The 52521-nt window shown below is 42.8% G+C and overlaps 1 protein-coding gene and 3 long non-coding RNA genes across 6 annotated transcripts; 1 reads left to right on the forward strand and 3 right to left on the reverse strand.

The window, feature by feature from the left end:
- Positions 1-5298: 5298 nt before the first annotated feature.
- LOC131274103 (large ribosomal subunit protein uL24-like) lies at positions 5299-5733 on the reverse strand. Its single transcript, XM_058279093.2, has one exon. It carries the CDS (start codon positions 5731-5733, stop codon positions 5299-5301), a length of 435 nt encoding a protein of 144 aa, XP_058135076.1.
- A 3404-nt stretch (positions 5734-9137) lies between these two features.
- Positions 9138-27410, reverse strand: LOC139436777 (uncharacterized). Of its 3 annotated transcripts, XR_011646218.1 has the most exons (5): positions 27248-27410; positions 23990-24183; positions 13191-13258; positions 11104-11178; positions 9138-9296 (listed from the first exon to the last, which is right to left on the reverse strand). It is a non-coding gene; the product is annotated as an uncharacterized lncRNA (long non-coding RNA). The 3 variants fall into 3 exon arrangements; XR_011646216.1 differs by lacking the exon at positions 9138-9296 and having other exon boundaries at positions 10647-11178; XR_011646217.1 differs by lacking the exons at positions 9138-9296; positions 27248-27410 and adding an exon at positions 24616-24728 and having other exon boundaries at positions 10647-11178.
- LOC131274105 (uncharacterized) lies at positions 26966-28226 on the forward strand. The gene is made up of 2 exons (XR_009181310.1): positions 26966-27461; positions 28089-28226. It is a non-coding gene; the product is annotated as an uncharacterized lncRNA (long non-coding RNA).
- A 12437-nt stretch (positions 28227-40663) lies between these two features.
- Positions 40664-45504, reverse strand: LOC131274107 (uncharacterized). The gene is made up of 3 exons (XR_009181312.1): positions 45393-45504; positions 44899-45018; positions 40664-40806 (listed from the first exon to the last, which is right to left on the reverse strand). It is a non-coding gene; the product is annotated as an uncharacterized lncRNA (long non-coding RNA).
- Positions 45505-52521: the final 7017 nt, after the last annotated feature.

A 52521-nucleotide genomic window follows, 5' to 3' on the forward strand; every position in this document is an offset into this window, starting at 1 on the left:
GGCAGCCACCTTCAGGGGACCACATGGCCCTTCCCTGGAGGGACTCTGTCTCCTCCTTCTGTACACCAGGGGTCCGGTCCCCAACCCCAGGGGTGTTGTGACTATTGGAACAATTCTTATTAAACAGCTGCCTCCAGAGGGAGCCCCTTTTGTTCTTACTTTCCTCCCTACATGCATCTTTTTCATAGACTGTGTAGCAATTTGATATTGTTTATGTGTTCCAAAAATAGATATTGGCTTATGTTTGTAACCTGGTCTGTTCCTCCAGGCATGTTAGATTGTATTGGATTGAGAGGTTTCAGTTTTACTTGATCAAATAATGATTAAGGCTTTGATTGGGTCATGTCAGTAGGACATTGCATCCCTGCACATACAGAGACTTACAGAGAAAAGACATGGCAAAGGACAGAGCTGGGAGTTTTTGAGCTGGAGCCTGGGAAGTAAACACACAGAGAAGCAGATACAGCAGAGGCCCTGGGAAGAGAGATGTGCCATTTGCCTTGTAATCTACAGCTGGCCTTGTGGAGAAAAAAAAGCAGCTGAACCTGCAGAGAAGCAAGCCTCAGGAAGAGAGGAGCCTGCACATACAGAGACTTACAGAGAAAAGACATGGCAAAGGACAGAGCTGGGAGTTTTTGAGCTGGAGCCTGGGAAGTAAACACACAGAGAAGCAGATACAGCAGAGGCCCTGGGAAGAGAGATGTGCCATTTGCCTTGTAATCTACAGCTGGCCTTGTGGAGAAAAAAAAGCAGCTGAACCTGCAGAGAAGCAAGCCTCAGGAAGGAGGAGCCCAGGAAGCCTGACCCCTTGCTGGCATCGGCAGCCATCTTGCTCCAGCACGTGGCAATAGACTTTGGTGAGGGAGGTAGCTTGCCCTTTTTGGCCTGGTAGCTGTAAGCTTCTACCCCAAATAAATACCCTTTATAAAAAACAACCAGTTTCTTCTATTTTGCATCAGCTCTTCCTTTACTAATAGAGTATATCTATGCATTTTAACCTAATACAGCATATTTGTAGCTATATACAGTCGCCTTTATAATTTGTTTTATTCATTCAATGTTATATTACAAGTATTTTCCTCTACTGTTTTACAGTCTTGATAATGACTATTTTGAAGGGTTAAATGGTACTTTATCTTATTTATTTATTATTTCTGTTTTGTTTTGTTTGGGGTACAGGGCCAGGGATTGAACCTGGGAACTTGTAAATGGGAAGCTGGCGCTTAACCACTGAACCACAGTGGCTCCCTGAGTTCATTTGTTTTGTTGATTTGCTTGTTATTTCCTTTTTTTTTTTTCATTTTCAGGAGGCACCAGTGATCAAACCTAGGACCTTCCCCGTGGAAAGCAGTTGCTCAACTGCTTGAGCCACATCAGCTCCCGGTACTTCATCTTATTAAAGAATCAAGATTTACTAATTCACTTCCCAGTTGTTTAGCATTGAAGTAATTTATGTCCTTTAGTGTATAGCACTGTAATACATATCTTTATGTATGTAGTGTTTTCCTTCTTTTGAATTTTTTTTAAGGTGTCATGCTTTTTGTTTAAATGACAGGTGAGAAAACTGAATCCACTGGTATCTGTAAAGAAGTCTGATTTAGCCCCAATTATGAGAACTCCACTGTTGCATCAGAAATATCAAGTAAGTGATTTTGATCCTATGATACTTTTAGTATCCTGGCCTGTTGTTCAGATGCACTGGTTGGAATCCTGAATATTTTACTTGCACAATTTATAGAAAACAAACGATGACCTCAACCATTATTATTATCCTGTTGATATTCTAACTGATGCACAAATTCAAGACAGCCTTAAATTGAGGACAGAATAAGCGGCTGTGTGCTCCTTTCAACACTGGTGGAGCTCTGCCATTTTACAAGCAGTGGGCAGTGTGGGTCTACCTGTGGTTCCTGAGCTTGGCTCAGGAGGGCCATTTCCTGAAAGGGGACTTGCCTGGGGGACTAGGCCCTATGCTCACTGTTAGGGACTCAGCAGCTGTGTCCCCTCTAGCCTGGCATGACCCTGAACAAGTATCTTTGTATCATTTCAGCAGCTGCTTCTTCCCAGGGGTAAAGAAACCTTCAACCCCTGGCTTAGTGGAAACTGACCTCATTTTTCCTAGTGTGTATCCTTTGAGACATAGGCAACAACAGGTTATTATTATAAACTAACGAAACCAATGGAAAACTTGAATGTTCCCTTGTACATCTGGCCGTATCTAGTCATTGCTGGCCACTGCAGGAGTCCAGAACTGCAACATAGTCTCCATCCTCTATACAGCAATTGCCAGCTGCTCTAGGAGTCCAAAAAGTGCAACATATTCTCCATCCACTCTCCAGCAATTGCCAGCTGCTGCAGGAGTCTGATCCTACAACCTACTGAGGGATCTCTTAATTTTCATATACTTACTAAATATTTCAATGCAATGCATATCACATCAAACACACTTACCTTGCTTCTTACTTCTACAACCCCAGTGTGATATTGGTAATTACCATGTATTTTACTTCAGCAGCACAAAAAAACTACTTTCTTATTTTATGATCATCCATTTTAATATGCTGATTAAGGTGGCCTCTGCATCTTTACAAATCACATTCCTTTAGTATCCTAGCCTAATGTTCAGATGCACTAGTTGGAATCCTGAATATTTTACTTGGACAATTTATAGAAAACAAATGAGTACTTCTACCATTATTATTATTTTGTTGATATGATTCTGCAGAAGACAGGTGAAATGTGAACTGAAAGTGTTTCTGTTTAATTTATTCTTATTTAGTCATAAATTATTGGAGGAGGGAAGAAAGAGAAGACAATTTAAGCTGTAATCTGTAAGTGCAGTCAGATGAGATTTTTGCATTACAGTATATGAATGTCAGAGCTATAAATACCAAGTTGTGATTTTCTATGGCCAGGTAAAAGCTCAGAGTCTGCAGCCGGTGAGTGGTGGCAAGCTAGCTTTAGGCTAGTGGACTTGCTGGGGGGACACGCTGACAGGCAGACTGTGTTAGCTTATGATATGTGACGAAATACCATGGCTTGGAATCTGATTCTAACCAGTGCTTTAAAGATAAACTGTCAGAAGGTAAATGCCCTCCAGAAGTTCAGATCAGGTGGCCTTTGACATTTGACACTACCTGTCATTTCATCACTTTCCATGTAGTAATTTGTTTGGAATATGAGCGGTACCACATATACCTGAGGATTTAAATGTTCAGGATTCTTTTCATGAATTTGGTCCACCAGAGTCAGAGAAGCAAAGTGAAAAACCCAGTGGACTTTGAAATCAGATAGAGAGCATCTCCTCTTTATAGAAATGCCATGGAGACTGAGACAGGTTTAGTGATTTATCAATGTGTGAGAGAATTGGGACTTGACGCTCTAGCATCTGTATCATCTTATTTCATATCTCCTGCTTATTATATTATACACCACTGCCATTTTAAAAGAAATGAAGAGAGGAAACACTTTTCACTGGAGTTCATATTCTGCTAGGTGAGACAGGACAAACACATAAAGAAACTCAAGGAAAACAATTATAACCCAATTTAAGAACAAATATAGAAAAACTATAATAAAAATTGCACGCATAACTAATAAGGAAGGAGGAAGCAAATGAAATAGTTGTCATGGAAAACACAAAGGTCTTAGAGAGTTTTTGAACTAAGTTTCAAGTGTCAGGACATCAAGAATTGTTTTCACAGATTAATTCTAATTCATTGTTTTTTTCTTCATAATTTTCTTGAGTAAGCTACCTGGAAACAAAAAGGACCCATATCTATACTTCTAGTGATGATAAAATTTCTCCCTCTTAGTAACATAATAAAACCTGCATTTGAAACTAATTTTTTTATTAATACACTTTCATTCTAAATATTTTCATTCCTGAAAAAATAATGTAACTTTAGAGACTTTTTAAAAATTCACCTATCAAAACAATCCATCTATATATTTTTTTACTGTTTGGGTTACAGGGAACAGAGACTCACTCAGTCTGACCCAAATAAGTGGTTTTGTTGATGGGATACTTAGACCAGTAAAGGAAATACACTATGTGAATCCCAAGGATCGGAGTCATTGTTTATCTGGAACAGAGAAAGGCACTGTAACCAGAGAACATTTTGGTTCAGGAAACCTCAGGGGCCCCAGGTGTGACCTGGATCATGAGGATGACTGTAATAGTAATAACATTTATTAGGTGCTTTCCATGTGCCAGGCACTATTGCCTGTATTAAAGCATTTAGTCCTCACAGCCACCCAATAATGTAGCTCAACACAAGAACCTGTTAGAGTGGGAGACTGTGCAGGACTGCACATCAACATGGGGGCCAATAAAGGGATATGTGGCCTAGATGTAGGATAGGTATTACAACATGCCCTGGTTGGAAACACTTCAGAGGGGAAAGGCGGGTTGCCCTCATGGTATCAGCTGCACCAATTGTAGGGAGACAGTCTGGGTGGAATGATTGTGAACACAGACTGTGTGGCAGGCAGACCCTTGTTAACCTTGGACAAGTGACTTCATCTCTGTGAGCCTCAGTTTTCTCATCTGTAAAAAGAGTCCCTTCTTAATAGGGTGGTTGTAAAGGTTAAATGAAATAACACATAACTAGGTACTTTGCAACAGTTCTTAATACATAGGGCTGAAAATCAAGGTGTTTATCATTATAATTTGAAATCATTTTATTTTTAAATGTTTTTATTAAAGTTAATAGATCACATAGAACATTTACATTGAAAAAAATAAGAGGTTCCCATATAACCCACTCCCCCCCATCATTTTTATAAATTGTGTTTTTTTGAAGATACGTCACAGAAAAGTTTATGTTATGAAAAACATAAGAGGCTCCCGTATACCCCCCACTCCCCCACCCCACTCCTCCCACACCAGAATATTCTTGCCTTTCAACCAAATTGTTTCCTTCATAAAACCTTAAACCAGATCTTCAATTCTGCAAAGTCACTTATTGCAATAATGCAACCAAAACCTGAAATTCCTTTTCATATGATTTAACTGAATTTCTCTGTGTGAAGCATGGCCTACCTCTCCCTTTGCAAAGAGATAGAGCTATCTCCCCATCATTCCCAAACAATACAGCTCTTTAATTCTATCCATACTCATCAAGTGAGAGGGGTGCCTAAGCCATCTAAGCACTTTCATCTGTCTTCTGCTATGTGGAAAAGTGCATTGCTTAATTGATTTTAAGCTATTTATAAAATATAAACTGGAATTCTTAATTGCTCTCTATTTTTTTTTCATTTTAGCAGTTTTTAATGGAAGTTGTACATAAGATTCTTTTATCCCTGCATCTTCTCAATTGTTTCTTCCTTATATTTGCCCTTTTCCTTTCCTACTTGGCGAGATTTGGCTTTACATTTGAGGGTCTTTTTGCAGTCTTTATCCAGTTTTAGCCTAGTGATGACTACCTTGCTGGGGTGAATGCCCACATGGACAGTGGTGCCATTAGCCTTCTCCCGCTGCCCCCATTTGATGTAGATGACATATTCCTTCCTGTTAACCTGGACTACTTTGCCAATTTGCTGACCTTTGTAGTGTCCTCTCACAACCTGAACATCATCTTTTCGGATAGGCATGGATCCAACATTATATTTCTGTCTCAGCTCCTTGGAAAGAGGGGAAGACATAAACTTCCTCCAAATGTGGGAAGGTGCATTGAAATGCCTTTTATGGTTCTTGCTCTGATCAGAGGTCACAAAGGGATTGAACTTCATTTTGGCTGCTGCCGCTCAGCGATGGCTGCAAAAGGAAAAAGCTGCTCTCTATTTTTGATGCTGATTTTAACTGTATTTAACACTGGAAACTACTTCAATTCATTATCACATTATTAAAGGGCAAGAGTACTCAAAAGTACACTTCTCGCACCTGTATGCTTCCGTGTACATATGTATGTTTTCTGGTTTGTGATTTTGATCTAGTTATTGTTTTTTTTTTTTAATTTTCCCTTAATCATCCATTTCTTTAGTGTGTATTAATCCTCATTGTGAGCAGTGATGAAATTAGTGTGTTTTCTCTTCCTTCTCTTTCCCCACCCTCTCCTCTAGTACCTGATTTTAGGTGATTATATCATTTTGCTTAAGAGTTTGCCTTTATTCTGTAAATATGCTTCTACTGATGACTATCTTGAGATACTGATGATGGCACCTTCATTGTCCCCTCCTCTAGCCAAGTGGTGAGTTGCGTGGGACCAAATGTCTGACAAGGAAAGGGAGTGGGTCTTTCACACCGAAGATAATCCCTGATGAGTGATAGGCAGGTGACATCACCCATCACTGCCCCTCTACCCTAGTATATACCACCTGATTGCTTGGCTCAACTCCCTTGCTCACATAATATCTCTAATATATTCTCTTTCTCCTCAGAAAAGCCAAGAATTTGATATCCTTGTCTTAGGTTCTGTGTTTCCTAGAGGCAATCAAGGCCTTCTGCCCTCATTTGGAAAGCAAGTGTAGAACAAGAACTTAGCTTAGTTTTCTTAGTTTTTGTTAGTTCATGAATTGATTTAGATGAATGGTTTTTTGTTTTTTTTTTTTTTTACCCATGATCTCTGTTTGGTCCAGAGATTCGAAGATTCTCTCACATTCAGCCATGGAAGCAAGGTAGAGCTGGGATAGAATCTCATTTCTTGCCCTGTATTCCTCTGCCATGTCAAACTCTATGTAATTCATAAGTTCAGCCAAACTTTACTGAAAGATACTGGAACAAGTCACTTGTACAGAGCAGGGGAGGTCAAGTGCAAGAAGGAGGCTTAAATGATGTAGCTCTTGTCATTTGTTTAAGAGATATACCACAAGAATGTGTTATAGATGTAGCTGTGATCAGGGCTCAATGGCTTCCACAGATGGCTGTCTACTCAGTGAGCAGCACAATGTCCCCATATACAGGAAGCCTGGGAGTACATTTGTGAAATCTCAGTGTGAGCCCATTTGTAGGAGTCCAACATTTTTATGGTTTCAGTTCACATGCTGGCAAGATGCTGGGTAATAAGATCATGGCATAATGTGGCTGACAGGTTTTTATGTGTATAGGCATTTAAAAAATCAGCAAGCCAAATTAAAGGAATTTTTTTCTACAGGTTATTTCTAAAATAGTGCTTTTAAATGTAGGATGGCCAAGTATTAGTGAGTATTTGACAAATTTGAGGAAAAAAATGTCAGAAGTTGAAGACAGGCATGCAAAGTATGATCTATGAATAACTGGAGGGCCTGAATGAGAAAACCAAAGCAAAGACATGAAAAAAATATTAAAAATTATAATTCCTTATTTTTCTGGAAAGAGATTCTTTGATGCTGCATTATGAAACCTTACACTGAGTATTGACTCAGAATGACTAATAGCAAGACATATTCTAGCTAAAATTACTAGGGTGTAAAAGAAGAATGAAGTCTTTTGTGCATTAGAGTAAAGCAAGTGCATTATGAAAAGAACATTAGCATCTCATCATCAGTTTTGATACTACTTTGTGCCAGAAGAAAATGCGGTAATATATTTGTGGAAAGAAATGTGAATCATGGTGCTATCAACAGCAAAACTGACATGAAAGTGTAAACAGCATTGAAATCCAACTTCACTGGCTTGAAGTTGGGTAATATTGTTCCCATGATCCCTTTCAGGTGAGGGAACAGATTTCAGGAAGACATTGGTAGGAGGACAGATGTTAAGTCTTACATTTACAGTTATTTGTCCATTCATTCGCTCTAACTTTGTTTAGGGTGCATATCTATCTATGTATTTATTTTATTGATAAGGATGAAGAAAAACCAGTAGTTGGAGAGATATTGTTTAATGTATTAACATCTAAAATTAAATGTCAAACCTATTTTTAAAATTCAGTGTAAGTCTTTGAAAATGAAAAAATAAATTTTCCCTCAATTGGCTGATTAGGGAATTGGGTAAAAGGGGCTGAGCACTGAGGCATCTCCATTTCTTTGGTATTATATCCCCTTTCAGGCTCCAAACATCATATCATCTCCAGATCCTCTGAGACTCAGGCTGAGGCCTCCAGCTCAAGGTCTTTGTGCTGTCAGTAGTGGGGATCACGGGGAGGCATAGAGATGGAGGGAGGAGTTTTTCTGGACTGGGTAACAGGAGCCAGAAGACACCTCGGATCATTAATTTTTTTTTTTTTAAGATTTATTTATTTATTTAATTCTCCCCCCTCCCCCGGTTGTTTGTTCTTGGTGTCTCTTTGCTGCGTCTTGTTTCTTTGTCCACTTCTGTTGTTGTCAGCGGCACGGGAAGTGTGGGCAGCGCCATTCCTGGGCAGGCTGCTCTTTCTTTTCGCGCGCACTCCTTGCGCGTCGGGCTCCCTCACGCGGGGGACACCCTTGCGTGGCACAGCACTCCTTGCGCGCATCAGCACAGCGCATGGCCAGCTCCACACGGGTCAAGGAGGCCCGGGGTTTGAACCGCGGACCTCCCATATGGTAGACGGACGCCCTAACCACTGGGCCAAAGTCCGTTTCCCTCAGATCATTAATTGTCTGCATTTACTTTGACCAGCCAGTTCATGTTTCCACCTCCGTGTTCACACAGAATGCTGGAAACCTCAGTTTCTCCTCAGTTTTGCTGATTTTCCTAAAGTGCCAAAAGAAGGTTAGGAAAGCAATGGAATGCACGTGAACTTGTTTCCCTTCCTCTCTTTATCCTATCCACTCCACACTCACATTTCCTCTTCCTCTTCTTCCTGTCTTTTCATTCATTTCTTCAGTGTCTTCAGTGTATTCCAGGAAAAGAGAATTTATGAAAAGACACTTTTCTTCTTTGAACAGTGTAGACAGCTGCAAGGAAAGGAACCCACTTGATGACCATGTGCACATGTGCAGGAACACCCTGCAAGGGGAGAGCCCACCCCAGAACTAACTTCACAGGTGCTCCTTCTACTGGGTGTGGCCCAAGGCTTTTGACAACCAGCCCAGTTCCCTGCCTGGACCATTCAGGCTTGTGCAAGCTGATTCAGTGATGCACGCATGTTAAAACCAGGGCAATGCTAAGAAAATAGGTAAAGAGGATGGGAGAAATTTATAGACATTGTTGTTCTCATGACCTCAACTTCCTGGATGAGACCACTTCCTTCAGGATAAGAATCATAAAATAAGGAACAGGTAGAATGGAGAAAAGCTATAAAGAGGAGCTTATGAATAAGAAAGGGAGAGATTACAAAAAAGACAGAAAGAGGAAGGAAATTACATGCAAATTGTTGTTCTCTGTATCTGATACTTCAGAAGCTGTGAAGTAAGCCTCCTGGTAACCCGGGCAGTAATGGTGATCTATCAACCTTGTGAAAGGAAATGGGAAAGTTAGGGTTGAGGCAGAACTCAAGCTCCTGTTGGTTATGTCAGGGTGTGGTCTTATCCCAGGACACAATTCTGTCCTCACCACCACACTCCTCTCCTAGGGTCTCAGTCGCTTCACCTTGGCTGTGAAGGAGTGGGTCTAAGATTCCAGAGTCCCTTTCCCAGCTCTCAAATACTATACCTGTGGCCAGTGAGGAATGCCTGTACCCTCTAGTTCCTCTAAGAAGGCAGATACTCTCCATGTCTTTCTATACATGATGTTGTCTTTCTTCTCCTTTTTACCACCTTCACTACCTCCCTGCCTCTTTTCTCTCTCTGTATTACTGCCCATTTGCTTTCTCCTTGTCAGCTTCCACCAATCATATTGTTCTATGATACAGGAACACTGGAGAACAATCCTTGTGCACATATTATTCCCATATTATGCTGCCACCCTCTCCAAAATATCAATTAGTCAATTAACCAATCCTCTCTAACCAGGGAGCAGCTATCAGAAGCATGGAGTTGAATCAGGTCTTGTGTTCTAGCCAGTCAACTCTGCCCTGTTCCCCACTCGACAGTCATGCCCCTCCATGTACCTTTCCTCAGTCTTGTCCAGGCACCCATCAGTGCTAGTACTTCAGTGGTTTGACGAATTCCCAAAAGATTCCACTTATTTAAGTGGCCTGTCAATCCCCTATTATATCACTTTCAGACTAACTGAATACAGACAAGTTACTTTACCTCTAATCTTACAGTCAACCCCTCCAATCAGTTCAGAAACTTATAGGGATGCTGTGAGGACAAAGTGTCTTCCATGAACCTAAGGTCATACCAGTCTCAGGACAATCACTTGATTTATAGGATTAATGGTCACTGTCACCCACAGGACATGATTCAACTCCGTGCCTCTGAGAGTTGCTCCCTGGTTTAAAATGGATTGGTTAATTGATCAATTGATTTATTGAAGAGGGTGGCAGTGTATTATGGGAATAATCTGAGAGGAGCAGGGAACACTTGGCCCTGCTTCCCAGAGACTCTCCAAGACAGCAAGAGCCAATATGTGAAGCAAGCCTGGCAGGCCATTCACACAAGGCCTCTAGAAACCCAGCCAGGCTTTGGAATGTGTTGGAGAAAGAGTTGTACATGAACCTCTCAAATGGAAGCAATTTCAGGTTTTAATCTAATCCCAGGATTTTGGATTTGTGTGAGCAGTAGAGAATAGAAGGATGTTCAAGGATATGTTTCCTTCGATACCTTTCCAGTACCCAGGTGCATGTGCAGTCAGCCCAGAGCACATGTTCTTTATGTCAGAAAGGATAAAACATTAATGAAGTGCTGCCAGACCGGTAAGTACAGAGGGAGAAGCCCTAATTCCCAACCACCACCTGGCACCCAGTAGAAGAACTTTGTCCCAAGTCTAGTTGATAGTCTGGGAGAGCTTGTGTCCTGCCAGATCCCCTCCATTGTAGGTCAACACCAAAACCTCATCTACACTCTCTTGTGCTTTATTCCCAAGAGCTGCTAACCAAGGAAAAACAAAGGCTTTGAGGATTGGTCTTATGGGAAAGTGAATCTTAAATAGCATAGCAAGGAAAGATGATTGCAAACACAGTACACTCAAAGAACATGATGATAATACTTCTTACTATTGTTATTAAATATGGAAAGAATAAAGCAGACCTCCATGTATATTTCCATTACTTTCTGATTTCACAGTCCCTTCTTCAGTTGCTAAAGTAGCAGTGTTACTAGACTGTTCCTGATAACCCACTCACATTGGATCCTATCTTGAGTGATATTACCTACCTGGATTGTCATTTTCATCACTGCTGGTGGAGACATACCTCTGATCCACAAGCCAATCTTTAGGAACACATACATCTGCAAGAAAGTTTTTGGAGAATGTGGCACACCCATCCCTTCCTTCTCCACTTGATGGCTTGCTGGCTACCCAAGATCACCACAGGTTCTTAGACCATCTCTGGACTCTGTGGAGTCAGAGGCCTTCAATAAGACATTATAAATGGTCTGCAAATGAGCGAGGTGGAGAAAGAATCCCCTTTTAACTATTTACTTTCCCCATTTTGATGGATCATTAAAGCTCTTATGTCCAAACTTATCACCCTGAAATTCTGACTGTTCTGGAAATACTCTATATTAGATGAGTTCAATGAAAAGACCAATGGCAGGCTCAGAGCTGCTGCCCGGGAAAGTGTATTGTGAGGATGGAAATGTTCTTTCTGCATCGTCCATGGCATAGCTACTAGCACAAATCGCTGTTGCGCTTTTGAAAAATGGATAATACTACATTGTGCTGCAGATGCCCTGAAGGTGTGGTGCTCAGAAATAAGAATTGAAATCATGAATGTTCCAAACTTATAGACAATTCGAGATCCTGCCAGGCCGAAGAGATGTGAACAAAGTGTATAGAATTTGGAGTCAAAGCACTTAAAATCTCCAGAATATGGTTTCCTATTCTCTAGGTGTGAAACTCAAAAATTCATTCACCTCTCAATCCTTCCATATCTCATATGTTTTGAAAAAGTCAGATATGGCTGCTTTTCTTTTATCATGACCAATCAAAATGCCATGATCAGACTTTAAAGGCTTAATAAGAGGTGAGATTTATTACTAAATGAAGACTTATTATGAAATCTTAGTAAGAGGTGTTCTCTAATATAATTTTTTTTAATGATTTTTTTTTTTAAAGATTTATTTATTTAATTCCCCCCCTTGCCCGGTTGTCTGTTCTCTGTGTCTATTTGCTGCGTTTTGTTTCTTTGCCGCTTCTGTTGTCATCAGCGGCACGGGAAGTGTGGGCGGCACCATTCCTGGGCAGGCTGCACTTTTCTTTTGCGCTGGGCGGCTCTCCTTATGGGTGCACTCCTTGCGCGTGGGGCTCCCCTACGTGGGGAACACCCCTGCGTGGCGCGGCACTCCTTGCGTGCGTCAGCACTGCGATGGGCCAGCTCCACACGGGTCAAGGAGGCCTGGGGTTTGAACCGCAGACCTCCCATGTGGTAGACGGACGCCCTAACCACTGGGCCAAGTCCGTTTCCCACAATTTTATCCATTTACAGTCCTGTGAACATTTTCCTGAAGGGTAATGGGGTATTTTCCTGGTTTACTGAGGTATACTTGACATACAGTAAACTAAATATATTTAAAGGATATAACTTGATAAAATTTTGACATATACCCATGAAGAAATGAAGCTGGCATTTTTTAAACAGAAAGCTGACATTAGCAACTTTTTAGTGTTAGAGAAATCTAGGAAAACACACAAATGGACACACGTTCTCACACATGCACCTTGAGAATCATACACACACACGTCAGGAAGCTTCTTTCTGTGGAGAGGTTCTCTAGACAAAGCCAACAAGGAATATTCATTGATTATCATCTAGATTTTTCCTCAGCAATTGTGTGAGGAGAGAATACATACTATTGTTGCTTGCTCTTGGAGCCACCTGCAGTTGCAGAAAAGAAAACACTATAATGATCACAACTTGCTATGTTGTGTTTGTAGAAGGCTTTAGAAAACCAGATGGGAAAGAGGGTCAAGTCAAGGAAACCAAAAAGCAAGTGAGGGGACATCTGAGGAGAAGGCATGAGGTTTTCCTGTATGATGTATCTCTCCATTTTGGTTGGCATTTAAAAAAATTCTTAATCCAAGAAGAAAATATGGCTGCTAAGGAAAAACTTCCTTTTATAATCTAATCCTTCCATTCGTGGTTGTCCTTTTGAAACAGAGATCGGCAGGTCAAAACAGATGCCAAGTGAACACAGTCCCCACCAAGGAAATTGTACATATCATCTATAAAGTAATGGTCAGCTTTAATTGAACGGAAAAAGAAAAATACAGAAAGCAATGGTTCTAAAGGGAAACTTACCTTGGAATTAGGTGGGGCTTCCTCTACTGCCCTGGCTCCCAGGTATTTCAGCAGGCCCTCTGGGGGAGCTAGGAGGATAAAGAGTAATAGTCAGTACATTGGAGGTGTTGCCCTTGGAGTACTCTGAAGTTTTGCTTGACATGGACAAAGGGTTAGAGTAATATAGAGCAGGTATTTAACAAGGATAGTGTGAGCTGCTGATGAGTAGAAAAAGGGAAGCAAAGTGGAGGTGGAGGAATAAAATGGGATGCAGTCCTTGACTTTGTAGCTAATGACATCCCAAAGCAATGTGAAATAATCCAAAAAAGTTACCAAGCACATGCTATTGTTCAATGATGGATTATCATTCCTCCTGCCATTTTGAAGTCCAACTAAAATGCTACTATCACCTTGTCCTGTTACAAAATCATCAGTATCCATGGTTCCACATATGTCATCTCTCTCTTTTTTTATTTAAAGAGGTACCAGGGATTTACCTCTGAACCTCATTCATGGGAGGCAGGCACTCAACAACTGAGCTATACCTGCTTCCCATTTTTCATCTTTTGTATAGGATTTTTTTCTCTATTTTTAAAAAAATGTTACATTCAAAAAATATAAGAGGTCCCCATTTACCCCCCACCCCCCTCACCCCTCTCCTCCCACATCAACAACCTCTTTCATCATCTTGGGACATTCATTGCATTTGGTGAATACATTTTGGAGCACTGCTGCACCACATGGATAATGGTTTACATTGTAGTTTACCCTCTCCCCCAGTCCACTCAGTGGGCCATGGCAGGACATACAATGTCCAGCACCTGTTTCTGCAGGATTTTGCTGTTATTTGTACATGAGCATTTTATTAGCTTTCTAAAGTTTAATAATAGGGTAATTGTTTTAAAGACATTTTATTTATAAATGTCTTTTTATTGTGGGACTCGATTCAAGTCTAGGCAAAACATTCTGTTTTGCTGCTGCCTCCCTTCACCCCTCCTCCTAGCCTTTGTTATCTCCCTTTTCCAGCCGTTGCTATCCTTCACCGCCTACCTCATAGCTGCCTGCACAGTTCCGCCTATCCACTACCGCCCCGTAGTTTACCCGCCCCAGTCCCTACCCCTCCCTTGACCCGACCTTATATAATCCAGTGTATTTCCGCAATAAATTGGACTAGCTCATTCTCATAGGCTGTCTCCGTGGTTTTTACCGCGCGTCCCCCACGCCTGGAGAACCTAGGCCTACGCGCTGGCCTAGGGGCTCACCGCCGAGCCGTGGAAGCCCGCCCGGTCCTCGTGGGTTGCTAACTTAGAATAGCAGCCCACAGCAGGGGTTGCTAACTTACAATAGCAACTCTCAGCAGGGGGCTCGCCCGGGATCCTTTCCTTCCACCACCCTCCGGCCCCTCTCTGCTGCTGCTGCTGCTGTCTACTGGTGACCATTTCAGCTCTCCAGGTAGGGACCCCATCACCGTCTTTTCTTCTCCCACTATGGGCATCTCTCTCTCCTCACACCATACCCCTCAGGTTCGGCTTTTAGCCGCCCTGCTTGATACCAATGGAGTCCGCGTTTCCCTAAAACAGCTCCAAAAATATTGGGACCTGCTACTCCCTTTTAATCCGTGGCTCACCACCTGCCAGCTCTGGAGCCCAGACACATACTCTCGACTCATAGATCGAGTCACCTCCGCCATAGAGCATGAAAAGCGGTCTTTTCCGCACGGCCTGCTGCCTGCGCTAGTAGCCATACGCGCCTGTCTCCTCGGTGCACCGTCAGAAGCCATCCGAGACAAATCGGTCAAGCAACCCAATGACTATGAGCCCGATGATCCTGGCGACCCAAATTCTCTGTCTGACCAGCTCGCCGCTGCTCTCGAGCGTGAACCTCCCCGCCCGCACTCCCCATGGCCCGCAGAAGCCGCTTCAGTAGCTCCTCAAAATAGCGTACTTTCTCCTTCTTCTTCCACCTCTGCCCAAAATGGCGCACTTCCGGCTTCTTCTTCACCTATGTCCGAGCCCGCCGGCGGGAACAAAGGCGCTTCCTCTCACCTTTACCCGCCCCTCCCTGTCTTGTCATCTTCCGGCACTGCCCCCGGAAATGACGTGACTTCGCCGTCATCTTGGCCGGCCCCCGGAAATGACGTGACTTCGCCGCCATCTTGGCCAGCCCCCGGAAATGACGTGACTTCGCCGCCATCTTGGCCGGCGCCCAAAAATGACGTAACTACACCGCCATCTTGGCAGGCGCCTAGAAGTGACGTCGCCGCTCCGCCATCTTGTCCAGCGCCCAAAAATATCCCGCCGCCAGTTTGTTGCCGCCTTGACGCTGCTAAGCCATCATTCTCTCATCTGTTTCCCGCTACCGTTCATCCCTCGCCACCACCGTATGGCAGCAGCTCCCCACCTGCCTCTAGCGAAGCACATTCTCCCGCCCCCCAGCTATACCCGCTCAACCCGCTGCCCACGCAGCAACGCCCTCAGACTTGGCTTCCCTTCACAGCCGAAGAAGTTAAAACTCTTCGCAAAGCTGTTAAAGAAGACGGCATAGGTAGCCCATATGTCCAACAATTAATAGAAGAGTTAGGGGTTCAACTTGCTCTTCCTTATGACTGGATTTCTCTAGCCCGTTCCATCCTTCCGCCAGGCCAGTTCCTTGAATGGCATGCTTACTATCAAGTAGCTGTTGATAAGCAAGTGGTAGAAAATGTCCAGGCGGGTATCCAAGATCCAGCTGATGCCTACACAGGAATTAACAACTATGCTGACCCTCGTTCTTATATAAACATAGATCCAGGGTTTTGGCACCGAGTAAAAGCTCTTGTCCAGCGATCATTCTCTTTAGTTTCTACCAAGCAGTCCACCAAATTTACGCAAATGCTTCAAGACTCGCAAGAAACCTTTCCAGCATTTGTTGCACGCGTTTTAGAAGCATGCCAGCGGAAAATTACTAACGAAGATGCTCAGTTTGTGTTAGCAAAAGAACTCATTCTCGATGGGTGCCTTGCACCCTTCCGGGCCGTTATTCTTCCTATCCGTGATAAGCCAATACATGAATGGGTATTGGCTTGTCGAGATATTGACCCACAGACTAAAGCACTTACTGCTGCCTTCGCTTCCGCCATGGCTGTGTCATCTGCCTCCACTTCTGCCTGCTTTCGATGCGGTCAGCCCGGTCATTTCGTCCGCAAGTGCCCTCAACAGGCAGCTCCCCGCCCTGCCGTAGCACTGCACAGACCAAGAGGCCCCCCCACACCATGCCCGCGCTGTGGCAAGGGGTATCACTGGGCCCGCGATTGCCGCTCATCGCAACGTATCTCCCAGCCTTTAAACTTCCAGTGGGGCAGGCCTCAGCCCCTCCCCCAAGAGGCCCTCCAGAGAGCTCCAAAACCTTAATGTGGACAATGCCTATCAAACGTCACCAGAAACCTTCCTTAGAGCTTAAAATAAACGGACAATGGCTTGAAGGGCTCTTAGACTCTGGTGCTGAAATCTCTTGTATTCCCTTTGAAATCGCTGCCTTCAATCATTGGCCCCTCGAAACCGGCCCTCAAGTCATCGGCGCCACGGGAGCCGCTACCTCCTGGAAAACCTCCCAGCCTCTGCATTGGAGCGACCGAGAAGGTCACGAAGGCCAGATTCGTCCACTCATCCTTTCTTCAGTCCAAACCATCCTGTGGGGAAGAGATGTACTCAGCCAGCTAAAAGCTCGAATCACCACAGAAGCCTTCATAGCTGCACCGCCCCCCCCCTTATAGGGGCCACTGCTCCCATCTCAAGACCTGACCCTATCCCTCTGGAATGGGACACAGAGGAGCCCATCTGGGTCGAGCAGTGGCCCTTGCCAACTCATAAACTGCAAGCTCTCTCTGCCCTCGTCGAAGAACAGCTACAAGCAGGGCATATTGAGCCGTCTACCAGTCCCTACAATTCGCCAGTCTTCGTCATCAATAAAAAGAACACGAGCAAGTTCCGCTTCCTTCATGACCTTCGAGAAATTAACAAACATATTAAGCCAATGGGATCACCTCAGCCTGGTTGCCCGCATCCCACTGCAGTCCCTCAGCATTTTCATGCAGCCACCATCGATATCAAAGACTGCTTCTTCTCTATCCCTCTTCACCCGCAAGACTGTCCACGATTTGCGTTTACAGTCCCACGCACCAACAATCAGGGCGCAGCGCTTCGATTCCAATGGCGAGTACTACCACAAGGCATGCGGAACAGTCCAACTATATGTCAGCTCTATGTCAATCATGCCATTGAGCCGCTACGCTCTAAGTTCCATCCAGAGCACACATACATCATCCACTATATGGATGACCTTCTTTTAGCAGCAAGTTCTAACACACTTCTCAATGATCTACTCTCTGCAGTTACGACGAACCTCTCAAGTCTTGGATTAATAGTGCAACCTGACAAAGTCAACCCCCAGCCACCTTTCCAGTTCTTAGGCTTTCATTTTCATCAATATATTCGGCCCACCAGCCTGCAAATCCATGTTTCTGATCATATGATGCTGACTGAGCTCCAACGGCTTTGCGGACAAATCAATTGGCTTCGATCAGCACTCCCCATCACAACAGCGCAAATGCAACCCCTTTTCGAGCTCCTGCAAACTAAGTGCAGTCCATCCGCTGCAGTCGTTCGCCCCATCACCATCATCCCAGCTGCCAAAGAAGCCATCCAACAAGTAAATGCTGCACTCCAGCAATGCCGCCTAGAGCGATTCTCTCCCGATCTCCCAATCCTTGCCTTAGTTTTGCCAACACCAGTCACCCCAACGGGTCTCCTATGGCAAGATGGTCCTCTTCTTTTTCTGCACACATCAAAAAGTAAACTCCCAAAAATCTGCCCTTTCACAAGGGCTTGGATCACATTAGCCACGGACTTAGTACTTCTCTCCATACAGACGTACGGCGTCCCACCACATACCATTGTTTGGCCTTTCGATGCAAAAGAAGATACCTCTCTCATCATGAATAATGCCCAAATGCAAAGCCTAATAGAATTCTTTCGTGGCTCCTTAGACAATCACTATCCGCATCATCCACTACTACAAGGGGTTTCTCAATTAGCATTTTCCAACCCGTTCCATCCGCTGCCCGCAAGAAAGCCAATTCCTTTTGCCATCACTGCTTTCACCGATGCTTCAAAAAAGGCATTCGCTGCTGTCATATATACGCCAAGAGAACCTAAGCCACGACAGTTAGTGTTTGCTAATGACTTTTCTGTCCAAACAGGTGAACTTTTAGCTGTCGCCGCAGTCCTCAATCTCTACCCGGACCAGCCTCTTAACATCTTCACAGACAGCTTGTACACTTTACAAGTGTGTCGCAGCCTCCCGCTTGCTACTTTCCTACCCAGTGACTTAACTATTGACCAAGCACTCGCTTTTGTACAGCGACTGCTTGAAGAAAGGCAACAACCCTGGTTCATTGCTCATATCAGAAGTCACTCTGGCCTGCCAGGACCACTAGCTCAAGGAAATGCCCTCGCCGACGCTTTAGCATCTGGCCGCCATATATGCCCAGTTGCCATTCAAGAAAACCTCACTGACAAAACAAGACTGGGAGACTTTGTCAACCAAGCTAAGCTCCTACACTCTCAGTTCCACTTCTCAGCGCGATCCATTCAAAAGCTCTTCCCAGACCTCCCCATTGAAACATGTAAACATCTTGTGCGTTCCTGCCAAACATGTGCACCTTTGCTGCCTCTTGGACCCTTGCAGCCTCGCGGAGCTAATCCCCGCGGCCTACGGCCTAACTCCCACTGGCAACTTGACATCACACACGTTAGCGCCTTTGGACGCCTTAAGTATCTTCATGTTGCAGTTGATACTTTCTCGCACCTGTGCTACGCTGTGCCCCTCACAGGAGAGAGCGCTAAACATTGCATCAAAGCACTCTGACAAGCCATTCTATTCATGGGAATTCCCTGGGATCTCAAAACCGACAATGGACCAGCCTATCGCAGTGCCACCTTTGCCAGCTTCGTACAAATGTACCGCATCACACACCATTTCGGCATCCCCTATAACCCACAGGGGCAAGGAATTGTTGAGCGCACTCACCAACAGCTCAAGCTACTCATTCAAAAAGAAAGGGCTTCCTCCCCCCACAAAGCCCCTGCTGACGTCATCACTGCCTGCCTTATTCATCACAATCTCCTGACCTTCGATGACAAGGGACTTTCCCCAACCCACAAACATTGGGGACCCATGTGGCAACCCTTGCAAGTCCCTCTTGTTCACTGGAAAGACCCTGCCACAAATCTTTGGCAGGACCCGGCTCCCTTGCTAGCACAGGGGAGAGGTTTTGCTTGTATCTTCCCAGACTCAGAGCCACAACCACTCTGGGTCCCTGGACGCTATATTAGGCCTGCCACTGACCCTAAAGTTCCCCCTAATGATAAGCACCCTATACCCTCAGTGAGAGACAACATTGACAGCGAAGGCCCAGATGTCGCCCCATTCGCTCAAATTCAGCACCAGCCAGCCTCTCCCTAAAGTGCCTATACCTAAGCAAGTGCTCTTTGCTGATTGCCCCCCCCCGTGAGGGCTCTCTTTTTCTTCTTTTGTCATTGCAGAATTCCCAAAGACCTCAACTCTGCACACTCTACAAGAAGCGCTCCTAACGTCCCAACAACCCGTCGCTGACGAGCGTCTAACCTCCGCCAAACGTGCCTTATAGCTCATCAAGAAACCTCCCGGCGCTAATGCTCCTCGCACTCCCCTCGCACCCACTCCTACTCTACTTCTTCCTTGTTATTTTCACCTTTCTAACAATCTTTTCAGCTGTCTGTCTCGCAGCCACAGCCCCGACAGATTGGAACCTTCGCCAACGCCTTCTCCTCGCTGTCGCCTGGCTGCTTCTAATTGGCATCTTCACCTCCCTTGTGGTCCTCCTCCCATGACTACTATGCGCCCCCAAGTACATTCATCTGAGCCTGCCACTCCAACACCGTCGCCCATGGGGACCACACCAGCTCTCTCTCGCCGCGAACGACGTCGACAACGCTTCTTTGCCCGCCGCCTAAGCCGTCTTTCTCTTGAAGATGATGACCCCATCGAACGCCAAGTTCTCCAACTCCTCCGACAAGCCCGCTCTGTTCATACCCCTGCCTCCTGCTCCCCCACCCTCCCCCACCTCATTCATCTCCTCATTCTCATGTTGTCTCTAGCCTCTTCTGCCCAAAGCTCCTGCTGGTTATGTCTTTCCCCCAGCCTCCCCCTTTATAATCCACTTGCTATTCCCTGCACCCTGGCCTTCTTCGCCCTCTCGGCCACTGCCAATCAGAATCACCGACCTTTCAACTGGACTCTCACTCAGTTTGACAAACTCATCTCCTTCAACGTAACTGCAGGTGCCCCCTCCTTTACCCCTGCCCTTTTGTCAGCTCGCCGGCTTCCAGCCCAAGTATCAAAAAGCAAACCGGCACTCCTTTGTCAACTGCGAAAAACGTGGCCCCACTCGCGAAGAGACTATAGTCTTATCCGCCACTGGTTTCTATATCTGCCCAGCTTCCGCCATTGGCTGCCAAGACCCAACAAATTTCTTCTGCCCCTCCTGGGGCTGTGAAACTATAGCCTACGGCTGGCGAAATCCTCCTAATCGAGACTCTCATCTCTCTCTCTTAAGCACCACCCCCTGCGAAACAACCTGGCCGCCAGCATCACGTTGTCGATCAAAAATCCCAATGATGACCAGTGGTTGACTGGCCGCACGTGGGGAGCTCGCCTATATGCACACGGCTACCACCACGGCAGCCTCTTCACCATACAAAAGCGCCATGCAACCACTGCAACACGTCCCTCTGCTATAGGCCCAAATCGAGTTCTCAACCTTCCTAAGGCACTGCCTCCTCCTCCTCTACCTCCGCTCTGCTCCACCTCGTCCACTCCCTCACCTGGTACCCCCCTTACCACTGCCTCCCTCAGCTCCCATGCTCCTAAGCCTCACTTGCCCCCTACTCAGTACTCCAGTCCCCTCTTCAAACTAATCAATGCCTCATACACCTCCCTAAACACATCTTACTCCAACCTCACTCGAAGCTGTTGGCTCTGCCTCTCCCCCTCCCTTCCTCTCTATGAACCTGTCGCCACCAACCTCTCCTTCAGCAAATCCTCCGAACATAATCCCGCCGGATGCAATTGGAACGCCTCTTCTGTCCCCCTAAACTTTCAGTCTGTTTCCTCCACAGGACACTGTGTTCACTCTCGTCGGGGCCCTCACCCCTCCCTTAGTGTTTGCTCTAATTACTCCTCTCCCGACACTACTACCAGATTCTTAATTCCTCATAACACCTCTCAATGGCTTTGTACCTCCACTGGACTAACCCCCTGCCTCAACGTCGCCACCCTCAATGCTAATAATGAAACTTGTGTGCTTATCTTTCTCGCCCCTCGAGTCCTCTACCACTCTGACACTGACTTTTTCCGCCGTTTGCTGCGCAAACAAACCTCTCTCCACCTACTAAAAAGAGAACCAATCACTGCAGCCCTAACTGTTGCTTCCCTTCTGGGTCTCGCAGGGGCAGGCACCGGCATCGCTGCCCTCACCACACAGTCTTCTGCCCTCTCCTCTCTCAGACAGGCCGTAGATGAAGACATAACCTATCTTTGCGAAGCTGTCAAATACCTAAAAGACTCTCTTAACTCTCTCTCCGAAGTAGTCCTGCAAAACCGTTGTGGCCTCGACCTCCTCCTTCTCAAAGAAGGAGGTCTTTGCGCCGCTCTTGGAGAAGAATGCTGCATATACGCCAACTCCACTGGCCTAGTCGAAGACAATCTGAAAAAGGTCGAAGAGGGACTAGAAAAGCGCCGCAAAGAACGAGAAAACGCAAACTATTCTTCTAATCTTTTTCATGCCCTCCTCCCCTACCTCCTTCCATTTCTAGGTCCGCTCATTGTCGTCATTTTAATTCTCACTGTAGGCCCCTGGGGCATCAAGAGAGTGCTCAGCATTGCCAAAGATCAAGCCAAGACTGTATCCCATGCAGTATTCAGCTCTTTCGTGCAAATCCATTACCAACGTCTTGCTACCTCTAATTCCACTCCTCAATCTCGACCACGTCCTCACCCCCCTTCCCACTGTACATCCCGCCTGTGAAGCTGCTTGCTGTGAAGCTCTCTGAGTTTAGCCGTCGGTACGGGTTCGCTTCCCTCGGCGTAAAGGGCTTGGGTGCACCCTCCGCCCCCCTTTATTGCTATACGTCTGAGAATTCTTCACGGTTAAGCCAGCCACAGCGCTATCCACCCCAAAAAAGCGTGCACAACATCATGTTAGATATTTCGTCTAGCACCGGCACGCACCAACCCTAAGGGCTATGCATACATTCTGGCCAAATGATATGTCATTTGCCCATCGCCAGTCAATCCTGCCCCCTTTTTCTCTCACCCTCCACAGCCCATCCCTCTACTCTCTCACACCCTTTTTTTATAAAACAAAAGGAGCAATTGCTGCTGCCTCCCTTCACCCCTCCTCCTAGCCTTTGTTATCTCCCTTTTCCAGCCATTGCTATCCTTCACCGCCTACCTCATAGCTGCCTGCACAGTTCCGCCTATCCACTACCGCCCCGTAGTTTACCCACCCCAATCCCTACCCCTCCCTTGACCCGACCTTATATAATCCAGTGTATTTCCGCAATAAATTGGACTAGCTCATTCTCATAGGCTGTCTCCGTGGTTTTTACCGCGCGTCCCCCACGCCTGGAGAACCTAGGCCTACACGCTGGCCTAGGGGCTCACCGCCGAGCAGTGGAAGCCCGCCCGGTCCTCGTGAGTTGCTAACTTAGAATAGCAGCCCACAGCAGGGGTTGCTAACTTACAATAGCAACTCTCAGCACTGTTTCATTTTTTTAAAATCCTTTATCATAGAGATACTCAGTTATAGAAGATTTGAAAATATTTAAATACTGCCACTTAAAAATTGACCACTATAAATCATGTAGTATTTTTCCTTCCAGTCTTCCTTTTCTATACCTTGAATGCTTATTCATTGAATGTGATGGATGTCCATCTTTGTACTATCCAGGCACCAATTTGATAGTTAATTATTAAGGGGAGACATGAGTTGAGTGCTAAGGCTCTAATGCAGTTATAAAAGTTGCAGCAAGGATGATATACACCAGATCAATAGCCAAATGGTAACTTGAGTTCTTATTGGTCACTGTCCCTAAGGCATGCAGCAAACAGTGCCGAGCATTTCTAGGACTCAAGATGCTGATGTTATGAAATACGCTAACATCTCCCAGTTCCTATCTCTTTGGGCTGTAGTGTGGAGGACTGACTTAGGTAAACCAGATTGTGCTTGCAATCATTCAGAATCTGAGCTGAAAAGGCATGTGGACTTTCTATGTGCATTTCACCCTATGTCAATTCACAGTCTGCAGTCAGTTTCCCGTGCTGGCATGGTGTAGAATCATCGCATGGCCAAGTGATGGGGCTAGATTATGGCTGCAGCATCAGGGTCAGGGACACTCATGTTTGAAATTGTAGGCTAATTGTCTCTGCACCTCCGTTCTTCTTCAGAAGAGTGGGAATAAACAGTCATAGTATGGTTGTGTTGAAGGTTGAATGAGTAAATATATGTAAGGGGTGTAGTAGTGGTTTTTTTGAGAAGTTGACACTGGCAATTGTGCTATATAGATGGGAAACAGCTTCTCCACCCTCACCTTCACAATCTCATCTCAAAGACACTAACAGATATCTCCAGCCCCGGTACACAAACCCTCACCACCTAAAGGGAACACAGCTGCCTACAAGGACTGTAGAAGATGGCCATCACTTAACTAGAAAATAATCACATCCCCATTCCTCATTCTCACCTGGAAGCTGGAATCAGGGTGGTTCTTCAGAGTAAAGCAAGCACACAGTCCCTGGGAATTGAACCCAGAACCTCATACATGGAAAGCAGGTGTTCAACCACTGGGCTACATCAGCTCCACCCTGGTTTTTTAATTATCTAGATTTTTTCTGAAGTTCAAAAATGCATACCATTTTCTCTTGTACCTGAGGCCACCTGTAATTATATTAAAGAAAACACTCAGGATTAGATCATGCTGTGTAGTGTTGACACAGATCTTTTGCACTTTTGGTACAGATGGGAAACAGTGGTTGAGTGAAAGTTCCCATAAGTAATTGTAGCAGACACACATGGAAAGATACAAACTTTTCCTAGATAATGCATCGCTCATGTCTATTTTGGTTGGCACAAAAAAATCTTACTCTTAGAAGGAAAAACTGCTGCCAATTAAAAAGCCCATATACTTGATTCCCTGGTCTTGCTATTTGTAAATAACAACTTGACACAGTAATAGAATACTCCTTAAGTAAGGAAATTGTATGTGTCATCTATAATGTACACGGTCAGAATTTTCATATCTGAACTCAATTGAAAATGAAAGGAATAAGTAAAGTGACAATTTTCTCAGACAAAGAAAGGCAACCTTACCTTGGAATTAGATGGGGTCTCCTCATCTGGCTGTCACTAGGTGGTTCCTCCATCAGGCCAAGGCCTCTCTTGAAAAGGTGGTACACATTCTAATAGTGTTTAAGTGCCCATCCTGTGCTGACCAAAAATAATTTGCTTGCTCACAAAAGCCAAAATGATTGTTAGGGAGGCATCCCCCACTTAAAGGAGCTCATTATCAAAGTTGAATTTTAAAAGTCCCATTCAAGTAATTGTCAAACAAATAAGTTCTCCCTATATACCAAAAAAAAAAAAAAAAAGGCCAACAGAAAGACCTTATATTGCCAGGCCAAACCAGAAGAAAAATGTTCGAGTAAACAAACAGGACTGCTGTTAGCAGCTTAAGCCATAAGAACCAAAGTTCAAAATGCCAAAGTTCAAAAGTCACCCCTAAAAGGTCTAGAACCTCAACCAAAAAGACGCATGTTCTGAACCAAGAGGACTCACAGACAGGAACTCAGGGCTTTTGGGGAGATGACAGAGCTGAAGGGGCTTTTGCCTTTACCATGCTCAAATCCAACAGTAGCTCCAGAGTCAGGTTGGTAGGTACTTAGAATCCTGTTTCTAACACTATGTAATGTCAACTGAGAAATAAACTAAGCTGCAAGGCAACAAAGGCACTTATTTAGGGTCTTAGAGTTGCAATTAGGGGAGCACAGATTCAGGTAGCAATCCAAATCATGTCCCATCTTTGTATTTCCAGGCAAGGGGCTTTAAAGAAGACTTGAGAGTTGTTTGTAGTTGTAGTGTATTTGGGGTATTCAGTATTCTGTATTGTCCTTCAGGTTAGATAGTTAACTGACTTCTTTATCTTGTGTGTGTGTGTGTGTATGTTTTAATGGTCAAAGACCACAGAAGAAATACTTTCAAATATTAGCACTGGAGTACGGATGTGGCTCAAGCAGTTGAACACCTGCTTCCCACATGGGAGGTCCTAGATTTGGTTCCCGGTGCCTCTGGAAAAAAACAAAACAAAACAAAACAAAAACCAAGCAACCAACCAACAATCAAACAAAAGAAACCAACTCAGGGGAACCAATGTGGTTCAGTGGTTAAGCACTAGCTTTCCACATATGAGGTCTCAGGTTTAATCCCCAACCCCAGTACGTAAAAAAAAAAAAAAAAAAAAATTAGCATTGGTATTTTTTCAGTGGTGAGCTTGTGATTTTGATTCTCTTTGCTATGCCATCTGAAGTTTCTCAAATAGTATGTTTAAGTTGCATAGAGAAATAACTATTTTGAGTGCTAATGACACCTGTAAAAGTCAAAAGGTCGAATGTTCTTCTGAACACTTGCCTTGAATTGCTTTTCTAATGCCTTACCCAGCATGTTTTTGACAGCAGCTGTTATGTTCAAGGCCAGAAGATGAATGTGATTGGGAACCTGGACATTGGGATTACATGTTCAGGGCTGATTCCTGACTCTGCTTCATGTCAGCTGGGAAATTTACTCAATTGTCTGTGTCTCATTTCCAGATCTGAAATACTGAGCTAGTACCACTGGCCTCATCGGCTGTCCTCAGAATTAAGTAATGGTCCTGGCTCAAATTAGAGACACAATCCATATTAATTTATTGATATATCTAGTGCTCTTTTTCTTATTATTCACCTGTTTGCTCAGTTACTTTTCTTCATATGGTAATTCATAACTGTAATGTATAAGTATTGTGAGACAAAAGTCATCCTAAATTCCAAGAGCAATACCCACAGTGGAGTTATGACCTTTTTCTACCCTCCCAGACAGATATTTATGGACACCAAAGGCAGACTGGATAAACTGGGGGCACAATAATAGTGCAGTTGGCACACTGTTCTTATGTTGTGCTAAAAACTTCTGCCAAAGGACTAGGCCCAAACTGAGTGTGAAATACTAAAATATCTGTCTGGAAGACCAGAGCATGGAATATTAGAAACTACTTCACAACAGTTGTGAATTAAAGGCAGCCAAGGCGTCTTTTGTTGTTGTTGTTGTTACTGTTTTCAGGAAAGTTTATTACCAACCCCTTAGGAGGGCACTACAAATAATGGCGTTAGAAACCCAAACCAAACCTTGAAACAGTTGAAAACAGGCCTGCTAGAGAGCCAGATGGCCCCAAGTCGTCAGGGAAAGGAAGTAAAGGAGAGGCATTCTAGACGGTGACCTACCCTGGAGCCTGGGTCTGTATATTAGTGTGACTATTCTGGGGAAGGGGGGGCAGGCAGAAATCCTCACCTCCATAACCCCAGTGTTGCCCTGGATCGTGGCGAGGAAAGGCAGAAGCAAGCACTGAGGGCACAGACCTTACTGAGTCTAATCTTGGCATCACTGCCTCCAAAACTGTGAGACAATAAACTCCTTTAAGCCAACAAATATGTGTTATATGACATGTCAACCATGGTGTACTGAAACAGTTCCTTTGAAAAATCCTCTTGCCCCAAAGTTCCTGAGGGGAAGAACTGATGCCCTGGAGGAGGTGGCTCACCCACAAGAAGAGTACCTATCCTGACCCAGCCTCCTGTCTCTACATTTCCATCCTTGATGCAAAATATGAGGTAGTTTCCCCCACATAAAGGCCTTCTGAAGTATCAAGGATGTCCAAATTTTTGGCCAACTTCCCCCAGCATCTTCACAATACCTTCTGCCTCATGTGAGTCTTCCTGTGGGTTGGACTACCATCCCAAGTGACCAGTGGTCTGCTTGGCTCCTCTACTGGCTCAGAACCTAAGACATTCCAGACCAACTGCCAGATAACAGCTATGCAAAGAATTAGCTTCACCTTTAACTGAACTACCCTGGAAGAACAGTTAATGCTCATCAACTGGCAAAGTCACCCACCTGACTGAGGTTTGGTGAGTTAATGAATGAAGTCTCCCTGTTCCCAATTATCTCCCTGACTAAATATTTGAACAACTCTCTTAGTGTGGGGTCCGTACCTTTCCTGCTGAAGTCTTTCACATCCTAAGAGTACCCTTTCTGGAAGATATGGGCGTTAGACTTTGTGGTTCTAATATGTATTTTACTGATTACTAGTGATGTTGAATGCATTTTCATACTCCTGCTTATTCTGAACTCACTGCAGAAATTATGATTTATGGTTTACAAAGAGGGGACATGGTGAATCGTTTGTACTTTGAGATGTCCACATCCTTAGAGAACCCAATCCTGCTGAGAGTAATCTCAAATCCCCAAGGGAGAACAAACACACAGCCCTATTCTCAGAAATGCTTCATGTTCCTGCATCAAGAGTCCCCACTAGACTTAGAGAAGAAAGATGGCTGTTCTTGAAGAGGGGGTTTTCACCCCCATACTCCATGAAGGCCAGTATCCCTCAGAGGACCCCAGAAATTCTTACATATCTAGGTCAGCCAGATCTCAACCAAAGCCCTCTTCATATTGTATCAATTAACCCAACCCAGTCTCACAAGAGAGAATGATGCTTCCACCATGAGTTTTCAGAAGGCTTTATCTCTTTTTAGGAGCAATGACAACAGCAGATATGTAGACAATGAGGACAATAGTGAGCTTTCAGAAAGGAAAACATCAAGAGCCCACTACATAAAATGCAAAAGATGACCAGTTCTATTCAGTAAACTCACCACAGCCTTGGGATTCAACTGACCATCCAGTTCTTTTTTGTATCTCACCCCAACTACCTTCTGAGTATTCAAAAGATAGAGTTACAGATGTGAAAACGCAAGATTTGCAGTGAACCCTCTTGAAGTGGGCTGGTGGACGAAGTGGATACTTTGGTGTGAATTCATGATGTTGATTCCATAAATAGATACAGGATTAACTACAAGGCAGTTAGAATGGAAGTTTGCATGGTGTTGCCTGTCTAAGCTGGACTCAGTCTTCCTCCACCCCCAATGCATTGTTGACTGTGAAGTGCTGCTTTCTTTTCCAAGTCTAGAATCAGAATAGTGACTTCATTGCCTGAGGGTGAAATATCAGAGGGTTCCCTTGCTTCTGTGGCAGCCGAGGAATGTTGCCTTTATGGTGACTGGATTTGATTAAGCAATTCCTTGAATTCCTTGAATCTATTTTACCCCAGAGATCACATCGAAACCCCTTTCTCTCTGGATCTTCCTCTGGGGTACCACAAAAGCTGACAAACTAGACCAATGGCCATTCTGACTTACCTTCCTTGTGGACCTCTGGGGCAGCCTGGAGGGGGCTGGGGCTGAACACCACTCCCTCTGCAGCGGTGGGAAACAGGTGTATGAGCTTGTGAAGGTGCTTGCTTTGGTGCATGAGGTCACAGGAGTGGTCTGGAAGTTCTGGAGGGAGGTGCTTTCTGAGCTTTGAGAATGGAGGTTTCTCATCAGAACCCAGGCCTGGGGAGGAAGGAAGAGAACCATCCACTGACCCCCAGAATATATGCACTCCCAGTGCCATAGGAACCTGTCTCCGACTTCTGACTGCTCCTTAGCTGCTCCTTAGCCAAATATGTGCAGGATGCAGGCACATCAAAAGCTGTGGCTCAGCCCCCTGGCTCCTCTGGCAAGTCTGGACTTTCTGATGCTGGAAGATGGAGTTTGTCACAAGGGAGACAGGACCCATTGGGGGACACAACCACCATCCTCTACTCTGGCATCAGCAAAGTTGGCATCCACATGGGACAGGGTGCCCTCGAGCTGACAGCAGAAACAGGTGAACCATTGGGCTCAGATGCTTTGGAGCCTGCTGAAGGTGGCATCTTTGCGGTTAGGGCCTGTGAATCCCCCACCTTATCCCCTGGGGGACTGGGGAGAGCCACTCAGATCTAAAGAGCAGAAGGCATCAGTCCTGTTGTGGTGGAGGTGACTATGGTGGGGGGAAGGACAGGCTAGGAGAAATGGAGTTACCATCGGACCCAGCAATCCTGCTTGTAGGTATTTGTCCAAGAGAGTTATTTTTCACTTAATAACTTGTATACTGATGTTTTAGCTACTTTATTCCTATCTCTTAGAAAAAGGACCATTTGGGTTATACAATTTTTCTGGAATTCCTTTGGAATTCTTTTTTAGTGGTTGCTCTGAGAATAATACAGGTATCACAGTCTAAAAGAATTAATGTTTTACCCACCCAACTAAAATGTGGACACCTTACAGCCATAGGAATCATTTAATCCCCTCTTTGCTGAAGTGGTCTTCTGAGTTCCCAGTCTAGGGTATAACTTCTGCAAACATTTTGTATTTTTATAATTTTTCAAAATTCATTCATATATTTAACAATTTAACAGTTGGAAAAAAGTTATTCTTTCTCCCCAGATACTCACCATTCCTGATCCACATCTTTTATTCCTGAAGTTGAAAGCTTCCTCCTTGAATTATTTCCATTTAGCCTGAAGTTCCTTTCCCATCTTTGTAGAGCAAGTCATCAGGTGATGAATTCACTTGTTTTTCCATCCTCTCCTTCTGTCTTTATTTTGCCTTTAAACCTTAAGCAACTTTTGATGACTGCAGTATTCCTGGTTGAGGGTTTTTTCTTTTAGCCCTTTAATGATGTTTTTTCACTCTCTTGTGGCCTCTATATTTTCTGAAGAGAAATCAAAGGCCTTCAAATTGTTATTCTTCTACAAATAAATTGTCAAATTTTCTGACTCCTTTCAAGATGTTTTTCTTCATCTTTAGTTTTCAGCAGTTTGATTATGATGTATCAGGGTGAGATTTTGAGCCCCTTGGATCTCTCTTTCATAGAGTAGTGTTCAGTCATTTCTTCCCTTACCTTTTTATTGGCACCAGCCTCTTTCTGCTCAACCCAGTCTTTCAAATGAATATTAAAACTTTTAGTATTGCCCCACAGATCATGAGGCTCAAGTTTTGGATCAATTCTCTCTTACTCACTCGCTCTCTTTTCTCAGATTATATTATTTCTACTCATCTAAATTCCATCTCACCAATTCATTCATCCCTTACTTGTCTTCTCTAATTGGGATTGCTCAATGAATTTTTTAAAATTTTCTATAACTTTATGTTTAGATCAAAAGTTGTCATTTACATCTTTTCTTTGTTTCTTTTTCTCTGCTGAGAACTCCTATCTTTCCACTCAATGAAAGAGAATGCCCTTTGATGGAGTTGGATGGAGATGTGACCTCTCTACACACGCCTTTTCTGTCAATTTCACTGAACCTGTGGTTGGGGCTGGGGTTGGTGTGTGCTCAGGAGGCTTGGGTCTCTGGACCATGTGCCAGCTGGGCCCTGAGCCTCAGCAGAGTAGCAATACCTACTTTCCAGTTCATTGGACTTACCCAGGTCAGCTAAAAGGGAGGTGAGGCTAGCCAACCACCACACCAGGGTACCAAGAGAGTCTACAACTGCAAATGGGATAATACAGTCCATCAGCCATGTGGGCTGTAAGCCCCCTCTCAGTTTATACTTGGAGTGGACATTTGCCATCCCGGGGCCCACAAGATGGAGGAAGAGAGTATGGAATGGAGTGGATTTGCTGGTATTCTACTTTAGAACTATTGTGATTCTAGCACTGGAAGAAATTGTATCCTTTATGTCAATACAGTGGCAACAGGGGTTGCTGAGGGCAGGGAGATGGAAGAAGAGTTGTGATATGCAGATATTTTTGGGATTTCATTCATAATACCTGAATGGTATTATGGGGACAGATAGAGGACATTGTATGTCCTGCCATGGCCCACTGGATGGACTGGGGGAGAGTGTAGGCTGTACAGTGTAAACTGCAGCCCTTGTGGCCTAGCAGTGCTCCAAAATGTTTACAGCAAATGCAGTGACTGTTCCATGCTGATGAAAGAGGTTGTTGATGTGGGAGGAGTAGGGGTTGTGGGGAGTAGTGTATTTGGGAGCCTCTTATATTTTTTAATGTAACACTTTGTCTGATCTATGCATCTTTAAAAACAAAAAGGACAAAATAATTAAGGAGAATGTACCTTAATCTCATTGAGCATAGACAGAACAACTGTTTTGTCTGATAAATCCTTCTGTGGTTAATTTAGAACAGTGTCTACTGATTGAGTTTTCCCTTAAGAATAGGTCAGGTTTTCCTAGTTTTTTGTATATTATATAGGGTAAATTTGAGTGATATTTTGATAAGTGTGTTTACATTGTCAAACTATTTCAAGACTGTCTTGGCTAGCTTAGCCACTTAATGATTCCATGGGAATTTGAGGACCAGCTTTTCCATTTCTGTAAAAAAAAAAGCCTACTCAATTTTGATTTTGAATTTAATCTGTAGTTTCCTTTGCGTAGTATTGACATCAGAACAATAGTTAGTCGATGAACAATGGACATCTTGCTATTTGATTAGGTTTTCAGTGTCACTCAGCAGTGTTTTCTAATTTCAGTATATAAATGCTTCACCTTTTGTTAAATTTTTAGATATTTCATTCATTAGAGGCTATTTGATTGGAAGTTTTAAAAAGTTCCATTTAAGATTGTTCTATGCTGGATTATAGAAACAAAAATGACTTTGCATTGTGTATCTTGTATCTTTCAGTTTTGCTGAATGCCTTTATTAGTGCCATTACTATTCTTGTGGATTCTTTGGGATTTTGTTTGTAAAAGATTAGGCCATCTGTGTTTCTAGAAATAGCTTTACTTCTTCCTTTCCAGTTTGGATGCCTTTCATTTCTTTTTCTTGCCTGATGGCTCTCTCAAGAACTTCAGGACAATGATGATTAGCAGTGATGAAAGTTCACTACCATATCTTGTTCCTGATCTCAGGGAAAGACAGGTTGCTACAATTTATGTAGATGGCATACAGTTGCTAATGGAGTTAAATGACTTCCACCAATGACCATCCACTCAGTGAGCAGTAGAACACCCCCAGGGTACAGGAAGTCTGGGAGTGCATTTCTGAAGTCCTGGAATTTTAGCTAATTTTAGGAGGCCAACATTCTAATCATTTTGAATGGCATCTCTCTTGTTAATATGTATGTATTCAGGTGTTCATAATGAGATCATGATATGATATAGCTGAAACATTTTTATGTGGTCCTAAATTTTAATATTCTGTAAACCATTTTAAATGATGTTTTTTATTTGTAGAGGTTATTTCTAAAATAGTGCTTTTAATGTAGCAAGGACAGGTATTAAGGACAATCCTTGGGGACCATGGAAAATATATAGATTGCTTTGGGGGTTGTTGGTGTATGTGCCTGAGGATAGTAATAAAGCTACTTGGTGCTATATATGTAGTCCAGATATACGTACCATTTTTCTTATGTGATTAGGAATCAAAACAATAGAAATTAAAATGTTATTTAAGAATGAATCACCATTGCTAAAGCCAAATATGTTTGAAAATAGATTAATTTAAAACTAAATAAAAATAATACTGAAATTTATGACTCAACTATAATGTATACAGAACAAAGAAAATTCAATATAAAATAAGTATAAGAAACCAAAATCTAATAATTGTGGAAATAAAGTGCATATAAATATATACGAACAAAGCGATTCAGAAATGAAATACATTTCAAGACATACAATAAAAAATACCCTTAAAGATAGTTGGTTCTGGAAACATATAGACCTTTTTCAGGGAATGACTAGATTTTGGCAAAGTGGTTTTAGCTGTTCCACATCAAGACAAGAGCATACATTCAAAGGAGGTATTCACTAGTCAGATGCAGAAACAAATAGACAATAACAGGTGCAATAGAGGTAATGATAGTGAAGACCCATATTTAAGAGTGGTAGAAGTACAGAACCCAGAAATATCGGGAAGAAAGCTGTTATATATATTTTTAATTTCAAAGAAAATTTGGATAGAGACAGATCTGTGTTGTTGGGAAAGCTATTTTGAATCTTGTTTCTATCTACAAATTTTTTTTTTTAAAGATTTATTTTTATTTCTTTAATTCCCCTCCCCTCCCCTGGTTGTCTGTTTTCTGTGTCTTTTTGCTGCGTCTTGTTTCTTGTTTCTTTGTCCGCTTCTGTTGTTGTCAGCGGCACGGGAAGTGTGGGCGGCGCCATTCCTGGGCAGGCTGCTCCCTCCTTCGCGCTGGGCGGCTCTCCTTATGGGTGCACTCCCTGCGCGTGGGGCTCCCCCACGCGGGGGACACCCTGCGTGGCGCGGCACTCCCTGCGCGCATCAGCACTGCGCATGAGCCAGCTCCACACGGGTCAAGGAGGCCCGGGGCTTGAACCACGGGCCTCCCATGTGGTAGACGGACGCCCTAACCACTGGGCCAAAGTCCGTTTCCCTCTATCTACAAATTTTTAAAAAATCATATGAAATACCAACAGAAAAAATATTGATGTTATTTCCAGTACAGGTAAAGTGCAAAGTAAGGCTCTTCTTTTTGATGTACATTATGTAGTGAAATGTACTATCTCAAAAAGAAGGTAAAAGCATTGATGAAAGGAAACAGTATATGAGAGAACATCATCAATGAGAGGGAAAAAAAAAACCCTCAAAAATGAAGGGACAGAAATCAGGGAAGAATAAGAAAAAAATGGGGAAAAAAATCATTTCAGGATTTACATATAAACTAGAAGAAACAGTGAAAAGGTAATACCTAAATAGAAAGAGAAGTTAAAAAGAAGAAATTGCTTAAAAGAAATTTAATATAATGTAAAAGATTTGAGAAAAAAATGGCAAAAGTTTAAGATCAGCATAGAAAGGCCAATATATGAATACTGCAGTGTTTGAATGAGAGACTAAAAGCAAATACTTGCAGCAATTATTAAAACTTATGACTCCATTTTTTCTGGAAAGACTTATTTGAAGCTCCATAATAAAATTACACACTGAGCATTGATACAGAAGGTCTAAAGATAAGGCAAATTTTAGTGAAATTACTATGGTTTAAAGAAAACAAAACCATTTATTAGAGGAAAGCATGCGGCATTATGGAAAGAATACTAGAATCTCTTCAACATTTTTGAGAACAATATTTTGTGTTATGCGAAAATGGGGTAATGTCTTTGTGGAAGGAAATGTGACTCATGGTTTTATCCCCAGCAAGACTGAAAAGAAAGTAAAAAAGACAGTGAATTCGAAGTTATCCTGCTAGGCCAAGGGTGACGTTATTGCCATAATCCCTTCCAGGTGAGTAAACAGATTTCAGCAAATGAAATGTCTGGAAGACATTGTCCTGAGGACAGAAGTTAAGCACTAAATTTTCAGTTACTTGTTCAACTATCAAATATTGAGGATTCTATGAGAGAGTAGTGACCTTGGTGGGAGCCAGGAGGGAGACCAAATTTTATAATTAATTTGGCTCTAACTTTGTTTAACATGCTGATCTAAATACATGTTTAATTTTTTTTGATAAATTAAGAAACACAAGTAGTAGGAGAAAATATTGATTAATATAGTAATATCTAACATTAAATGTAAAATGTTTCTCTAAAACTCAATCTAAATTTATCTAACTAAATTCTACCAAAATTTATTTGGGTATGGGTAGAAGAGAATAAGCACAGAGGCATCTCTAAACACCATATGATCTACAGCTCTTCTAAGCTCAGGCTGGGGCCTCCAGCTTAAGGCCTTTGTAGCTGTCAATGGTGGGATCTGCAATAAAAGCACAGGATATAGAATCACCGGGTACACAGAGACAGATGGAGGAGGGGTTTTGTTGGTGAATGTTGCGGGACTCAGAAGGTACAATAGACCCTGGAGAAGCAAAGTTGGCCACCGATACCTAGGAACCAGATCCAAATGGCACTGAATTCCTATTGCTACTCTCGGCTTAAGGTATCGTCTGTGGCACAGTGTCTGTAAATGTCCAACTGAAGGGATTTAATCTGTTTGCTTTGATGGGTGCCCTCGAAGTGACTCTTCCCTGAAGAGTAAGTTTGACTGTAGGGCTCCAGGAAGAAAAGGCAGAGTCTTATATATCTGACCAGGTGAGAAGCAGGACATCGGAAGGATAGGTATGGAAGTGATAACCCTGCTTCCCCAACCCCTGTCCCCTACACAGTCCAAGTCATGACTGCATCTTCACATTACTATTGGACAGGTTCCTTTTTCTCTCTAAAAACTAGTTTCATTTTAAAACACACCAAAACTTACCTGTGCTTTTCGGTTAAAAAACAGTTAGGCTCTAGTACTAAAATCATAAGTTTTCTTACATTAGTATATTCCAACATGAAAACATTACAGAAGACACTCCTTTTAACAAGATGCTATAAGTATTATGTTTATCTTTAATTAATTATGAAAGTAAAAAATAAATAAAAGGAACATAAGTAACTTGCAATTCTACCCATTTCATTCATCCCAAGTGAGCTCTTCATTGACCATTCTTTCAGGTTTGTATGAATTATACATACCTAAAAAACTTCTCAAGAACCACAGCTTGAGGAAAGGTGGCATGAGCTGACCCAGGGATCTGAACAGGACCCAGCAGAGGCTGAGAACCCTCAGGGCTTGGGCAACTGCCAGTCAGGACTTAAATTTCCCCCTAAGATGGAAACTGGCCCAGAATACCTACCCTACCTGCCTGCGAGGGACCCCAGAGTGCCATTGTCCTTATTATGGATTGAATCAGGTCCGCCCATAAAGTCATGTTTTTGTCCTAACCTCCGCTCTTACAAATGTGAACTCATTTCTAAGAATGCCAAAGATCATACTAATGAATGTGAGTCCAACTTTAATCAGGGGGCCTTAATCTAATATGACTGCAGACCTTATAAGAAGAAAATTAGGCACATTCAGGCACAGGAGATAGGAGTCAGAGGGCCAAGAAATGGAGGCATAGGTTCAGTTATGGATTGCTGGCAAGCTGCCACCACCTTCAGAGAAAGCACAGTGCAGCCTAAACCATGATTTTGGACTTCTAATCTCCCAAACTGTGAGACAATCAATTCCTCTGTTTGAGCCAGCTGGTTACCAGTATTGATTAAAGCAGCCCTGGCAAACTAAGACAGCCTAATATACCCTTTTGCCAGAGACCTGAGTTAGTGGCATTTAGGTTCACTCCACCCTGTTCACCATACTCATTAATAAACAGGAGAGGCTTTTGTTGACTGTAAGTGGATTATGAGTGCAAACTTCACTTCAGCAGGGCTGAGGTGTTGAACTAATCCAGGGTCGATCTTCACAAAGAATGCAGTGTGAGTGCACATAAGGCTTAAAAGGGGCTAGTGCCCTCTCCTGCAAATTAAGGAGCCTTTGGGAGGCTGTGGCTTGTATAGAATGAGGTTTTGTTCCCTGAGAAGAGGCTGTGAGGATATACTCTACTTGCCTGTGCTTATTTTTTTTTTAATTTTTTTATTTTTTATTGACTTTGTAATAATATTACATTAAAAATATATATGTGAGGTCCCATTCAACCCCACCCCCCCACCCCCCTCTCCCCCCCCCCAACAACACTCGTTCCCATCATCATGACACATCCATTGGATTTGGTAAGTACATCTTTGGGCACCTCTGCACCTCATATACATTGGTTCACATCATGGCCCATTTTTGACCAGCCAGTTCTTGTCTCCACCTCCATGTTCACCCTCATTTGTGGCAACGCCAATGTTCTCCTTAGTTTTACTGATTTTCCTGAAGTGCCAAAGAGAAAGTTAGGAAAGAAATGTAATGTGTGTAAATTAATTCCCTTCCCCTTTTCATCCTATTCACTCCACATTCACATTTCCTTTTCCTCTTCATTTCTTCGGTGGCTTCTGGGTATTCTAGGAAAAGAGAAATTATGAAAAGAGACTCCTCCTTCACCTCAAACAGTGTACTAAGCTGTGTAAGGAACAGAAAACACTTGATTGTCCAGAGATACCATTTGCAGGAACATACCTGGGAAGGGAGAGTCCAGCCCAGAACCAAGTTCACAAGTGCCCTCCAAAAGAGTGGCCCAAGGCACCTGACTCCCAGCCCAGCTCCCGCCCTGTTACATTCTGGTTTACTTGAGATTGTGCATGCTGCATAGTAGGTTTGGAAATGATGGAAATGCTAAAAAAGCAGTTGAGAAGGATGTAGAAAGTTGTTATAAACCTTCTGAAACCCATGACCTCAACTTCCTAGATGAGATCAAATCCTTCAAGATGAGTATCATAAAAAGAGGAGAAGATGGGAGAGGTACAAAGAGAAGTTTATGAACAGGAATAGATGAAAAAAGACAGAAGACATGAATTACATGCAGCTCGTCATCCCCGTGTCTGAATCATCTGACTTGATGAAGAATGCTTCTGAATGTACCATGGCAGTAACCATGATGGGGCATCCTTGTAAAAGGAAAGGAAAATGTTAGGGTTGAGGGGAGAGCTTGAACTATTGTTGTTCTCACCTGGTTATGACCTTATCCCAGCACATAATTTTGTCCTTATCACAACATTGCGTTCCTTGGGCCTTGATTGCTTCACCTTTACCATCTAAGTTTGGTCTAAGATCTCCACAATCCGTTTTCCAGTCCTCACATACTCTAAATGTAGGGAAGACTGTCCACCTTTTCCCTCTGAGAAGGCAATCGCTTTGTCCATGTCTTCCTGACCACGACATTATAGTATCTCTTACTATGATCTTACTGAAATAGGAAAAGAACAAAGCAGATCTCTAAATATTTCCTTTACTTTCTGATTTCACACCCCTCTCCTCCATCTTCAATGCAGAAGGGGTAATGCAACTGCTCCCAGGAACTCTCTCCCATTGGGTACTTCCTTGAACATTGTTAGCGACTTGGATTGTTACCTTCATCGCTGCTGGTAGAGCCATATCCCCAATCCACAAGCCAATTGGAGGTACTGTTTAGGAACACAGATATCACCAAGAAATTTAATTGAGAGAATGGCACACCAGACCCTTCCTTTTCCAGTTGAGACCAGGCTGGCCACCCAAGATCACCTGAACTCTTTACCCTGGGTTCTCAGACCTTCCCTGAGCTCTGTGGAGTCAGAGACCTTCAACAGGACATTGGAAACAGTATGCAAATGAAAGAGAAGTGGGGATGGAATTCTTTCTCAGCCTCTCACTCTCCCATTTTGCTGGACTGTTACAGCACAGGCCTCCAAGCTTATCACCCTGAAAGTTGGACTATTGTGGATGTGGTCTATGTTAGAAGAGTCCATCCAGTGGGTTAGATGAGTTCAGCGGCAGGCTCTGAGCAGCCTCCCAGGAGATGTTTTGTGAGGATGAGCATGTTCACTCTGCATTGTCTATATCATAGTTACTAACACACATGGCAATTGGGCTTTTGACAAATGGACGACATGGACTTGTGCTGCAGATGCCCTGGTGGTGTGGTGCTCAGTAACAAGAATTAAAAATGACAAATGTTGCCAGATTCATAGAAGATTAGAGATTGCCAGGCAGAAGAGGCATGATGAGATTGTGCTTTGGTATCAAACCACCTAATACCTCAGTGCCTAGTTTCCTGTTTGGTACTTTGCATTTCTGCAAAATTAATTCAGCTTCTAAGCCTCTCTTTTCTCCTATGTTAAAAATGACAGCTATGGCTGCTTTTCTTTTATCATCATCAATGAAAGTGCCATTAGGGGCAAGGAGAGTGCTCTACACAGGCTATACTATTCACTATTAAATGAATTCTTCCCATTAAATCCTAATGACAGGGATTTTGTAACACAGTATTTTCACTTGGAGTCCTTTGAACATTTTCCTGGGTTGTTATGGGATATTTTCCAGGTTTATTGAGGCATACTTGACTTACAATGAACTGTATTATTTGAAGTATATAACTTGAAAATATGGACATACGTATATGTCCTTGAGGAAATTATTATGGGATTGCACAGGTAATTGTGCTGGTTATAGGAGAGAAATCTAGGAAGGCACACAGCAGACATAGGATCTCACATATGCACATTGGCAATCACATTCATTACACTGAGAATCACAGCACATACTCATATACACACACAACACTCACATGAACACAAACCCATGCCATCTACACAGAAACCAACTATTCAAGAAACATCACTCTAGTTCTTGTCTGAAATACCCATTTACTTCCCCATACCCAAATCCTTGTTCCTACCTGGGAGTTTTAATCAGGGGGCTCTTGACTGAAGCCAGCAAGAAAGACCCACATTTCTTGTCATGTAGATTATTTTCCTCAGCCCACCTACCACTGACACTTTCTTTTCAGGCCAGCTGCAATTACAGAAAAGAAAACACTGTGAGAATTATAAATTATTATGTAATGCTAACAGAAGGATTTTGTCCTCTTGGTGACTTTAGAATACCAGATAGGAAAGAATGGTCAAACAAAGGAAAGCCAAAACCGGTGCGGGGACACCTGTGGAAAAGAAATGAGTTTTTCCTCACTGATGCATCTCTCAAATCCATTTTGGTTGACAGAAAATTCTTGATCCAAGGTAAAAATATTGCTCCTTAGGGTGGGCCTAATACCATATAGTCTATAAGTTGGTGCTGCCTTTGTGATTTTACTCTTGAGACAGGAATCAGCTAGTAATAGACTCCCATTGAAGACATTCCCCAATCATTTTGTGCATATCACCTATAATGAACATGGTCAGATTATCCCAACTGGATTAAAAAAGAAGGAAACCAAGAAGGCAACAGCTTGATCTCAGACAAAGAAAGGTTACCTCACCTTGGAATCAGATGGAGCTTACTCTACTGCTCTGGCATTCGGAAGCTCCTCCAACAGGCCCTCAGGGAACTAGGAGGACAGAGAATAACAGTCAGTAGCTTGGTGCTGTTTCTTCTGGATTACTAATGGTGTTTTGTTTATCTTGGGCAAGGGATTTAGAGTATTATGGAGGCAGTTATCAACTAGTATAGAGTGAGCTGCTCAGGAGTGGAAAAAGCAAAAGGGAAGAGCAGGAAAATAAAAGGAAGCAGTCCTTGGCTTTGTCATTAAAGACATTCCAAAGCAACTTGAAATAGTCAATTTACAAAGGGTAGGAAAATACATGCTATTGTTCACTGATGAATTCTTATCACTTCTGCCTTTTAAAAAATAAGTCAAACTTTTATTTATGGATTTGTAGGGTAAAACCACAGCTCGTGCCTCATGCATACAAATATGTCATTTTAAAAATATTTCTATTTCAATTTTGAGCCCCCATTTGGTAGCATATGGGAAACACAGTCTCAGGCTACTGCAGGTCTCCTTCTGTGTTTCCCCGGGGGCCAGGAGTTCCAGGAGACTTACAGGATATCAAAGCATCAGGCTGGAGCATCTGCCTGTTTCCCTTGATCTTTACTTTTCAGTCTGTGTAGGCCAGTTCTGCATACTTGTCCCCAGTGTAAAGATTCATCAGGTCTGTCAGATGTCTCTCAACCACTTCACTTGCCTCATTGCTGGGTAGAGGAAATCATCATAATATTTTAGTCTCCTATTATATGCTGGGTACTCAGAATTGTTTCAGGCCCCTTTGCATAGACAGGATCACATACGTAATTTGTGGGGCCTGGTTCAATATGAAAATGTGAGGTCCCACGTTTAAAATGTATTAAGAATCTCAAGACGGCTACAAGCATTAAACCATGCACAGGGTCCTGTGTGACTGCAGAAGTCACATGTTTCCTGATGCTCAAACACCATGCTGGATGCCAAGAAAAGCATGATTCTTCCTCCTAAGACAAGCATAGGGCTCTGAGTTTTCAGTAACTGGACATTCTCACTCTCCTACCAGCCCTTATCCTGAGATGCAAGTGGCTGGTCCATAGGACATATTGCCCAAATTGTCTTCTTTCTCTCTTTCTCCCTCCACATAAACACACATGGGTACTCCATCAAGTCTGGGAGTGTGCCAGCCTGCCTCTTTTCTATTCTCAATATCTTCTTCAAAGGGAAGAAAATTCTTTAAGCCCTGAGACCTTTAGAGCTTGTACTTTTAAACAAAGCAAAACAAAAAATGAGCAGCCTATGTTAACTCTAACCCCTTTTCTTTCAATACTATTCTGTCATTTGCTTTAAAAACCTCTTTTGAAATTCAAAAGCACTGTTTTGGTCTTTTTTCTCTCTTTTGCCTTTGGAGTCCCTTTCTGGAGTGAGTAAGCATATAAAGGCCAGTAAGCATATAAATGCTAAAACAACTGCAAAAGAGCCAATGGGTAAGATAAAGGGGCAATAACACTGGTTCTTAATTTACTGATGAGAGGGCTAAGTATGTTGCCCAAGGTCATGCAACTAATTAAGTGGCAGAGGTGGGATTCCAGTTTATGTGGTTTAGTTCCAGAGTATGGAATCTTAATCATAATGCTCTACTGCCTCTTTTAGTAAGCTCTGAGAAATGACAGCTTCATTATTGATTATAATGTAAAGTAGCAATAACAAAAAAGCTTCATTATTTACTGTGATGATAAAGTAGCAGAAACAAAAGGATATCCAGATCATTAAAACAAATATATTTAAGGTACAAGGAAGAAAAATTGGTTTAGCTTGACATTTATTAGCTCGTCACCATCTTTAACAAATGATTAATACTAAAACAATAATAGAAAGTAGTTAATAATAATTGATAATATAGTTTCTCTCATTTGTATTTTTTGAAAGAAGTTGGGAGTTTACGAGAGAATCATGCGTAACATACAGAATCCCCATACAACACCTGGGGCGGTTTGATATTATTTATAAATTCCAGAAAGGGATATTGATTACATTTGTAAACTGACCTGTTCCTCTGGGCATGATACCCTTTGACTGACTTAAATTCAAAGACATTGCATTTACTTGATTAAATCAAGATTAGGGCTTTGATTTGACTACATCATTAGGGTGTGCAGCGTTGAGTTCCCCACTGCCTTGGTGGGCTGATAGAACAGACTCTTAGACAAAGGGAGGCACACAGAGAATATACACAGAGGGAGAGAGACAGCTCCATAGACATGGCAGGGGCCCTGGGAAGAGAGAAGAGCTGTTCCCCTGATAGTAAACAGCTGACCTTGTGAAGAGACTAGAACTGAGCCTGGAAAGAAATGAGCCCTGAAGAGAGATGAGCCTTATGGCAGCCTATGCTAAGATCAGAAGAAGCTAGACCCATGGAGCCTTAAGAGGAAAGAGGAAGGCTGAACCCTGAAGAGGTCAGCAGCCATCTTGTTCAACATGTAGTAACAGACATTTGGTGAGAAAATACCACTTAGGGTACCCTGAGTTGGACTCTTTAGGGCCTTGTAACTATAAGCTTCTACCCCAAATAAATACCCTTTAAAAAACCAGAATATTTCTGGGGCTTTGCATCAGCACCCCTTTGGATAATACTACCCTACCACAAACATCCTGCATCGTTGTGGAATGCTTGTTATAATTGATAAAATAACATCCAAATATTACTACTAAGTATGGTCTAAAGCTTGCATTAGGTATAGTTGATGGAGAAAAATTTCCCCATAAAACACCCTATTATCAGCACCATGTATTTGTATTAAACATTTGCTGTAATTCACATTAAGAATGTTCGCATGTTCGTACTGGTAACAAAAGTCCGTCATCCACCACAGGGTTCACTATTAAGCTGCCCCATGTCTTGTGCAATCCATTACTCCTCCTGCCGTTTTGAAGCCAAACTCAAATGCCACTATCTTGACATGTTCAAAAACCATTTTAGCCTCCATAGTTCCACCTATACTACACTGTGTTTATTAGCTGTTGTATAGGATTTTGCACTTGATTGAATGCCAACAATGTATTTTCTTCCCAAAATGTAACAATAGAATAATTGTTTTAAAGACATTTTTATTCATAACCTTTTGTTGTGGGACTGGATTCAATTCTAGAGAGAACATTCTATTGTATTTATTCACTAATCATTTGTCACAAATATAATCAATTAAACAAGGTTGGAAACTACTAAAATACTACCATTTAAAATTGACAGTTATATATCATGTAATATTTTTTCTTCCAGTCTTCCTTTTCTATACCCCGTGTGTGTGTTCATTGGCTGTGTTTGTTGTCCATGTTTACACTCCCCATGGCTAAGGGGAAGTGTGGGGTTAGCATTTAGACTCTAACTCCGCTGTAAGACTTGAAATAAGGACTATGTGTGTTGTAGAATTTGGGAGAAGTTCAATTATTTGAGTATAGAGAGGCCAGGACTCAGGAATGAGTTTGAGAAGGAAAAATGGTTTATTGAGGGCCAGCTGGGCTCGGGATTGGCTCGAACAAGATTTTTAGTCCCTTTTATACAGAGAGGAAAGGCCAAATGGTCCTTTTGTTTCAGTTCTCAATAGGCTTGAATTAGCATATATTTCAACATCTTAGGTAAGCTTTTAGCATGGACCTCAGGCATTCCATAACTTTTAGCATATTTGGTTTGCATTTCCCCTGAATACTTAAGTTTATAGACCTTGCATTGTTAAACTATTTCCTGCTCACCCAGGGCAGGACTGCAGCCTTTTATCATCCCACACCCACAAGTCACAGATAGTTTAGGTTATCTCTGAGGAGACAAAGAGCCTTCCACCCATAGCCCACATCATGTGCACCAGGCTGGTCATGAAGCGGTAACTTGAGTTCTTATTGTCACTGTCCCTTGGTTGTGGAGCTACAGGATTTGAACATTTCTAAAGCTCATGTTGATGATGTTATCAAATACACTAAAACATAACCCTGATACTTATCTGGTTGGGGCCAGGTTGGAGGATTTACTACAGTAAACACCTCTCAGAATCTCTGAACTGACCACAAGAATGGGGGCTTTCTCTGTGTGGTATTGTGTCGAGGCCGTAGTGGGTAAAGGCATCTGTCACCTCTTTGGTCTCATGACACCACTGAGACTACTTACAATGAGGAGTAAGGATTGGGGTCTCTGCAGGTTGGATACTTCCAGGAATACAAGTGGAGGTTCAGCCTCCCTTGCATGGTGTACACTGACGCCATGGCTGAGCAGTGAATGAAGATAGTGGCTTGGGGCATCACCAGCATTGGGGATGCATGCCTAATTTCACAAAGAGGCTCCTATATGTAGGAGCTTGAAATCCTAGGCTATTCATCTCTGCACCACAGTTTTTCCACCCAAGGTGTGGGGAAATATTAAACAAAGCCGTGGTACTGTCGTTCTGTGGATTGATTGAATCAGTATATGTAAAGTGTGCAGTCATGAAGGGATACATTTGAGAAAGTTGACAATAATTGTCCTGCATAGTTGGGAAATACCTCACAGGGAAACACACTCACCCTCACCTAACCTTCACAATCACAACCTATTCATAAGTGCAATTCCCACTCAACTGCCACATGCAAACCCACACCACCTAAAGGGAACACAGCTGTTTACAAGGACTGTAGAACATGGCCATTTTTCTTTACCCAGAACATAAACAGTCCCCATAACTCATTCCCATCTGGAAAGTGATTTCAGGGTTCCCACACCACAGGAACCACAAAAGCCTGGGTTTTATTTAATCTTAGCTTCATTCTCAATAAGTGAGTGATTCCACAATACATACCATTTTTTCTTGTTCCTGAGGCCACCTACAATTAGGCAAAAAACAAGCAAAAAACCCACAGTACTCTGAGGGCTCGACCATGCTGTATAGTGTTTGCACCGGCTTTTGTTCTCTGGGTACCTTTAGAAAAGCAAATGAGAATCGGGTCAAATGAGTCTCCATAAATCACTGCAACAGATGTGTGCAATGGCACAAGCTTTTCCTGAACGATGCTTCTCTCAAGTATATTTAGGTCGAGAATTTAGGTTGGGTGATAAAATATTTTAAATCCTAGGAGGAAAAACTGCCAGTGAGGAAAAGTCACTGTACTGTGTACTTGGTTGCTGCCACCCTCTTGAATCCAGGGTCAGTTAATTATAGGTTCCCATTGAAGCCTCCCCCAAACAAAGGAATCATACATCATCTATAATTACATGGTCAGATTTTCATATCTGAACTCATTTGAAAAATAATAAAGTGACAATTTTAGCTCAGACAAAGAAAGGCAACCTTACCTTGGAATTAGATGGGACCTCCTCCTCTGACCTATCCCTAGGAATCTCCTCCACCAGGTCCTCAGGGGGAGCTAGAAGGATAGAGTCACTGTCAGTACATTGGGATGCTCCTCATTGGTTGTTAAGAGAGCTGCACCTGATGTGGTAACAGCCAAGAGAGCAAGGGGATAGATGGACAATAAGCCTGGAATGATCAGTTGCTGGACCAACCTCCTGGGTGGAAGGATTGTAAAGAGCAGGAGCAGAAAACAAATGAGAAATAAGTTTCTTTGGTTGTGTATGTAACGGCATCCCATTGTAACGTGAAATAATCTATAAATGGTACTAAAACAGACACTATGATTCATTGACAGAGTCCCATCATTCCTCCTGACCGTTTTGAAGCTAGACTAATTGTCACTGTCCTGTTGAACTTTCCGAGATCATTTCAAATTCCACACATTCAAAGTGCTCCTGCTAGAATTCTCATCTCTTATGAAGTATTTTTCTCTTTATAATAAGCGAACTTTTATTGGTGGACTGGATTTAATTCTAGGCAAAGTATTCTATTGTATTGAATCATTAGTCCTTTCTTATAAAGATAATTACAGTGGTTTTGATAATACTGATACGCTACCATTTCAAAATAAGCAATTGTGACTACATAATATTTTCCCTCCATCTTCCTTTTCTTTATCACTTATGCACATTTGTTGAGTGATGTTGTTGTGGAATTTAAGAGAAGTTCAATTATTTGAGTATAGAGAGGCCAGGACTCAGGAATGATTTTGAGAAGGAAAAATGGTTTATTGACGGCCGGCCGGACTCGGGAGCTTTCAGTTTGAATCCCGAGCCCCGAACAAGATTTTCAAATGCCTTTTATACAGAGAGGAAAGGCCAAATGGTCTCTTTGTTTCAGTTTTCAATAGGCTTCAATTAGCATATATCTCTTCCACATCTTAGGTAAGCTTTTAGCATGGACTCCAGACATTCTAGATAAGCCTTTAGCTTATTTGGTTTTTGCATTTCCCCTAAATACTTAAAGTTTATAGCTCTTGCATTGTTAAACATTTCCTCGGACTGGAGCCGCTTCCACTGTCCCTAAGGGCAGGACTGCAGCCTCTTACCATTCCACACCCACAAGTCAAACAACTTAGTTATCTCTGAAGAGACAAAGAGCCTTCCACCCATAGCCCACATCAATGTGACTCTCCATGCTCACACTAACCAGCCACAGTGGGCCAGTTCACGAGGAGGGAGGCACAGGTTGAGCACTGAGGCTCTATACCAACGGTACAAGAGAGTTGCAAGAAGGGCGATGGAAAGTAGGCTAATGACTAAGTGGGACTTTACAATCTTATTGGTTATTGTGTAGCTTAGATTTGATCATCTGAAGGGCTCAAGGTGATAAAGTTATCAAATAGATGAAAACAAGTCCCTGATTATTATCTGATTGGGCCAGGTACTTAGCGGTGACCCAGCACTGGCAAAGATTGTCAGGCTTGTCCTACCGATGCCTCACAATCTGACAATCTGTGAGCTTGGCAGAAACATGAGGACTTCTGTTGCTTTTGACACAAACAGCTATGTCTAAGTATCTCGTAAAATGCCCCTAATGGTAGCCTGGGTTATGTGACCCTCAGGCTTCCTAATATATAAGATCAGTGTTTAGGAGCCCTCTGGGCAAATGTCTATACATGGATGATGGAAATCCTTTGCGTGGCCACTAATGAACCATGTCTGTGAGCCAAGTGAGAGTGAGTTATTCAGAGTATCAGCATATGGGCCTCATGCCTGTGTTCACATTTTGACTCTACCTCTTAGGAACTCGAGATCTTAGGTTATTAATCTGTGCCTCTCAGTCTGCATGTAAGAAGTGGGGAGAGTAAACATAACCAGAATTTTGTGGTGAAGATTTTACGAGTGAATATATGCTACATGTGCAATATTAATGGTTTGGTTTTTGAGAAAGTTTGCAGTGGCCATTGTACAGGGTGAGTTGGACACATCTCTTGGGAAAGCAAACACTAACATCCCCACAGTCACACATTCACAATCACACCACATAGGCTCACTCATAGACACTCACTAACCCCTTTACGCACAAATCCGTGCCACGTAGAGGGAACACAGCTGCTTTCAGGACTTTAGAGCATGCCCCATAATGCTTCCCTTTGAAAATCATTTTTTTTTTAGCCACACCTCCAATCCTCATTCCTCGCAATAACTGGAGCCACTATCCCTGCAGACCAACATTCTAACAATACCCTGGTTATCTTATCTTCCATGTGTTCCCAGATGTCAGTAATTTTAGATACGTACCATTTCACTTATTCCTACAGCCACCTGCAATTAGAGAAAAACCTATGAGTATTACATCATGCTATACCCTGTTTGAACGGGACTTTTGTTTGCTTGATACCATTAGAAAAGCAGATAGGAAACAGTGGTGAAGGCAAAGCCCCATAAGAAAGTACAGCAGGACATATCTATTAAGGCACAAGCTTTTCCTAGAATATCTCTCAGGTCCATTTTGGCATGTGATTACAAATTCTTATTCCACGCAATAAAAATTGGAGCTGAGGAAAAGGACTTTTAACATAGTTCATAATCTACTCCTGCCATTTCTGGATACCCTGTTGTATCATGGATCAGTTGGAACATACTCCCATGAAACACTCTGCATTCCTAAAAAACTGTATATACCATCTATAATGCATACTATCAGGCATCCTTACCTGAAATCAGTTGCAAAAGATAGAATACAAAAAGCAGCACCTCTCCCTTAGACAAAGGATAGCATCCTCACCTTGGCATTGGGTGAGGCTTCCTCCTCCTCTCGGTCCTTGGAAGCACCACCTTCAGTTGTTCCTGGGGAGCTAGGAGGATACAGAGTAATTCTCAGTATATTGGTGTGTTACGTGTAAATTTCTCAGGCAGGGTTCTAGTCTTGGACAAGACACTAAAGGGTGTAGAGTTTGTAGTGTAACAAGCCACTATGACCGGCTGTAGGGGCTATCTTCTGTACTGAAAGCAGGTTGGCCAGGAGTGTAGCAGGGAAGAAGCAGGAATCAAAATCCTTATTGGCAATCTATAACAACTGACCGTAGTCTATAAATAATACTAAAATATCTTATTATCATTGATAGTCCCAAAATGCCTCCTGATTATTCCATATTTAGCCTAAGTTGACAGTATCATGGGACATCTCCAGACAAATTCAACCTCCATGGATATACATATACTGACAAAGAATTTACTATATGTTCTTAGGAATTTCCACTTGATTAGGAGCTACCTTTCAGTGGACTACATTGAATCCTGGGCAAGTCATTCTATTGCATCTATTCACTAGTGCTTTGTTGTAAAGGTAATTGTAGATTTGAATATCCTGAGATCATTTAATAATCATTACTTATCAATCATAGAATTTTCCTTCCAGTCTTCCTTTTCTATGCCACGTGTGTGTATTCATTGCATTAGAGCCTCTCCATCATTGCCCTTTCAACACTGTGACAGTCATTATGGAGGGACACATGGATTTAGTGTTGACTACCTCTAAGCCAGATCTCCAAGAGCATTTCAGCAAGGGTGTTGAACACCAGGTTCAGAATGTTTTGAATGCCAAGTGTCTTTGGGTTCTATTTTATCAAGGACTCATAGAACTTGAGCATCTATAGGGTCCATTATGGTGATGATATCAAATGCAGTAAATTGTCTTCCAATGTCTATCTGCTTTGAGCGAGCTGCTGAGCTGACACCTCAACCCTGGCAGGGTTGACCAAGTCATTATCACAACAGAGAATTTTGGGGCGATCAGAAGCATGTGGGCTTTCTGTGTGTTTTTGACACTAATAGCTATACCAAAGTCTGTGATAATCTGCACAACCTGCTGCCCTAGGCTGTGTGACTACTGAGGCTATCTTAAAATGGTGGGCAGTTTGGTTTCTCTGTAGACTCAGGTAATTCCAAGACATAGGGAGATGCTAGAACTCCATTGTCTGATGTCTAATGATCCAATGGCTAAATCATGCAATGTATTTGAGAAAGTTGACACTGGCAGTTCTCTGTGTAAGTGGGACATAACACCTCAGGGAATTGCACATGATAATCCTACAGTTACCTAAAGGGAACACAGCTTCTACTGGGGACTTTAGAAACAAGGACAGAATACCGTAACAAAAAACCTTTCATCATACCCCCAATCCTGTGAAACTCCCATGGCTGAGTATAAAGGGCAGGTCTGTAGCTCAGAGCATCAGAATTGGGGCCAAAATCGAGGTTCACATTTAGGCCCTTCCCCTTAGGAGCAGACAGCTCAGGCTGTTGTTCATTTTTGCAACTCAGTTTCTCCACCTGTGTTGTGGGGATAAAAAGCACACCCTAGGTGCAGCTGGATGAAGTAAATGTGCATAATATGTTCAGTGGTGATAGGGTTTATTTGAGAAAGTTGAGAAAGTTGGCCCTAGCAATTTTCCTTTGTAAATGGTACATATCACCTGGTTAAATGCACGCAGACTCAAAATCAGACCCCAGACACTCACACGTGAACTCCCTTTAGCCCCTGTGCACTAAAACATCTACCACCTAAAGAGAACACAGCTGCTACTTGGAACTGTAGAAACAAGGACAGAACACCCTAATGGAAGCCTTTCATCACACCCCAACCCTCATTTCCCAGTGAAACTAGGATCAGGCTGGGTCCACAGCCTAAAGCTTGGAGGAAACCCCCTATTTTATTTTGACTTTTCCCACAACAGTTGCATGAACCAGAATAACTACCATTTTTGTTGTTTCTTGAGTTCACCTGCAATTGCAGAAAGTGAGTAATGAGAATCATACTATGCTGTGTTGTTTTTTCTCAGATCTTTGTGATTTTATAAAAATGAATGGGACACAGTGATAAAATCAAAGACCCCATGAATACATATGGTGGGCTCCTGTGGGAAAGGCTCACACTTTAACTGGGGGCTTTCTCTCTCAAATCCATTTTGGCAGGAATTACAAAAGTCTTGATCCAAGCAAGAAAAGTGGTGCTGAGACAAAAGGCTCCAGCTATATGGGTTATGACCTGGTGTTGCCATTTTTAATGCCCTCTTTTATCAGTGGTCTATTAGTAGAAATCCCTCTGCAAATATTCCTTCCCCCAAACAGCACCCATTATCTGTAATGTACATCATCATATATTAAGATCTATGCTTAGTTGAAAAAGAATAAATCTGAGAAAGGAACATTTCTATCTTAAAGGAAAACGTGACTACCTCGGCATTAGATGGGCCTCCTCATCCGCCCTGTCACTAGGAGCCTCCTTCACCATGTCTTCCAGGAGCTCTAGTGGGATGTAGAATAACAATTAATACACTGGGGGAGCAGCTCATGCATTATTCAGGGACATTTGCTTTATTAGGACAACAGGCTCCAATGTATGGAGCTGACTGGTTAGTGAGCGTAGACTTGCACTATTTGGCCTTCCTTGGCAGAAGAAAGACTAAGGTGAGGAATAGGAAAGCAAACAAAAACAGAGTCCTTGGCTTTGTAGCTAAAGGCAATCTAAATTAATGTGAAATAGTTCATCTATAAATGATAGAAGTTTATAGCCTATGATTCAACACTTCTGCCCATTTTGAAGCCCATGTTATTTTCTGTTTTTAATTAGCAACCGTTTTAGTGGATGTGAAAAGGTATCATTGTGGTTTCCTTTTTTTTTTTAAGGTTTATTTTTTATTTATTCCTCTCCACATCCCCTCCCCCCTCCCCACTGTCTACTCTCTGTGTCCATTCACTTTGTGTTCTCCTGTGTCCGCTCGCATTCTTGTCAGCACACTGGGATCTGTGTCTTTTTGTTGCATCATCTTGCTGTGTCAGCTCTCTGTGTGTGTGGTTCCACTCCTGGGCAGGCTGTGCTTTTTTCGCATGGTGCAGCTCTCCTCTTGGGGTGCACACCTTGTGCTTGGGGTTCTCCTATGTGGGGGACAACCCTGCGTGGCGCAGCACTCCTTGAGCGTGTCGGCATCTGTGTGGGCCAACTCACCACACAGGTCAGGAGGCCCTGAGTTTGAACCCTGAACATCCTATATAGTAGGCAGAAGCTCTATCAGTTGAGCCAAATCCTCTTTCCTCATTGTGGTTTCAATTTGCATTTTCCTAAAGGCTAAGAGTGTTCAGCATCTTTTCAAGGTCCTTCTGGCTCTATGTATATCTTCTTTGGAGAGTCATCTTTTCAAGTCTTTCTCTGATTGTTTGGAGGTTTTTGATGTTGATTTCATCTCTACATTTAACTGCTCTGTTGACATAGGTTGCTTGTGAGTTTCTAGGAATGTTTCTAGTTTATCTAGGTGTCTACATTGTTGGCATACAGTTGTTCGTAGTTGTTAAGATATGTAACAGTTTAAAGTTTTTTGTGAATCCCAGAAGATCAAGTACTTAAACTAATACATGCCTGTGAGTGTGTGATCCTTTGATTGGACTTTATCAGTGAGGGGTGACACAGGCTGGGCCTCCACCCTCTTGCTGGTGTCTATTATACTATATACTGAGGAGTGAATCAAAACACATAGACAGGTGTCATTTTTAAGCTGCCATGTGAGACAGACCTGAGGATCTCTAGCTGCCATAGCTGAAGAAATGTGATACCCAACAGGCTAAGCACAGAATGTAGCTCCAAGATGAAGAGACTAGCCCTGCCATATGCTTCATTGCCCATAGCTAGCTCAAGGGGAATGCAGCCTGGAGGAGACAGCACACACAGGCCACCAGTTTGCCTTGCCATGTGGCAGGGCTACAGGTTCTGCTAGCAGCCAATCTTTGATGAGAGAGCATCTCTGATGGTGCCTCAGTCTGGACATTTTTGCAGCCTCAGAACTATAAGCCTTTACCCTAAAAAATTCCCTTTATAAAAAGCTGATGCATTTTTGGTATACTGCATTGGCTACCTTTGACAAAGAAGAACAAGATCTTTTTTACTCCTGTGGGATCAGTAGTAATGTTCCCTGCTCATTTCTGAAGTTATTTGTTTGCATCCTCTCCCTTTCTTCCTTTGTCTGTCTAGCTAAAGGTTTGTCAACTTTATTGATCTTTCCAAAGAACCAACATCTGGTTTTCTCAATACTTCTCTATTGTTTTTGCTTTTTATACTCTTATCTCATTATTT

The sequence above is a fragment of the Dasypus novemcinctus genome, chromosome 17 (assembly GCF_030445035.2).
Source record: "Dasypus novemcinctus isolate mDasNov1 chromosome 17, mDasNov1.1.hap2, whole genome shotgun sequence".
NCBI lineage: Eukaryota > Metazoa > Chordata > Mammalia > Cingulata > Dasypodidae > Dasypus > Dasypus novemcinctus.

Coding starts and splice junctions, on each gene's coding strand:
- LOC131274103 (XM_058279093.2), bottom strand. CDS start 5,733: ATGAAGTTCAATCCCTTTGTGACCTCTGATCAGAGCAAGAACCATAAA.